Below are 72,089 nucleotides of genomic sequence, written 5' to 3' on the forward strand. Positions count from 1 at the left end.
ACTAAGGAGCCAAAATTATTTCTTGCTCATGAAGCCTTCTTTTTATAGGAAATGAGAATGCTCATTTTCTTTCATCCTACTTAAATTTTCCAACTCTCAACTGTATCATTTAATGTCCATTTGATTTTTTTTCCATGCCACCACATCATTTGCCAACCAATTAGGACTTTGTTGCCAAAGCTTAATCATTTTCCACCTAATCAAGCCTAAAGCTTAATTTGCATCCGCCTAATCAAGCCACCTAATCAAAACTTTGTCTCCAAAATTAACTTTCAAACCACCTCATCAAATTTGATGACTTTTGTGCCAAGTTATGCACAAAAGTCTTTGATTTATTTCAATGCAACTTTACTTATGCGAAAGCTTGCCGTGTGAGCTTGGTCACCAATTTATGTGGGTCTGCATAATGGGTCTCTCATGCTTCGACCAGTGGTGGGTCCAAAAGTTGACTTTTTACAAATTCCCACCTATGTGTAGAGCTCGTCGCACTGATCTTTCTAATAGTTCAATTGCAGCTATTGGAGTCCAGCAGATACAGGCTTCGAAAATTTGATGTTTTTTCGGTACTTTGATCCTGTTCAAACTGAGAATGGTCCTATTTGATTCCTTGGCTTTAGTTGGGCTTCATTTGGCTTCACATGGGATAAATTAGAATGCTTTATATAGACACACTATTCCGTACTTAAATACTGGCTTTTATCCTTAGTTGTACGTTGATTTCTCAAACATGCAAAAGCACGAAAATACGATTATTTCATGATTATTAAACACATAATTAACCAAAATGCTATGTCTCTACAGGGTTTTATATTACAATTTTTAGTGCTTATCACCTGACTGTTGGTTTGATACAAAAATACCAAAAAAATTAATTAATATTAGTTAGTAAGCCCACCCACTACCAAAGCCTGTTTCACAGGCCTAACATCAAGGCCCAACACGAAGCCCATAGTAAGAAGCCTTAACCTAATTCTTAAAACTTTTGGACTAATAAGGTTAATCTTTTTATAGGACTTCATCACAATCCACATTGTGTACCCGGACCAGTGCTCGTATAATCGTTCAAGTAACATAAACGTGCCTCAAGGCTGTTGAAGGCGCTATTTATATGCGTAGCACGGACGCTCCAGGTAACACCTCTTTGCATCCTCGAATCTACTGTAAAAGGATTCTATTTCTAGTAATAATTAGGCTAATTTTTGCATGCTTGTTAGGAATTGCATATTAGATTTAAAACTTGCATGAGATTAAGATCCAATACGCATAAACCTGTCTTATTAGTGTATCATAGATGCAAAAATAAGCGCCTATCTAGAAATTCACATATCACCACACACGCACCACCTACACCCAACCTAACTACATTTGTAGCAATGGGTGAAGCAATAGCAGAGAGACCCCTCTCTAATTTTAATAAGGCTTTAAACGATAGACCTAAGTCCTGTATAATTCTTGTAGATACTACGACAGATTTTAGAATCCCCCCCCAATCTATTTATTTAAAGCACTGTTTTCCATGGCTTAGACCATGAGAAGCCTTATTAACACTTACGTAGGATACACCAAGTACTAACAACATTCCATCATCCTAACGTAAGACTTGAACAAATAAAGCTCAGGGTGTTTTCTTTCACCCTAGCTGGCAAAGCAGCAGCTTGGCTAATAACACAAAAGCCAAACTCTGTCGACACATGAGAAAAACTAGTTGAATTATTTATTGAACAATTTTACCCACCACAGAAGACTGATGAGATGCTATCACATATTCATTTCTTTAGCCAAAAGCCTCAAGAATATTTTTCTAAGGCTTGGAATTGTTTCACTGATCTTCTAGTAGAATGTGCCCATCATAATCTTGGTAAATATACACTAGTTCGTGCCTTCTTCAAAGGCCTATCCCAACATCATAAGGAGACTTTAGATACCATGAATAGAGGTCATTTCTTAAGTAAAGGAGCCACAAAAACATATAACTTTTTAGATACTCAATCCAAAAAAAGCAACAACTGGGGAGGTAACGATTACTCCCGCTCTAATACTCCTTCTTCAACAGTTAAGGCAACCAGTATGTTTGAGGTAAAACCATATCCTGAACTTAGAACTTTAATTGAATCCCTCAATTGAAAGGTCAATGCCCTCTCTGTCTATAAACAAGAAGTGAAACCCACTCCTGTCATGAACATAAACACTGATCCATATAATATCTATTTTAATCCTAACCATACTAATTCCTTTTGTCTCTTACTCTACGGTCCACCTCTACCACAAGCCGTAGATAATTATGCTTTCAGCAACCCTAACACACAATGGATGCAGAACACTAATTATAATCAACAACAACAACCTACACCTCTATGCTTTAATTATCAAAACGTTAGGCCCACTACAAACTTCCACCAATTTAAACATCATCTAGGACAAGGAGATTTAGGTGACCAGAATAGAAGTTTAGTACATGTACCTCAGTACTATCAAAATCATAACATAAACACTCAACAAACCTTAGTCCCAGTCACCCCTCCTATTATTGCACAACCGGCTAACCCATCAAAAGATGACTTATTATTAACCATGATACAAAACTAACAACAACAAAATAATATGATATAGGCATTGTTCCAAAAGGTACTTGAGCTGTGTCCTGACCAAAATAATAACCAAACAGGCGTGTTTCCAGGTCAAACTGTGCCTAATCCAAAGTCAACAAACACTGCTTTTGAAGTAAACAGTATTCAGTGTAATGGTAATTAATATAAATCAAGCAGGGGACCTATACGTAGTCACTACCCTTCGTTCTGGGAGAGTAGTTGATAACCAAGTGACTATGCCTAAAGATCACCTGCAAACTAATAATGAAACTAACCATACCAAATACTATCATAGAAACTGAAGACCCTAGCTACAACTGTAGAAGTTCCAGTCCAACCCCAACCAAAAGGGAAAACCTTACAAGACACAATAATAGAAATTTATGATCCTACACCTGTAGAGGTTCCAATATGGAAACCTAGTTGGAAAACGGCAAAAGATAAAAACAAGGTTAATAATAATGTTGATCCTTATGCTAAGTATAGAGAAAAACCACCATTTTCCCACAGACTAGTTGTTTCTAAAAAAGACAAGAATTTTGATGAGATTAGGAAAGTGTTTCAAAATATGACCATAAACCTACCTTTTCTAGATGCTATAAAAAGTCTACCTGGATGATAAGATCCCAAAACTATAGTTTTAACCCCTTAACAATATTACTTTTAGACCAATTACGTGATTAATAAGTAAGAGTTAGTACTGTTATCGTGTTCTTATGTATTCCAGGCATTGGAGTCGAATACGTATAAAAATGCGTCCCTTTTGCGAGATAAAGAAGCAAAGGTTGGTTGCTAAGAAGTTCTATGATTAAAGACCAAGATTCAAGGAGAAAAAACCTTTTTAAAACCCGGTCAAAACTGAAAATTCAAAGTCAACGCGGGCAGAAATAGCGCACAAAAGTCAGCTAAACTTCCGAAGGCCGTATCTTTGGACTCAGACCTCGGAATGGGGCCTACCTTACATCAAAATGACCGGCTCGGAAAGAGCTTTCTAATAGTTTAAGCCTTGACCCAACAAAGGAGCAGAAGTAGATGAAAAGGCTATTGAAGTCATTTTCAGCTGAAAACCCCTTTGGGGAGTGAAGTAATGAGGTTTTGGGCTCGATTTTCCGGCCTAAAACATGGCTCCTCACCCCATGCACGAATTTGTGGATCTTGTCTCCTCTATTTGAAGAGAGAAAGACTTAGCTCTTAATATACTTAGTTTTTAGTTAGTGAGAATCCAATAGTTAGTTTTTTTTACTTAGCTTTACTTAGGCTAGATCCAAATAGTTAGTTTTATCTAGTTATTTTTCATAGATTCAGTTTATAGAACCAATAATTTATTGTTTATCTAGTGAATTATCAATAAATTAGTTAGAACAGTAATTTTAGTTTTTGGAATCCATTACTTAGTTCATTTCATTTAGTTTGTCTTAAATTGATAATTAGTTATTCATAATCTTAGTTTTAAATATTGTTCATTTAATTCATTTTGAATATTAGACTATTGTTAAATTAGATCAATAAAGTTAATTACTTATTTAATAATGACTTGTTTTGATTGTTCTTGTGTTGGAAATGATAATCCAATGAATAAAAGCTAAACTCCCATTAGAGGAAGGTTAATCAAGCTTTGAGATGACTTGATTTGTTTAGCATAGATTTGTTGATTAAGGTTTAAAGTTTGGATTTTTCTTGACTTAGAGATAAGAAGAGAAAAATCTAAACTAGAGGATTATGATTTTTTTCCATGAGAATGGAAAACAAACCTTCCTCTCATGCTAATTTGATTATGACTAGAGATGGTATAATTGAATTAGGGATCATAAAAGTCTAAGAGTTATATTTTACCTTTTAGTAAGAATATAAAGATTAGGGTTTCTTAACAATCTATTCTAACACTTCTAGGAATTGAAAAGTAGATTTAATTCTCTCTCTAACATTCTCTATCTTTGATTCACATCATTATATTATTAGTTAATTTAGTATAAATTCATAGTATCATCATAATAGTTAATTTATAATTTAAATCATTACTCTCATCATTGTTCTTTTGTTTGATTAGTTGAATTCTATTTATGTCTTGATAGTTTATGAGTGGAACGAATCCGTACTCTTTATATATATTGCATAATGAATTGAGAGTAAGAATATTAATCTAAGTATTTATTTAGTTAATTGATTATTTGTGTTTACGCATAGATAGTTAGTTTACGTAAATTTGCTAATATCACTGGACACGCTAATAAGCCTTCTTAGCTGAACAATATTCCTTTTTATCTGAACATAATGGAATTGTTAAGTACAAAGACCCTAGTCGTCCTACTGTACAATGCATCTTAGGCAATAACTTCATAACAACTGTACTATTAGACCTAGGGGCGAGTGTTAACTTATTCCCTTTTTATTTATATAAACAATTAGGTCTCCATGAACTTAAACTGACCAAAATGACCTTGCAGTTAGCAGATCATTTTATTAAGTATCCAAAGGCGTAGTTGAAAACATTCTAGTTAAAGTTCAGGATTTTTACTACCCAGCCGACTTCGTTATTCTTGACACAGAAGTTGCTCATGATTCTATTCCCATCATCTTAGGGCGTTTTTTTTTGGCAACTGCCAATGCCCAAATCAATTGTCGGGATGGATCAATAACTTTTTCCTCTGTGAATCTTTCTGTGGAAGTTAACATATTTAGACTCAAGCATGGACAACTAGGTTTGCCTATAGAAGGAGAAGTGAAGTCTATTGAGAGTTTTGTATCTAACATTAGTACGACTGACGATTTAGTCCCCACCCTAGTAGATACCCCTCTTATGGAAGAAGACAAAGATCAGAATTTCTACTCCTTGAACATAACTGAAATAGAGGAAGAATTTTCCACCCTGCTTTCTGACCCTATGAGAGATGGAGTCAATCTTACAATAGACGAGATAGATGAAATCCTTAAAGATGCAGATGAATACCTTAATTATGTGGATGTGAGCAACCTAGATGAGGAATTCGATGAGTTTCTAAGAGCCTGTGCTGATCCACCCTCTCAAGAACTACCTAAAGCACCACCTGACCACCATCCACCTGAGCTAATCCCTAAAAAATACCAATAATTTACCACCACCTCGATTCCCCTCCCTCCAACTTTTCAAAGGCACCTTCAGTTTGCACTAGACCTTCTTGTTTCTCATATGCTTCATGACTTTCTAAACCCATCTGGTGAATAAGTAATACCCAAAGACAAGCCACCTGACACTATCTTATTTTTTTCATCCTTTTCTTCTAGCACTTATCCAGATTCCAAGTATTTGCCACAACTATTCTTTTCCTCACAATCATTTACTTGGAGAAAAAGGAAGAAATTGCATGCTAAATTAGGTTCTAGGTCCATCAGTCTTCAGTCCCATTCCACTAAGCCACGTCATAGAAAATCATGGTGTCTAATTCTGTTTGGGGGTGCTTTCTGTGTTAATTATTTATGGAAAGATCTACAACTCATTAGATTGTTGATATATGATAAACTGCATGTTAATAGATGTATTAGATAAAGTCTCGAGTATCTAACTATAAAAGACTCATAGTATTCTTCGGTGTACTCAATTCCAATCTTATATTATGGGAGTACACCATGAGTTCCATTTTTATTTCTTCATTGTAATTTTGTTTTGCAAAAAAATGAAACATATAAAAATTTAAAAATTTAAAAACATAAAAATATATTAGTAAGTTTAGGAAATCTGACTTTAAAAGACCCAAGTTTTTGTACAGTACCACTTTTCTGGAGTATAGGCCACAAAAAATTTCAAACTTAAAAAGAGTTTTCAAAATTTTATTTGGGGGTGGTGTATTTTGGTCTTTCATTTTAAAACTTTTTGCCACCTTTGCCTGTCATGTTTACTCCAGTAAAGTCTAGGTAATTAGTTAGTTACATAATTTAACTGTACTATTGAATTATTTCATGAACCCCATTCTCCCAAATTGTTTGGGGGTGATATATTTAATTTTAGCACATTGTACGTTCACGTCTTAAAATCGCATGTATACATTTTGAAATGTTGATTTAATTGGAATGCATAATGTAATTAGGTACCATAATTTCGTGAAATGTCCCTATTTCGCAGAATTTCGGAAGCTAATCCTATAGGAGTCATGATATGCGCATGCTTGATTTATGAATGTATAGTATTATTATTTTATTTATGTTAGAGTCCGCTTATGTCCCAAGCGCTATTTATTTCATATTATCCCCATAATGGGAGGAACTCATATAGAAGTTACGTATGTTTTTATTTCTTTATATTAGTATAGATTAACCTTCTTTTTCAGGTGCTCCCATTTACAAGCACGTTTCTATGGTACTCTCTATCATTTATTTTCATTCCATACTTTGGGGACAAAGCATGATTCTATTTGGGGGTGGTATAGAAACATGTTGTAAATGTTTAAGCACATATTAGGTTGTATATTACGTATTATTTGTCATATAAAAAGTATAAAATCATAAAAAAAAATAATAATAATAAAATAATAATAATAATAATTATTATTATTATTATACTATGCACTCTATTCTCCATGATGATATTAGTCTAGAAATCTCACATAGTACTTGAATTAGGATTTAATTTTTGAAGCTTAGATTAATATGTAGGCAATAGTCATTCCATCTTTTCACGAACATCTTGTATGAGCATCTATGATTGTACTTGGCAGTATTTTTCTGAGACCTAGGTTAGAGTACTTAATACATATCTTGTGCATATCTAGCCTAAAAGCCTCATAAGAGTGAAATATCTGAGTGATGACACAAGGAAGAAGTAAAATCCGAGTAGAGAAATCACACATTCACTTACTTGATCATTATAACATATCATAAGCGAGAATTTATGCCCTCTTTGGATCGATATAGCCAGAAATTCTAACCTAAGTATATTTTCCGCTAGTCGCCCCACTGATCCTTTTCACAACCACAAATCCTTTACCCAATAAAATAAAAGAAAAAAAAAATAGCCTACCTATCTAGATAAGTCTGAGAAATATGATAAGTGAAGAAAAGAGAAAAGAAAAACCTGTGTAAATAAAAATTAGTTAGTTACTTCAAAAGAAAAATAAATAGAAAAAGGAAAGAAAAGAAAGTTTCCATCCAAATAAAAAAAATAAAATAAAAAAAAGTTAGAACTCCAAAAACAGAATCAAATGAGTCAAAAGCAAAAATAAAGGCTAAGGATGGAAACAAAGTGTAAAAGCAAAGTAAGAAGAAGGTTTTCTCTAGTTACATATTTTAAAGACCCTATTATCTCAGACTTGTCTTTTTGAATATCCATTTCCTTCATTCTTTAATCAACACCTACGCCTTGTATCACCAAATAAAGACCTATAGCTCAATTAGGAATAGGTTGGTGTAATAGTAAGAGGCAGATGTGTTTGATCGACCTCGACTTTCTTGGATTGTCATTGAGATTGTGAGGAAATATGTGTCCACTGTACAGTGGAGTTAGCAAACTTGAGTGGAAAAATAAGATTGTTATGTGTCTTGATACATTCCTTGTGAGAACCTACTTAAAGCACGCTACCCAAAAGTTTTAGAAACGGACCTACCATTGCATTTCATAGCCTAGTTCATTGTATAGTTGTTTATCGTAAGATGATTTAATTATTATGTATGTATTAATTTAGGAGTTAGATTGATGATCCTTGTTTTTATGCTAGTGAGATGTATAGGTATCTGAGATAAAATTAAGGGACATTACTTTTATTTCTTAGTCGTTATAGTATAAATGAAGTTTGCGAGTATCTTCTCTGGAAAACTCTCTCAAGGCTATAACTCATCCACTAGGGAATTCTTAGTGGTTTAAGGCCTTATTGCATATGGTCAATGCAATCACACTCTGCGAAACGAAATTAGTTAGGACCACATTTTTGGCCACTTATCTATTTTTATTTCTCATCTTTGCTTTAGGACAAGCAAAATGCTGTTTGGGGGTAGTGTGATAAGTATTAAAAAAATGTAGTTTAAACCCTTTAATAGTATTATATTTAGGCCAATTATGTTTATAATAAATAAGAGTTAGTATTGTTTACGAGTTTTTGTGTATTTCAGGTCTTAAAGTTGTTTATGTGCTTAAAGATGTCATTTTGCGTGGAAAACGAGTCAAGATGATTGCAAGAATAGTTCTATATTTAAAGCCAAAGAATCAAGAAGAAAAAGCCTTTTCAAGCCCAATCAAAGTTGGGAAATCAAAGTCAATTCGAGTAGAAAAAGAACAGAAAAGTAAATAGAACTTCAAATGGGCGTATCTTTAGACTCGAGCCTCGGAATTGGGCCTACATTATCTCAAAATGACTGGCTCAGAATAAGCTTTCCAATGGACCTAGCCTTGCTTCAATCAGAGCTATAAAAGTAGATCAAAAGGGTATTGAAGTAATTTCCAATAGTTATGGCCTCTTTAGACTTAACCTAATGGACTTTGGGATCACATTAGAAGCCCAAAGTCCCCCTTTTTGGCCCATGCACGAAAATGTAACCCTAACCCTCTCATATATAAAGAAAGTTAAGGTTAAACAAAACTTGGCTATTCTCCTCTTTAGTTTAGTTGTAATTTAGGGTTCTCTCTCTTTCTCCTTTTCTATATAATAGTTTAGTTTAGTTTAGGTTAAGTAGTTTAATTGTAGCATCCATTATTCCCCATCAATAAAAGCTTAGTTCTTTAATATTCAATTATCTTATTTTATATTATGTCTTTCTATTATTATTTAGTTAGTATGATTCCAATGAAATAGGGCTAAACCTCTATTATAGGGGGTTTATGAAGCCATGTGAGGATGATTAGTTCTTAGTTCTTCATTGATTTTGCAATAGAGTTTCAAGTTTTTTGTTGTGAGTTTCTAGAGATAGAACTCATAACAAAGGGTTAGAGATTAGAAACCCCATCAAAGAAATTTGTGGGGTTGCTAATCTCTCATGTTAGTTAGACAATGACTATAGAGATGTAGGTTGTTTTCTAGGGATCAAGAAAGGCAAATCGATGACTAAACTAATAGCCAATCGAGTCGTATGGTAGATTACCCATCTCTATTCTTTTTATCATCATCAATTTACTATTTTTGTACCTTATATTTACTGTTTTCATAGCATAAGAATTACTCTCTCACTAGTGAATAGTAGTTCATTCTAAATTCGTTACAAGTACGTACAAGCAAGAGTGGAGAACACGACTACTCCCTTTATTCTTTGATGTTGAGAGTATTATACTTGATATGCATGATTTAGTATTGTAAAAACACTGTTTTTACACTATCAAATCTTAGTTATCATACCCTACAATGTTTGATTATTTTATATGTTTATTTTTGGTACAACCTACAGAAACTGATTGGGTCTACCCACCAATCAGAACTAGACAACCAGGGAGGCCTCGAGTTAACAGAAAAAGGGGTGATGATGAAAATAGAAAAAAAAAATGTTCTGGGTGTTAAGAGCATGGCCACAATATTAAGGGCTATCAAGGTGGACCAGTTGGTGGCAATGATGCCATTAATCCTCAAATTGGAGCCCAAGTTGGAAGAACAAGAAGAAGAGGTGGGAGACCAAAAACTAGAGTACAAAAGAATCCTTTTCTTCAAAGACCATTCAATCTTGAAACTAGATCTCAAGTTCTTGAAGGTGAAGGTCGTAGGAGAGGGAAAAGAAGGGGAAGGGGAAGAAGTGTTGAATGCCAGAGTGAAGACCAAGTTTTTGAAAGCCAGAGTGAAGGTGAGCCAGGAGAGGGAGAGGAAGAGGGAAATAGAAAGGGAAAGGGAAAGGGAGATGAAGGGGTGTTCAAACTCAAAGTCAAGGTGAGACAGAAATAGGAAGTGGTGGGGGTTCAAAATCGAGTCAAGGTAAGATAGAAACAGGAAGTGGTGGGGATGTTCCAACTCAGAGTAGAGGAAGGGGTGGTCGAAGAAGGGGAAATGCTTCAAAATCACAGACTTCACATGCTACAATGCCACCCATGCCTCCTCCACCAAAGATAAGGAAGCAACAAGGAATGACATCAACTCAAGCATTATGTACTAATGGAGCTTCACAACCTACTAAAGTTTGGAAACCATGACTGAAGTGTTGGAGTATTTGATTGGGTATTTTGTATGGTTCATAGGTTATTTTTACTTTTTGATGGGATGTTGTTAAGTACTTGAGAAGAGCCCAAGACTGTAGTTTCAACCCCTTAATATTATTATATTTAGGCTAATTATGTTTATAATAAATAAGAGTTAGTAATGTTTACGTGTTTTTGTGTATTCCAGGTCTTGGAATCAATTATATGAAGAAATACGCCACTTTTGCAAGAGAAATTAGTCAAATTGCTTGCTAGAGAAATTATATAATTAAAGTCAAATTTCAATGAGAAAAAGCCTTTTTAAAGCCTAGTCAGAGCTGAAAAGTCAAAGTCAACATGGGTAGAAAAAAAGTAGAAAAATCAACAAAACTTCCGCAGGTCGTATCTTTGGACTCAGACCTCAGAATTGAACCTATTATATGTCAAAACAACCGGCTCGGAAAGAGCTTTCTAATGGTCTAAGCTTTGATCCAATCGGAGTAGTAAGAGTGGATAAAAAGAATATTGCAGTAAATTCTCGTAGAGAAACCCTTTTTGAACTTAAGTAATTAGGTTTTGGGCTTGATTTAGTAGCTCAAAACACAGCTCCAAAGCCCATGCACGAAATTGTAAACCTAACTGTCTCCTATATAAAGAGGATGAAGGAAAAACTCTATTCTCTCTCCCTCCCTTTAGTTAGAATAATTTAGCTCACTCTCCCCTTTCTTTAGTTTAATATATTTTAAGTAATTAGAATTTATAATTGTAGTCTCCATAAAACCTCCATTAAAATACCTTCAAGTTATTATTATTATTCAATTCAATTACTTCTCTTTCTATTATGTCTTCTTTTCATTCTTTTGTTCATGATAGTTCCATGAATCAAAGCTAAACTCCCATTAGAGGGAGTTTGAATGAAGCTTTGAGAGGACTTGATTTGTTAGTATATATTTGTTGTTTAGGGTTTCAACTTTAGGTTTTTTTTTACTTAGAGATAATAAGAGTTTAACATAAACTAGAGAATAATGATTTTTCCATGAGAATGGGAACAAACTTTCTCTCATGCTAATTAGTTTATGACTAGAGATAGTACGTATTAAAGGTCTAGTCTTTATATTTTAACCTTGTGTGAGAATATCTAGACTAGGGTTTTCTATACAAATCTATGCTAGCATGTTAAGAAATTAAAAAGTGGATTTCAATCTCTATCTATTCTTCTCCATATTTTATTGAAGTCATATTCAATTACTTTAATTAAATTAGTATAAGTTAAATTTATATATTTAATTTCGTAATATAAATTCACATCCATAAATATTGCTCTCACCATTGTTTTCTTATGTTTGATTAGTTGAATTCATTTAAGTCTAGAGAGTTAAGAGTGGAACGATTCCGTACTCTATATATTGCATAAATATATATATGTGAGAATAGGAAATAAATAATTGATAACGTAAGAATAAGTTAGAAAAATCTAGTACTGTTTTTTTACGTTTATCAGTACTTTTGGGTCCTATGGTCCTATGTTATTCTAGTACTCTATTTTTATATTGTTTGTGCTCTTCTACTACTCTACTGCTAGGGCAGGGAATTGGGTCGGGTTTGACCCGAATCCAACACTAGCCGAATCTGAATAGTTCGAGTTCGGGTCGATTTTCATATCCGTTTATTTATTCAGGTCGGGTTTGAATTCGGGTATGGTGGATTTGGGTTCGGGTTCGAATATAATTTTTAGGCTTTTTTTCAATTTTTAGTGTTATCCGATCGGGTTGGTCGGGTTCGGGTTGAAGATTTCGGTTTTATTCGGGTTCGGATATTGTCAAACTATTCGGGTTCAAATTCGGATATAGCCATATCCGACCCGAACCCGACCTATTCCCTGCCCTATCTACTGCAGTAGTGTTTTAAGTATTTTTATGTTGTTTGGGATGTTGTAGTGCTATTCTTATGTAGTTATTGTCATATGGTATTGAATGAGTTTACAGTGCATGTTAGGTGCATGAGTTTGCAGTTATTATCATATACTTGGTGCATGTTGTTTTGTTTTTGTTATTTGTTATTTGTTAGGTATGTTACTAGTACTAGTAATTGCAGAATTAATGTGCTGACAGGAAAAAAAACAGAGAAGTGAATGCTGCCATTAATTTAGAAGTGATAGGTTCTTAATAAGTTGTGTTACATCATAAACATTGCCCTCTATTTGCATCTTCACAGGGTCATCAATACAAAGCTTCAATTTTCCCTCTTCCATATTTTTCCCCTTCATTTTGTCATGTGCACTTTCTATATTCAACTCTGTTAGAACTTCATCAAACCACTTGAAGCCTCTGCATACAGGGGAACCATTACAGCTCAAAAATCTTTAATTTTCCTTTGCTATGTTCCACTCCACTTAACTTAACTTTCATGATTTGCCCACAACCTTTGACACAAGGATAGTGTAGCCAAGGACAGTCAAGCTTCCAATGGTCACACTCTCCACAATTAAAACAAGGGCCATATGTGCTACTTGATGGTACCATTTGTCCCTGAAAGCAGAAAACATCAAAATTAAAACAACTTCACACCTTTGACTAAACCACACACATACCCCAACAAAAATGGATTACATTTTGTCTAAACCACCCAAAAGAGTATTTCATTTTGTCTAAACACCCCAAAATAATGTTTTCATTTGACTCTACCCCCATCAAAAACCAAAATGTGCTTTCAACAGACGACAGACAAAGAACCGAAAGAATAAGGGTAAAGAATCGAATCGAAGAACTAAAAAAATTAGGGATCCTAAAAAATTAGGAAGATTAAGCAAGAAGAACCCCATAAAAATGTTTTCAACAGACGACGAACCAAAAGAATAAAGAATCGAAGATAAATCCCAAAAATTTAGGAACATTAAGCAAGAAGAAAATTAAGATTTATCAAACTTTGCTTGAGCCACCACCACCGCCACCCATCATGACAAATAGCGTTATTACTCTAAGAATTAAATGCTTCTAAAAAAAATAAGGAAGAAAATAAAATGAGGAAGACGAGTTGTATTTAGGGTCAACGAAAGAGTGGTTAGATATGTATGGGGGTAGACCAAAAGTTATAATGGGTATTTCATAACTGGTCTTTTTTCGGACAAAGACAAAATTTGATAACGGCTCTTTTTGAAGGGTACTTTTGGTATTAGGTGAAATACTAACGGAACTTGGATGGAAGTCAGACGGAGCAGGGGGGAAATCGTGATGTTTACAAATGTGGGGGTTTTATTCAAAAGTGGTGACAAAAGTAGGGGGTTTGGACAAATTTCCCTTATATTTTATGATATTGCCATTTTCATCATGTTTCTGTATGAATACCCATTTGTACCCAACAGGTTTAACCTATTTTGGTGTTTGGACTACTGGTCCAAATACCTTGCGTTTTGCAAGAGAATCAAAAGCTCCACCTGAATTGCTTCTTTCCACTTTGGCCAATCGATTCTAGCTACTATGTAGGCAAATATCTCATCCACATTGATCGTGTTTGGATCAAATATTTCTCCCGTACAGACATAATTTATATAGATTTCTTTATTTTAAATATATGCATGTACATTCTCTACTTCAGGGGTTGCCTCTTCAGAAGTGGTATGTTCGGAGATTGTGGATTCAGTAACATGTTTTGTAGGTGTTATCTCTTCAAGAGCATTTAACTCTTTGGGAGTGCTTAACTCTTCAAGAGTGTTTAATTTATTAACTCTACAGGAGTCATAGTTGCCCGGGTTTAGTTCTCCGCCTTTGGGGATTAACATTTGTTGACCCAATAGGTCTTCCACATTTTGTGTGAGCCGTTAATGATTCATTAGCTACTTTGTAAATATTTTGTCCTCCAGGAATATTTCGGTAGCTACCGTATATGTAAATATATCATCGATGATCATATCATATCCTTTCTATCCCACACTTCTCCTGAATATGCATGGAATACTGAGATCTCATCATTTTCTGGTATTAGTTCCTCTTCAGGGGTTTCCATATGCATTCGTTCATAACCTTTACTGGGGGTTTTAGAGAAAATGGGTATTTCGTACATAACCTTATATGGAGTGGTTCTGGCAAAGCAGGTCCTCAATAGCATATCGGTGCATAACATGGCTATTTATAAATGGCCAGTGTCGGTGATCAAAGAATGCGAGGGCATTATCAGAAATTTCATTTGGAGTGGCGGTCCAGCAGAGAGGAAATTTATCACAGTAAAATGGCAAAAGGTTTGTCGGCCAGAGGAAGAGGGTGGACTTGGTCTCCGTAAGCTTAGAGATATAAATCTATATATGCTCATGAAACTAGCCTGGAGTTTACTGAATGACACCTCGGATTATTGGTCAGAGTTCATGAATGGAAAATACAGGAACAAATCGGGGGGTTGGTCGAGCCACAAGAGATCTATAGTGTGGATCGGTTTACAATGGGCCCTCAGAGAGATGGATACGCATCAACGGTGGATCATCAGAATAGGAGAGAATATAAGACTATGGAGGGACAACTGGATAGGTGAGGTGATCATTGGAAACTTTATCCAAGACAAAAGGCTCCTGCAGAAACTCAAAGCACCCCTTAGTGCTTGCATCCAGGGGAATCAATGGAAGTTTCCCAACTCCCTGAAACAAATTCTTATCAATCTTGGGGTAGATTTAAGCCAATTGCAGCTTCTGGATCAGCACAGAGAAGACAGAAGAGTTTGGCGTCAATCCACCAATGGCTTGTTTTTGGTTAGATCGGCATATGAAGTAATAAGAGAAAGGGCCAATGGGCCACAGTGGACCAAGTTTCTCTGGTCAGCTGAGGTGTTGCCAAGGACACTTGGGATAGGCTGGAAAATTCTCCATGGTGCCATGCATACAGACGAGAAACTAAGGGAGAGGAAATTCTAGTTGGCATCTCGCTGCTGCATTTGTACGGTGGCTGAGGAAACTCAAGCTCATATTTTATTCGAATGCGGGTTTGCACAAAGATGTTGGGAGCTCATAGCAAAGAACATGCAGCATCACTAAAAGATTGCCAATAGGGAGGAAATGTTCATAAAATGTCGAAATGAAAGTCTTCTCTTATAGGATCTGTGGAAGGCACCACAATTAGATGTTTGGTTGCTGTTTGGAGAAATAGAAATGTGGTCTTATATGGCAGCAAGAAGTCGAATATAAGTTTTGTCATGTTTCAAGTTCGAGGAACGGTTAAAAGAGCTTATGACCGATCGAAGAAACACATGAATAACTCCATCAGAGACTTCAAAGTTCTGAAGGCCTGGAAGTTACCGGTCAAGCTAAGGAGGGCTCCACGCATCCTTGAATGCTATTGGGTGGCACCTCCCAGTACCATGATAAAAGTGAATGCTGATGGTTGTTCACAAGGAAATCCCAGAAATTCAGGTTAGGGCACGCTTCTTCGAGACAGTACCGGCAAGGTTATTGGCGCATATATAGGAGGCCTGGGTATTGCCACAAACTTTATAGCAGAGAGTTTCGTGATAATGGAGGGCATCTCAAAAGCGGTGGAACTGGGATGGAAATTTATCTGGGTGGAATCCGACTCTACTGCGGCAGTGAAATCTTTTCAAAATGATCAGGAACATTGGCAAATTAGTGCAGCTTGGGACAAAATGAAAGGGCTAGCGGACTGGATCATTATGGCTAACACTTGGTGTGAGGCTAATTTTGGTGCAGACATTTGCTCCAAAGAAGCAGCTCACTTGGCAAAGGGAGAGAAGAAGTGGTGGGATGGTAGGCCGACATTCTTGCATAGAATTGAGGATACGAACACCACGTACTATAGATTTGTAAACTGAGCTTTGAGATAGTGATTTACTATCAATCCTATCCATTCTTTGTACTTCGAAAAACCTTTTTATTAATACAATTACCCTTAGCAAAAAAAAAATGTTTTGTATAACTTTTTCTAGAGCATTTATTTGGGGCATAATTTTTCAGTGGACTTCCTCTTCCGGGGAGCCTAGTCTTTGTATCCTATAGGCCTACCACGCTTCGATCTGGCGTGTAACAAATTCAATTCATTTGTAGCCTTACTCATATTTTGTCTAATAGGGACATTAATCTTGGCAAGTGTATTGATAGTTGGAACATGTGACCTAGTTACTTTTGTTGCATCATTAAATGCATCGAGTAACTGATTTACAATATTCTGGATGTGAATGATTCGTTGAACTTTTGAATAACATTGAGATGTAAGTAGATCAAGATGATATTTGGAAGATACTTTCCAAGTGATTTCACGCCATTCTTCAAGTAACGTCTTATCTCCCCCTAATGGCGGGAAAATTGTGTCATCAAATTGATAGTCTGCAAAGCATGTGGTGAAAACGTCACCAGTTAAAGGCTCGAGGTAATGGATAATTGACGGTGAATCAAATCCAACATATATATATACCTAGCCAATGTTGAGGCCTTATCTTTGTGCGTTGTGGAGGAGAGATAGGTGATGTGTAGTATTTTGGTGTGGGATGTTGAACACGTTCAAAACAAGCGAAAGAGAAATCAAGTTAGATTCAAATAGTTAGGAAGAGAAAATAATTTTTTTTTGTAGTTTGTTTTATACTACTTTAAACTACAAAGATAAATCTACAACTAAAAAGCAAGTAAAAGAAGATTGTTTGAGATATATGAAAGGTGGTAGAGATTGGAGAAACTAAACTCCACCTCAAGATTCTTTCAATGGAAGAAATACAACTAATTTGATTTCTACAATTAATCATAGATAACTAATTGTAATTTTGATCCCTTGTATTGAATTATTATCTCTTATAATCAATTCCAAGCATGTGTAGCTCCATTAACACTATATCTCTCTATGTATGCAATGAAATCCCTAGCATTTCTAGAGGTGAAAAAAAATCTCTTTTGTTTCCAAACATAAAAATGCCATAAATCCTAATGAAATCAAACTAATTAACTAAATTTATTACATCAAAATTCCTCTTGATGTTTCATTTAACTCTCCAATTGAGAGTGTTATTTCATTGTCATTGGAAGTTATACAATAACAAAGAAGTAATCATGAAAATGGAAGAAGAAATAAGTAATTTTTATTATTAAAAGTTGAGAATTACATTAATGGAGGTTAGTCCTCCATTAAAGCTAAAACTAGAACATACTTAGAAAAATAAGCCTTCTCAAATTGCTTCCCATACTTGATTTAAAAACAAAACAAGGGGGGAATCTCTACACATAATTGTCATACTTGTTTTTCTTATTTTCTTCCTTGATTTGTGCTCCATGTTTTGTGCCATAATTTGCTCCATGTTTCATGGTCCATGTTTTGTGCTCCATGATTTGTGCTCCATAATTTGTGCTAATTTGTCTTTGACTTGCTTCATGGGCCTTGAGATAGGACAAGCCCAACAAACAAACCCAAAGTCCAATGGGATTTAGTTAGGCCTTGGTGAGCTTCCAATGGGTCAAGTAGGAAGACTTTATCTCCAAACAATATTTTGACATTATTCCATGCTAAAATACAAGTTCTGCTGAAATTTGAACGTTACTTTCTGAAATATATAAAAGCATGAAAATACAATTATTTCACATTTATTAAACATATAATCAACCAAAATACAATGTCTCTACGAGGTTTATATTGCAATTTTTGGTGCTTATCAATAGGAGCAAAAACACTACAACTAAATGTTCGCAAAAGTGTAAGTTTATGGCTTCCAACACTAGTGATAGGATGATGCATAAATTGTTAAGTTTTTCATATGGTACCCATTCATTATGATATGATGTCTTTAAAGCTAAGTAAGTTTCTTCTATAACAACTTGAAAAACAATGCATTTTTTTATGAACATATGAATACCATTTGGTAACACTATATGAGCTCTTTCGGAGCCTTCAAAGATATATACCGGTCCAACTATAGTGGATATACATTGTATAGATTAAAAATCAATTCTAAGAAAAACTTCTGGTTTCTCAGTATAGTGTGTATTGTGGTATGAGACATAATCACTATCATGGATTCTAAGATTCATACAAAATTAAACTATATATAGTAACTATGCAATCACATAGTAATAACTAATTCATATAAATTCCAAACTAAAAATAATACCCAAAATACAAGAGATAAATCAATAGATCATATCCTATAACCTAATAAGAAAAATGTCAAACTTAAGAGCATTATAAAATACCAATCAAACGGTAATAATGGTAACTTTTAGATATTCTTGATCAACTAGTTTGGTATTGTTCCCATCATAGCATAAAAATGTTTTGTTATCACTTTTGGTGGGTTAAATTTAATTTTATGTTTGTATGTATATAATGAACTCGATCTACTAGAGTAAATATTTTATCAACGTACCTCTGCCGAAGATTAAGTAAAGCATCCATGTCTAAAAAGATACTACCGTGCAAATATTTATTAGTAGAAGTATTTATTCGAATATTACTAGAAATAAAAGCACATTAAATAAAACTTAAAGTTATAGTTAACAAATAACATGGAAATACGAAGCATGATAAGCAACTTCTGTACACTATTTTCTTCAGGTAAAGATTTTGTACTGGATGCTCGAGAACTATGATTTTTCAACAAAATCTCATTGTTCTGTTCTACTACCAGTAGAAAATATATTAATTTAGACTACTTCTTAAAGTCTCGTTCTCGACATAGCTACTGTAGGAGCATGTTTGAAGCATGAAACGTTGAAAACGTCTTTTTCATCATATTTTGCATCGGTAAATTTATCTCAACACAATTTCAGTTGTGTGGTGATGCTCATTGCAAAGTTGCACTTTGTGATAGATTTATAGTCCTGCACACGCAGGTTTATCCAGTCATAATGACTTTTGGGGAGGATCATTGTCTTCTGGTGATTGTATCTTTCTTTTAGGTTTTGTCACAGTTCAAGTGGGTCTTTCACTGTCAAATACTTGGACTTCAAGCCTTCATTAAGGTGATGCCTTAGAAAAACCATTAATTGCCTTGGCATAGTCCCGTGGGGTTTCCGTGTTGCCAGTCCTAATTGTTTTCCACATACTTTTTGTTTGTAAATGTATTTCAGCATCCAATACCCATGACAAATAATTCTCACCATTTATGCTAAGAGCAGTAAAATCTAATTTGGCGATGTTCGACATTTTTCTGACTAATAATTCATAAAACAAAATTATATAATTACGAGGTATTCATGTATGGTTCAAGTATAAACCGCAAAAATACATACACGCGTAATATAGTCATGCCCAATAGTCATGCTCAACAACTCTATTTTCATTTCTATAAATACAATATCTTACAAACATATTTCAATCATCACCTTCTCTTTTCATATCATATTTACGTATTCTAATTTTACTTGTGCTACATGGATGAATTAGAGAAACTGTATAAGAATGATATAAAAGACACAACTATGGTCTTTATGTTAACGCTTTTCATATGTGCTATTTTGTTGCTAATGAAGCTAGTATTAAATAATGTCTACATTCATGTAAATTTATATTCTCTTTGTTTGAATAAAGTACGTAGTACGTATCTTTGTTGCTTGCATTGTGTTCATTTTCAACATATTAATATTTAATACCATGTGTATAAATGTGTTACTATTCACGTAATCATTTTCAAATAAATTGTGTGCATATATACTGTGTACATGTATTATTTTTCAAGAAAATAAATGATTACCTGTGATGCGAGAGATTCACAAATTATTGAAAGAAAAACGAAACCAGAAGAAATGAGATTTCCTTATCAGCTTAGTGTTGTGTATCCAGCTTGTTGGAGTACACATAACATCTTGGTTAGAATCAGAGTTTGGGTTTCCCATACTCAAACCATTCTTTTGTATTTTTCTCTTTATTAATATATTTAAACTTACCTAGCAAAAAATTATCAGCTTAGTAATGTCCACCAAAAGAAAAAGAAATGCTATCTCAACCTTGTAATATCCACCGTGTTAAAAAAAAAGGTTGAAGAATTACTTGAAAATATAGTTTTGATAAGACCATAAGCTAAAGTGGTAGAACTAGTCATGTTGATAACGTGTTATAAAAGAATAAAATTTTTGTACAGTAACAAAACTATTATACTTAAGACAACATGTGTTATATAGTGACCACTTATTATTTTGTTTAATTTCATAACAATAAGTGATTTATTTGGGGTCTTTTAGGTTTTGGTCCTCCTAAATAATGGGTATTTGGAGTTTGGTCCTCACTAATCGACTTATTAGGTTTTGGTCATCCTAAATCGTCTTGACTAATAGTCAACCAAGTTGACTGTCACAGGCTGTTAGTTAAAATGATTTAGGAAGACCAAAGCCTAATAAGTCGATTAGTGCGGACCAAACCCAAATACCAATTATTTAGGATGACCAAAACCTAAAAAATAATGAATTATACTTGAAAGTTGTTTTTTTCTTCGCTTATTTTCGGCTATATTACAATATAAGAGGCGCATATAAGAAAGCGTCCCTTACTTAGTGCAACAGTGAGTTCTTACATTGCTTACCTTAGTGATAATGGTGAATGTTGAACATCTATTACTTTTAAGAGGGTATGCAACTGAAAGCCTTGTCTTGATTCCAGCTTGTGAGTAACTTCATATCTGTTCCATAACTTATCTGTCATATTCACATAATCATTTTTAAATAAATTGTGTGCATACTGTGTACGTGCATTATTTTTCAAGAAAATAAATGATTACCTGTGATGCGAGAGATTCACAAATTATTGAAAGAGAAACAGAACCAGAAGAAACGAGATTTCCTTATCAACTTAGTAATGTCCACCAGGATAAAAAGAAATGCTATCTCAATCTTGTAATATCCATCGTGTTTAATCAATTTAAATACAAAAAAATAACTTGTCGAAGAATTACTTGGAAATATAGCTTTGGTAAGACTATAAGCTAAAGTGGTAGAACTAGTTGTGTTGATAATGTGTTATAAAAGAATGCAATTTTTGTACAATAACAAAACTATTACACTTAAGAGTTCGATTCCTCTATAACCGGGTACAGAGATGAATCTCTGTAACCGTGTTATTACACCGTTAGATCTGTGCCGAGATACACAACACATAGATGTCGAGGTCGAGGTCGAGGTCGAGGTCTGTATTTTGAGACGATCCAACGGTACAATAACACGGTTACAGAGATTCATCTCTATACCCGGTTATAGAGGAACCGGACTCTACACTTAAAACAACATGTGTTATATAGTGATTAGGGCAGGGATCGAGTCGGATATGGCTATATCCGAATCCGAATAATTTCACAGTATTCGAACCCAAATCCGACCCGACTAACCCGATCGGATAACACTAAAAATTAAAAAAAAAACTCAAAAATTATATCCGAACCCGAACCTGAACCCGAATATATAAACGGATATGAAAATCGACTCGAACCCAATGTATTCGGTAATCAAGTCGGATCAGATTCGGGTCTACCTGACCCGATTCCCTGCCCTAATAGTGATCACTCATTATTTTGTTTACTTTGATAACAATAAGTAATTTGTTTGGGCTACCATGGGGCTAGTCTTCTGCTGCAATTTACTATAATTAAGAATCCCGAGAATAATTTGTTGAAACTGATGAGACCCATTGGAGAATCTTTGGCTCGAAATAATTGCAATGAGAGAAATTGACATAGCAATATGGATCAGCGTGTAAGATGATGAAAAGCTAGTTGAAAATCGAGTGCTTTATTGATATGCTAACGAATAACAAGACAAGTCCAACCAATGTTAACCGTGGCCCATGGGCACATCATAACATTAGCCAAACTGGGCCGGGTAATATGGAACCACACTATAAATTCCAGGCGTCAGAAAATTACACCTAAGTTGCTTGCAAATGGCGGAACCTGAGAGCAGCAAAGAATCCTCAATGTCATCATTTTCGAAATCAGGAATATATCGACTCGATTCCAATAACTCGAACAACCACATCATTTATTTCATTGACCCAGTCCGAATTCTAAACCGTTCCTATACACGTTTCCAAGTCTCTCCTTTTAAATACTACTCTCGTTTCCTCAAACCAAAACACGAACAAGGGCAAACTAGGGATTCCGAAAATTTGAATAAAAAAAATCGGAAAAAAAGAAAGTTTCACCGGCTTAATGAACGAGAACTTGTTGCTGATCAACGTCATCAGGTAATTAATTAATTATTATTATATATATTATTGGTGTTTTATGGAAATTATGTTTGGTTTTGTTAGGAAGCGAGGTCGTTGTTGTTGAATGCACACGAGGTATTATTACGAGATAAAGAGATTTTATCGGTATTATGCAATTTACGAGATGATGATGATGTGTGTTGTTTAAGTGGAACAAAAGATGGGCCGTGTTTTATTGAACATGGAAGTGTTTGGCAAGCTCCTATGTATGAGATATGTCTTCATTTTTGCACTGATGACGGAGGTCAGTCTTGTTGCATAAAAATACCAATGTCATTACACAGTCAATGCGACTTATTATGTTATTTCTCTCTGTTTTTGTTATTAGGTTCTGCTCTTGTTCAGTTTGATCAACAACAAGTGGTGCCACTATATAATAACTTAATTATTAATGATACTAGTGAGGATGTGGAGGCTGCGACTCTAGACAACTGTTACATAATACCAAGAGAGAGCTGCTTCCACATGGTATGAAATTGCCTTCCCACTCCCCAGTTTTTCCGTTCTAATTATGTCTTATGTGTTTATATTGTCCTTTTTGTTTGGATCATGTTCAAGTCTAACTTGGAGCAGCTTCATGCCTTGGTCCCTGGTAATTCACTAATTTTGCATATTTAAATCCTTGTTTATCTGTGTCATCGTTTTTTGTGTAACCACTGTCTTTGTGCGACCCATCAGTTGACCATGCTGTATTGGCACGTACAAGTATTGAACGTGCAAAGATCTGACCCCACCCATCTTATGGTTCCCTCTCAGGAGATCTGCTTTGAACAGACCCCATTGAGTGCTTATATTCTTTGGATTTGTCGAGGTGTCCAATTTTTTAAAAGACGTATGAATTTTTTGATTGGTTTCCGGCCATAAAAAAGTAGCTATTGATCTAATGGTCAAACCATCAGTGGAGGGCCTCTCTGAGAGCACATACTCATCTTCAGTAGTGTGCTGGGTAGTTGTCATTTGGATCGATCGGATGGGTGCCTTGGGTGTTTTTATTAGAAGTTGGCATCTTTTTCGTCCTTCAGTTACTTTTACTCTGAAGAGTAAAGCAATAATGCTACTTATGCCCATAGGGGTCTGGAGTTAATATTCCAGCATATTTTTCTGCAGATAAACCAGATACTGGGTTCAATCTTATTGTCATAGATCCACCTTGGGAAAACAGAAGTGCACATCAGAAATCAGTGTATGCATATTTTCAATCTTAGAAATCTTATAAAGTGTTGGTTACTCAGGGATTAACTTGCCAAGGAGCTTTTCCTGTGTCGTTCCTTAGTTATAGGATATAATTTTCTACTGGTGTCTTAACGTTGTACGTTGTAGAACTAGTAACTAAAATATTGCAGTTTCCACCCCACTCCCTGTGCATATTTGACTTAATTATATATTGAGACACACACGCGCACACATATACATGTTTCAATAAATGAAAATGTTTCATATAAATCTGCATTAAGTTCTTACTTTATTCACTACCAGATTGTCAATTGACTTATTAGTAATAAAATTGTTTCAATATGCTAGTGTTACTCATCTATGGAACCAGTATTGCTTTGGTCACACTTTAGAAGCTAAATTAGTCTACGGTCTATTTGTCTTCAAGTAGGGATTTGCGAAAACTATGTGTACTGAGGGGAATTATACTCTAAACCATTGCAGGTACCCCACGGTGCCTAATCGATACTTTTTGTCTCTTCCTATTAGCCAACTCACTCATACACAAGGATCCCTTGTGGCCTTGTGGGTTACCAATAGAGAAAAATTGCGGCGTTTTGTTGAGAAAGAATTATTCCCAACGTGGGGTGTAAGCTATAAAGCTGTCGTTTACTGGTTGAAGGTCAAAGTTGATGGATCATTGATTAGTGAGTTAGATCTTTTTCATCATAGACCGTATGAATGCCTTCTTCTAGGATATCGCCATGGAAAGGTGAGTTTGTGGTTACAGTGTACATAACCTTGATTGCATAAACTTTGTACATAATTACGGTGTTTGATCTTTTGTAGGGAATGGATTCTGAGCCTTTAACAACTAAATCTCTTCCAGAAAATCAAGTTATTATCAGTGTCCCTGGTGATTACTCTAGGAAACCACCGATTGGAGGTATTCTCAACTTGCACTTTAGTGTTGTTAGAGGTATTGGGTCCACATGGTTCTATTAGATTCCTATTAGTAAAAATTGTGTTTACTCTTTTGTTTGTCTGTATATCTTGTAACTAAGTTTCTCAGTTAGTTGCACTGTATGTCTGTACTATGGTTCTCTATATATTATTACAAGATTGTATACTAGCATCAGCGATATTAGGCTTTCTCATACTTTGTCCCTCCCCTAAAAAATTATTATTAGGGTTCTTTTAGTTTTCCGTAAATGGTAGTGAAGCATTTAAAGTGCTTGATTCTGTTTTGGTTTTAGTTTGTTACATTACACAAGAATCAAGAATCAACTTCTAATTTTCTCCCCCAAAATTTTATTTCTGTTATGCATCAACCTTAAATTCATCAACAAGGCAGAAGGAAGAAAGACCAGCGAGAGATAGAAATGACGATCACTAGACTAATAGCTAATGGCTAAGATAAAGAAACTATTGGAAGCTAACGATCAGTCCATTTTTCAATACTTACTTGATGAAATATGGACCAAAGTTTTAGAAGTAGGAATAGAGAAGACAATCTTAACCCACACCGACCTCGCATTTTTCATAGACATGCAATCATTTCAAGAACTTATCCAACAACGATAACCTTTGGTCGAATCTACAAGCTCGAAATTTCCCACAAGATATCAAACAATATATGTCTTCTTATGAATTATTCCCTATTATAGGAGTCTTAGATTTTCTACAGGAATTGAACTCCCTTTTGTTTAATCATGATGACCCGTTAGTTCTTGATACTTATATTTGTTCATTTCCAGTACCTTTGGTTGGCGAGTTTAAATCTCTCTTTTAAGAAGTTGGTTTACAAATATAGATTTGGGAAGCAGAAAAGAGTTGAGATTTCTCTTGAAAGACATATGTTGAATGATATGAGGAAGAAGTTGCATGTGGCAAAAAGTCGCATGACACGTTCGAGACGTCACTTAATTGAGAACATGAATGCCGGGCAAATGGTCCATCCGAAAAAGTTAAGTACGTGTTTATTGTGTTTACTTTCAGTTTTAATGTTCTTGTTATTGTTTTTATTGTAAATAATTGTCATGGTTGTTGCGGTAACTATATATTTTAGGAAACTTTATTATGTTGAAATTTTGAATCAGTAGCCGAATTTTGTGTATGACATTATGACATGCCTAAGCTAGAAGATTAGAAAATGGGGTTTGAGTTGATCATATTCAAGGTGGTTATTAACTATTTTTCTTTTTTTAAGGATCGAGTTGAATTTCATTAACAAAGGAAACCCCTTAAAACTTACAAGTACATGGTACTCCCACCAGCTAAAAGACCAGAAAAAATACCACACCAGAGCCCAAAGGAACCCTGTTATATATCTTTACAAACATACTTTACCTACATAAATGCCCAACCTAGGAAGCACGGATACGGATACGCGACACGGATACGACACGACACGGATACGCGGACACGACATTTTTCAAAAATATAGGATACGGATACGTCATGGATACGTTTGAATAATATATATATATATATATATATATATATATATATATATATATATATATATATATATATATTTCACCAAATTCAAATTAAAATGGCAATTCTACTTCATAAAATGACCAATTCAAACACATTAAGCAAAGAACTTTGTATAAGTGTATAACACCGCAAGCAAATGCCAACAAAAAGTTCAAAACAATACAATGGATTTGTCAATCGAGTTGTCCAACTTCAACTAAGTCATTTTCTACATCTTAATTCACTTCATCTTTATTCTCTTGCATCTCTTCTTATCTTGGATTTTATTTCACTTTTTTTTTTTTGAAGTTCAAAAAAAATTTGTGAGATTACTATTCAGCATATCCATACGTATCCCCCAGCGTATCCCCACGTATCCCCCAGCGTATCCCCACGATCGGAAAATAAAAATTAATTAAAAAATCAGATACTCCAAATTGCGTATCCGACACGTATCCGAGGCGTATCCGGGCGTATCCGTGTCGGATACGTATCGGACACGGATACTTCACCCATATAGAAGTATCCGTGCTTCATAGTGCCCAACCAGCCTACTAAGGACATTTTTTTTAGCACATAACCAATCTCGCCTAAATGTAGCAATACTGAAGAACTAATTAGATACGGTGTATATATCTATCACATTATAAAATGAAATCTCACTAAGTCACACATAGGCACATGTAGAGCGAAAATTGTTAGTCGACAATCTCTATCTTCTAGCTTAGGCATGCCATAATGTCATATACAAAATTCGACTATTGGTTCAAAGCTTCACCATAATAAAGTTTCCTAAAATATGTAGTTACCGCAACAACCATGAAAATTATTTACAATAAAAACAATAACAAGGACATTAAAACTGAAAGTAAACACGTACTCAACATTTTTGGATGGACCATCTGCGGCATTTATGTTCTCACTTAAACGACGTCTTGAACGTGTCATCTGACTTTTTGCAACATGCAACTTCTTCCTCATAGCATTCAACATGTCTTTTAATAGAAATCTTGACTCTTTTCTACTTCTCAAATCTATATCTGTAAACCAACTTCTTAGAATAGTTAGACTCATCATCCAAAGGTTTTGGAAATTAACAAATATAAGTATCGAGAACTAACGGGTCGTCATGATTAAACAAAAAGGAGTTTAATTCCTATAGAAAATCTAAGATTCCTATAATAGAGATTAATTCATAAGAAGACGTATTGTTTGATATCTTGTGGGAAATTGAGCTAGTAGATTAGACCAAAGGTTGTCGTTGTTGGCTAAGTTCTTGAAATGATTGCAAGTCTCTACGAAAAATACAAGGTCTGTGTGGGTTAAGATTGTCTTCTCTATTTTTACTTCTTATACGTTTTTCCATATTTCATCAGGTAAGTATTGAAAAATGGACTGATTGTTAGCTTCCAATAGTTTCTTTATCTTAGCCATTAGTCTTGTGGTCGTCATTTCTATCTCTCACTGGCCTTTCTTTCTTCTGCTTTGTTGATGAATTTAAGGTTGACACATAACGGAAAGAAAATCTTGTGGGGGGAAACAATTTCGACACAAGAAATTTTTTCTCAAAAAGAAACACAATTTTCTCAATTTAGGAAAAACAATGTTTGGTATACAAGAACTCTTAATCTAGACACAACTTCTAATCTTTTTACAAACCCTAGATTGCATTGTTCTTCCCCAGTTGGAAAAGTTGCTTCTCAAACTTGCCACAGTATGTTTTATCGGTATTGTTGAAGTTCATTAAATCAAGAGATGAATAGATCCAAGAGAATTACAAGTATAAAAGTACAATGGGTCAAAATGAAGAGGAAGATAGTTTAGGGTTTTGATTTTGAAGGTTGGTCATCATTTTAATAAACAAATGCACTGTAGTTCTTAAAGTCATTTTAAGCACATTTGAATAGAGCATTGGTTTTAAGCTGAAAAGTGAAAAGACTCTCTGACTTTAAGTGTTGTAAATGATGTGGTGTACCTGTCCAAGTTCAAGCCTGTCTTATTTTATTGTTATTATCTTTTTTGCTTATTTTAATTATGTTGATCCACGTGTCATTAGTCTATTGGTTTGCTTTGTTGTCAAACAAACCCTAGCTTATAAATAAGGGCTTGTAATAGATTAGAAGGTTGGTTGATTTTGGATTAATGTAAAAATGTTAAGGCTGAGGCCTTTAGGGTTTATTCCCATTTCCTCTAATTGTAATTTAGGGTTCGATCTATTCAAATGATGTTGGATCAATTAATCGAAGCGTCCGCCGATTAGATCACATCATTAAGCCCTAAAATGTCCTAGATAATAGTTCCAAAGCGAATTGCGACCTGCACATGAGTGTCTAGTTCAATTGGTTGTGCACCCTCCCATCAGGAGGGAGGTTGTGGGTTCAAAACTCAATAGTGTCTTCTGGGGAGTTTTTTTTCTTGTAATTTTCCAATTCTTAGGGACTGTTTCTCTATAGCCGGTTACGGCTCCATGATCGACTACACTTCAGGGATGGTGACAATATCCCTTCGGGCCTGGTGGACCCTGATGTGGCTGCCTAGGTAAACTGGTCTCGATCCATAAATTTGTGAACGCTGCAAATTTCATCTTTTTCAGGCATGTTGATATGTGATTATTTGCAAATCAGGTTTTGAACTCGTTTCGATATGGTTGAATCACCCATTTTCCTTCAGTTTGTTTTTACTTTTCAGTTTTCACAAGTACACGGCTTGGCTTGCTTTGTGCCCTCTAGTGTTTTGGCATGCAACTTCAATCCCTGCCTTTGTTTCTTTCTTGTTGCACTGTAAACTGCAATGTTGTTTGCTGCTTCACTCCCTGGGCTTTGGGATGCAAGGCCATGTTCGTTTGTTTTTTTTAGAACTTCACATACAAATAGGTGGTTTTGCACTTGCTGAAGAGATGCTTGTTTCAAGTTCATGTTTGTGGGTGACTGGGTGCCTTCTTGTTGTTTGGTTTGAAGAACTAAAGGACTAGACTTTCAGTGGAATTTTTTTAAGTATGTTAAGTGCAATATACAGTGTGAGGGAGTGTTAGAAGATGTATTGTATTTCCAAGATGGGTGTATTGTCCGCTCAACATGGTCATGTCTTAGGAAACTTGATTCTGCCACGTACATCATTCCAGTCCTATTGATCTGCATTATCAAAAAGAGGCTGAAATCATGTAATTAAGTATCCCAATGTCCCGAACAATCTCAATTATCTCAGTATACACGACTATGCCTTTATACGTTTTACTATATGTTCTTGAAGTAGCAAACAACTTCAGTCATTCGTAGGTGTCATTTCATGAAAAAACTGTAGGATGTGTCATTATATTGATTATAAGGGTTATTGTAAGGCTCTTTAGTCTTAAATCCTTAACAACTTTCCATGTTGGTTTATCTCAAGTAAAGGTAACATATAGTTATTTGTGAAGTTTATTGTTTTCTCAATGAATGCTAGAGTTGCTACTGGATTATGCACCAGGTCCCAAACCTGCTCGTTGTATTGAACTTTTTGCTAGAGAATTGTTAGCTGGCTGTACATCATGGGGAAATGAGCCACTTCACTTTCAACATTCAAGATATTTTTTAAGCGATGCTACAGTTGAGTAATCTGCTGTGAGTCTGAGACTTAATTTTGTAAGGTCTCATTTTAAGAAGGTATGTCTCTAGATGCTACTCCAGGATATTCTCCAGTCTTTGAAGTTTTAACTACTAATTGTATGGTCTAGTGTACGGGCATATCCTTATAATCTGTACTACCTGGCTCTCTTCGGGATTATTAATGCTTACGGTATGTACATCTGCAGCAATTCCTAGAATGAGCCCTTTGATATTATTTCTGGCATCGGGCATAAAAGAAGCTTTGCTCTGGGAACTATTGATTATAGCGTTCAATTTATGCCTCTTTGAGCGCTAAATCCGTGTCGTTTTATTTCAAGTAGAGGTGTCATATAGTAAGCCAGGAGCTATTGTGCTTTTTACTTGCATGCGAGTTGCTACTGGATTATGCATCAGGGCCCAAAATTGCTCGCTGGATTGAAGTTTTTTGCTCGAGAACATTTGGCTGGATGGACTTGCAAAAGTGCAAAACTAACCTCTTTACATTCAATATTCAGGAGATGTAAGCAAGGAGACAGGTTGAGTAATGTGGTGGCTACTGACGAAGGGCCTTGAGTATTTTGTGAAATCTGGGTTGGTGTCTACGTTTCTATGGAAGTACCATTTAAGCACGAAGCTCTAATTTTATGCTGCAATTGTTTTGGTTACTGAGCTTTTTATGGGAAGGATACTGGAAGAAGACCGTAATGTACATCATAATATTTTCAATATACCCATCAAAAAAAAAATATATATTTTCAATATTTAGTACCACTTGGCTTTTGTGATTCTTAGTGCCTTCTGTACGTGTCTTGCATGTCTTAGGACGAGCAATCCGTAGTTAAATTGTTTTTGATGTCTTGATAAAGGGAAGATCCACTTGGCTAGAATATGGCGAAAGGGTGATTGCTTTACTGTTGTGCTATTGTGACGTATGGGCAGGACTCTTTGGTGGATCTTATTCCGACAAGTCTCTTCCTACAATTGATCTACGGTTCATTCCTACAATTGATCTACGGTTCAAGAACTTGGGAACACCCACTTGTCCACTGACTACAACTGACTCTCTTCTTGATGACACTGCAACCAGCTGAACCAAGTGAGTGGCATGTCATCTTTGTAATATTTGCTCTCTTGACTCTTGACTCTTGACTCTTGGTATTTTCGTCAGTATACGGTAAACTGCTAAAGTCTCTGCAATACTTTTCTGCAATTCAACAAATGATCATTCGCCATCGTGATATTGTGACCGACTAAATAGTTGAAATAAGAGTGAGGTTGGTTGGTTATTCCTTCACGTCAAAAATTCATGTTTGAATATCAGATTAAATTTGCTTAATTTCTCTCTGCAATAAATGATCTCCCAAGTCATCTATTCTAACAGTTCTACTTATTTGGTGACTTTAAGTCTTATTCAGTATACAAAAAAATAGTCTAATTCAGCATCAAGAAATATGACTTACAAAGGGAGGGGTTCTAGGGACATGTTTTATCTTGACACGTAAATAAATTCAAAATCGTTAGTACATTTATAAGTTTTAGATTAGGCTAATTTTTTGGAGATATGATTTCCTAATTATTCTAAACATTTCACAAATAATCAAAAAAATCAAAAAAATTTAAACTTGCCAAATGTATTATATTTCCATAAACCAATCAAAAAAAAAAAATAATAAAAAAAAAAAAACCATGGCCCAAAAAATTCACCTTTTTCATTCTCAATCATTCATTTCTTTTTCTTCTCACAAAATTCTATTTTTTTTTATCACTTTATTTTAGTTTATATTAATTTAGAATGGTTATTTATCTATTGACTTAAACAAATGGTTCATATGTATGGTGCATATAAATGTCAAAAAATATGATGATTTTTTTTTTATAAAGAAAAAATATGATGGCTTGTTCGCACTTGCGTCCAATTCAATTTTTTTGGGGTGTTAAGGTTTATTATTTCTTTATTGATTTGATTTGTTTGTGAAAATATATGTAAGTTTTTTTTTTTATTTATTTGTTACTATTTTTTGTATTAGCTATGTAATTAGCTAGATAAGTTATTTATAATTAATTTGTTTCTATTTTTGTTTTTTGATTTTTGGAAAGAAAAATATAATTTAGATGTCACGGTAAGGTAAGATATGGAGTCCCGGAGTTGGACTTATTAAGGGAGTCTAAATATATTTTTTGCTGAACAAATTAACACCGTCCAAATTATGTAATGAAAATCACGTTTATGGCCATTTCAGTGAACTGAGTGAACTTTGCAATCAAGTTCATTTGTCTAGGAAATAACTATGTAATAAAAATCCAAATGTCTTCCTAATATTGTAATCAGATTCTCCTTGATTTTAACAATATTAGGTATGACCATGATCCATGAATAATAGCTAAATGATAACGACGAAGTTAAGACATTGACGCATTCATGGAAATATCATAATCAGTTCTGTCTGTAAGCAATGTAATTTGCAAGAGCAACCAATGGTGCTGCTTTCACAGGGTCGAAATCAGATAGTTGTTCTTTTGCCTCTTTGTTCAGTTTGTCTGCAAATGCTTTCGACTTTTCAAGACCGATAAGTTTTGGGTACGTAGTCTTGTCACTCATCAAGTCTTTCCCAGCCGTTTTACCCAATTCTTCAGAAGACTTTGTAACGTCAAGAATGTCGTCCACCACTTGAAATAATAATCCAATACACCTCGCAAATTTTCTCAACTTTTCAACTTCTTTATTCGATCCACCTCCTACGATCGCTCCCATTACGACCGATGATTCAAGTAAGACAGCCGTTTTATGAATGTGGATGTATTCGAGTTGGTCCAACTTGACGTCTGTTGCGCCAGTGGATCCAATATCCACAACCTGCCCAGCAACTAGACCTTCTGATCCTATTGATTTGGCTAATTCACTAACGACGCGAACAATCTTAAGAGGAGAAACTCCAACTGTAGCATTAGCAATGTGTTCAAATGCTAATGCTAGCAGAGCATCACCAGCTAAGACTGCAACACTTTCTCCATATACTTTGTGATTTGTTGGCTTACCTCGACGTAAATCATCGTTGTCCATACATGGGAGATCATCGTGAATCAAAGACATGGTATGTATCATTTCGGCAGCACATGCTGCTGGCATGGCTGATGCTTCATCTCCACCAACAAGCTCACAAGCTGCAATACAAAGAATGGGACGAACACGTTTGCCTCCAGCAAGAAGAGAATAGCGCATGGATTCGTGAATCTTTAGCGGTTCCTTGAGTAAAATCGCTTTGTCGAGAGCTTGATTCACAGAAGTTGCCTTTCCATGCATGTAAGAATCGAAATTGAAGGCGAAATGGACCTTCTTTTGTACTTCTTCTGCCTCTAGTGTCTCTTCCTTAGTAAGTACTGCTGAGATGGGAACATAAGAAGAAATTGATATTCTTTTGCTTCTTCTTTCCCAGTATAAATGAGAACTACGTCTCCTTTTAAGAAGACTCCCAATCGAGAAACCTGAAGGTGCTGATTTACTAGCATGGTTGAACTGGAAACAAGTTTGAGCACATGGAGAGTACATGTTCAATGAAGCAGTAGCTGATGAACTCATCTTTGGAAAAACCAAGTTTTTGCTCTGGAAAGGAACTTTTTGTTTCAAGGATGCACTGATGCTCTAGTGTTTTGTTCCTCAATCTAAAAGGATGCTTTGTTTTAGCTGACACTTTACAATACTTTGGGTTATTGGAATATTGCATATATGCTAAGTTTGTAAGGAATGAAGAGTACAGACAGAGAGACAAAACTTGAAATATGAGATTGAGGAATCAAAAAGAGCAACATATTAGTAGATGCCATTTTGAAACCAGCCATATTCGTATCTGTCCTTATTATCTGCCCAAAGAGTGGTGCACTGTGCTTGGGATGCTAAAGTTTTAAGGAAAGCCGGGCCTACCATTCTGTGGTAACTGTATAAACACTTAATTTGGTAAACTTGATTAGCTAATTTCGAGTTTGACCATTTTAGTTTGCGCAAAATAAGGTTAGCATTTAATTTAGGATTCCCGTTTTTTATGACTCAGGAATATATTTATTTAGTTTTCTGGCTCTCTTTTGGCAAAAAATAAATAAAAATAAAATAAACTCATCCAACAAAACAAAACAAAACAAGATGAGTCAAGGAATTGCTAGGATTCTGGACTACAACCAATCTGCATTGACAAACCACGCAAATTAATTAGTTTAGACTGTAAACTGTTCACTGTTGACATATTCTCCGACATTTTTAGGTGTGTTTCCCCTACGCCTAGGTTGTATGCCTCCCCAGTCAGCCTCTTCTTGATAATCCTCTAAAAGAGATTTTTCTCTTTCCTAGATATAGTATTATAATATGAGAGATAACTTTTTCTCTCTCCTACGTAGCTTTCTACAATTCTTTTTACTAGGCTACCACATTTCTTATTTTAGTACAGTTCTCCCAACTTAATTGCAATTCAAATTAGTCCCCACAAATTCAGCAAACATAATTATGTTTAACTAACAATTATTTCCTCAAAAATAGGAAAGAAATTACCACACAAATTCCGCAGTATAAAGAATATATCAATTATTTTCTAAAAAAAAAAGGAAACATGATCTTATTACCCCCACAAATTATATACTATAGATTTTTCTTCAATGTTGGAATTAAATATTAACATAAGCCATTTAACAAGACCGTACTCTTTTAGTACAACTCTCCCAACTTAAATGCAATTCAAATTAGTATGTACAATTATTTTCTAAAATATAATTATTTTTAACTAGCTATTATTTCCTCAAAAATAGGAAAGAAATTACCCCACAAATTCCGCAAAAATAATTATGTTTAACTAGCAATTATTTCCTCGAAAATACGTTAATCTGAAGCTCTCTCCTAAAAATCTTAAAAATAATTGGAAGTTTCGGAGAGAATAGATAATAGGCAATGAAGCCATGAAAGCACAATATAAAAGAATACAAATTGATCGGAAACTAGCATAACACGGTGATCATGGAAAGAATAATGTTAACTATGTCTTGGTTTTTATTATCAACAATATAAATGGACTTCATATTATTATTCTAAGACTATCTATTTGCAGCATAAACTGCGTGTATACAAACATGTCACATATGCATTATCTTACCCCAATGGTATTAGCAATTTAGTTATAGGTAAAGGCATAAAATCTGAGTGAGAGGATGTCGTCATAAAATTGTAGGCATTGACACCACCAAAATAAATGTGCATATTGGGACTTGAAATGAAACACACTCATTAAATTCAAAGTTGTAAAAGAATGACCATTGCATTAAATTAAGCAAGACTTGGCACCAAGACATCTCCATCTGCCCCTGTAAGTAGATTTTGATATTTCATGTTCGAATGGAAGAAAAGAATATCATTATTGTTGTGGCCAAGTAACCTCATTGCCAGTTAAGTAACCTTTTGATCGGAACCAAAAATTAAGCAAACAAAGTTGTGCTGCCTAGCTTATGAGTCAATTAGAGAAATTATATAATAGGAAAACACAAAACAGGACTCAATTAGAGAAATTGTGTGTTTGTCAAAAAATCATGAAAAAAGTCTAGAAACTATGTTCTGTACAGTTCAAGGACAATGGTCAAAACCACCAGAAGACACTGTGAAGATCAACTCAGATGGAGCAGTAAATACAGAAGGAGCTAGCTATGGTGGGGGTACTAAGAGACTACGAGGGAGCCCCATTGATCATTTATATGGGAAATTCTAACCTCAGATCTGTCATTATTCAAGAACTCAAAGGCATTGAAGTTGGTTTACTTGCAGCTCTATACATGAATTATAAGAAAATCATGGTAGAATCTGACTCCAAAAGGGCAGTACAAGTGATTAACAGGCCGGGTAGAGGAATGCCCTTGGTATTGTTTGGATTTGGTAGCATCTATCAGGATGTGCATGAGAAAATTCGAATTTGTGATAGTCTCTCACGTGTATAGAGAGAGGAATAGAATCGCTAACTGGTTGGCAAAGTCGAAAGTACTATTCGAATCATATATATATATATATATATATATATATATATATATATATATATATATATATATATATATATATATATATATATATATATATATATCATTGTGATGGTTTAGGCCCTTTTATAGCATTCCTCCTCTTACGTATGAGCTAAATGTAATAGTGGAGGAAGATGATGGGGAATGATGTATCAAAGAGCTTGAGTTGAATATTAATACAGGTTGGGGTCTGCCTAACACCTAAAAAAAAAACTATGTTCTGTTTGTGCTAGGTTCCATCTTAACATAGAATCCATTTGACATAACATCACAAAAACCTTGACTAGAAATGGGGCTTTTGCTTGGACTTCAAAGGGGCTTGGGGAATGAGATATATGGGATAGACTGATGATAGGCGTATTGGAGCATAGAACACACTTGGTCCAAATAAATACCTATTTTGAAATATTGACAGGTGGCCATCAGAATACCGCTAGGGATGAGATCGACCAACTTAACTTGGAAAAAGATCATAATTTATTCAAAATCTATAATAAGGAAATAAAGAAGAAGATAAATTGAGTAGGGCAAATACACAAGGAGACTTTTAATTGTTGAGATAGCTAAAACTTTTCGAATTAAGCTATCAAGTTTAATATTAAGGGGGCTGGGGGGAGATAAAAGAACTTGAATATTTTGTACTTATAACTTATAAGTTCTTACTACTATAAGTGTTTGCTACAGTCTGTACCTACATAGATTAATTGTGATGTATTAGTTGGGGTGTTCACATGTGGTGTCAGGAGTTGCTACCAAATGCGTAGTTAAAACCTTTTGTATATTAAAAGATTTAACTAAAGCATCACATTTTGTGTTCCTATTAGGAAATTCTCAATCTATAGGGGAAGTTTAAATCTTTTTAGTCTAAGGGATAAGGCGAAAAAAAAAAGTAATAAAAAATTATAGAGAAAAATGAGAGTAAGAGAGGCATATATATATGTGGTATATATCCATCCATATTGAATTGTAGATACATCAATGATATAATCATTTTTTATTGGACTAAATACAAATATAGGTCCTCTAATATATGAAATATAATAAAATAGAAAAGAAATCAAACAAGGGAGACAGATGACTAAGGATTCAAGCCCATAACACACGGTTTCATAAAATCCACACGATTTCATAAAATCCGTACGATTTTCCTGATCTAAATCGAGCAGGTTTTACATGAAGAAGATTTTGCTCAACATGTTCTATTCGATATGGGTAGGAGAAGAACCAGACTCGGTAGTCATACAAATTGGTTGATGATTTTGAAGAACTGGAAGTTGAAGAGGAGTCAACCGAGGATCATGGTAGTCGTTCACGAAAAGCCAAACTTTTAATCATTTTTAATGATAACTAAGTTATAAAGTCGGTTGTTGAATTGGACTCCTTATGGACATTACCTTGCGTATCAACTCCCAAACCAATCTTTTGCAACACCTTATCAATTCCCAAACCAATCTTTTGCAACATCTTCTCACTCAATGCGTCAAAATATTGTCATGCAACCATTTGGTAAGTTTACAATTACTTCGAAACAAAAAACGAAGTTAATATATTGTGTCTGACCACCACATCAAGACATAAATAGTACTACCACTACGACATACGTAATTTTGATGTCTAGAAATTATAGATTAATTTTATGAACAACACCACCAAAAACACAACTTAACAAGTAGAAGATGAGTCAATAAGCACAAGTGAATAACTAACATGTTGGTTACCAACATACTATTCTCAAGAATACCAAACACACAAAAAATATGACCAGCTAGCATCGGAATGGTACATATCAAATCCATGGGCGATCCTATTTTCTGAATAATAAGAAATAATAAATGGCTTCAGATGCATAAGTAGCCAACATGCAATGATTGATTAAGTGTTGTCAGAGCACGCAAAGAAAAAAATCTACCTACAATTCTAGAAAAGTATTACAAGAGATCAGTTATTGCCTGTTCAATTTCAGAGAACTTCACAAAAGAGTCCTCAGGAATTGACCAATCAAAGTAGTAAAGATTCTCCATCATCCATGCCTCTTAGGCAGGACACTGTTACCCATTTGGAGTTCCCAACTAAGAGCAATTTGTGCAGGAGTCTTCAATAATTTCTCTGACACCACTTAATCTTAGATGCTTACGCACAATACTCTTTACCCATGCTGAACCAGGGGAACCTAATGGTTAATATCCCTGCAAAGTGAAGGCCAGATATGGAAAAAAGCTCTGCAAAGAGGGGTATAATATTAAAGTTAGAAGCTTAAGTTCCTTAAAACTTATAACTCACGGATAGGTGTACTCCGTTCAAATGGCAAAAGGCACGCAACTGAGACTGTTGCCAAGCTGGGTGACATTCTACTTGATTGACAGCAGCAAAGCCACTTGAAACTTCCAAAAGCATTCCCAACTTTTATGACAAAAAAATTCTAATACCAATAGCACGAGACTTGCCAAAATCATAAAGACCCTCCACTGCTTTCCAAGGTACTAGGAAATTCAGGTTGGAAAATTCATGTGAATCTATTACAGTTTTCACACATGGGAAATTGTATTTGGTGGTTTTGAGAACAACATCTAGACAGGGATTGAGATTGTATATACCCCCACTTTGTGGCTCATTAAGCCCACGGATCCAGTCCAAATCAATTAAGCCCAAGCTACACCCAATAACTGGTCTATTTAATAATATGTCCAAGTTTATTATTGTAGAAAGATAAAGATAAAAGTTCAAAGAGATAACAATTCTTTTGACAAACAAACACAGTCCTCTTAGGACTCAATCTCTACTAATTCATAAGAAACATTCTCTCTCACAACAAGGAACTATGTTGAAACTTGATCCCTAGAGAGTAGATCTTAGGTATATAGGCAGTTATTATCTTGGTTCAGTTTCATCTCCCCTAACATCAATTTTCTCTGTTTATTAGTGTTTTTTTTATCATTTGCTATCGTTGTGTTGAAGCAGGTTACTGCCGAAACGTAATTGGCATCGTCTGTGGGTTTTTTAGAATCCATTATCACATGAAGCAATTAAGATGGTAAGCACAAGAAGCAGACCGAACTATCAACATACTCATCCTGCCAATTGGAATTGCAACCTTCGAAATTCAACTCAGCCAATGCAAGAACCGTTGAACAATTAAGTTGCTCCTAGTGGTATGATTAGTTTTCAACATCAAACTGCAGCACCGCCGCCACCACCACCGTCCTTAATAGTCTTGCAATAAGAAAACCTGCAAGTAGGTAATCCTCTACGTGGTCCGCCGTCCATCTATGTTGATCCTTCAGTTGATATGGATATGGACGTGGACATTACTCTCACACCAACTAACGGAACAGGTGATGGTAACAGCCAATACACCCCTAATACGGTTGAGCATGAGTTATGACTAGTCAACATTTTGAATAGGAACTTGAGAAGGAAACTCGCAAAGAGACAAAGGCCGGCGGACGATGTTGTTAATTTAACTACATCAAGGCAACCACACAGGAATGCATGCCATTCCAGTGTATGGGACCGTCTTGAAGATCCACTTATAGTCCTCAACAACGTACTACTTCTCAAGCACAATCAACAGTGCACGCTCTAAGAGTAATAACCTTATTACCCGAACTTATGGGGAGATTCAAATTGGTTGGGATAACTACTACCCTAGACATGTCTTATCGCAGACAAGAGCAACAAAACATGAAGGAGCGCTATAATTATATCGACCATCCTGCCAAGGGTGACTACTGGCCTAGACAAGCTGGTTACAGGAATAGAGAAAGACAATCACTGGTCGGAGCTAATTGTGCATACCGCCAAAGATCTCTAACTCCAATAAGAGACAATGGAAGGTATCCTTCTCCACATGGGCACGACCGAGAGCGTCTAGCTGTTCGTGCAAATACTTTAACTCTGATGGAACAACAATTGAAATAGTTGATTGCAAAAGAACTTAACGATAGAGAGTCAAGGGATGTCAGAATTTAAAATTTGATGGTCAAGGAAGGGTACTTGATAAGTTATGAAAAAACGTCATCTCAGACAGGTTTGACCTGACAGGGAAGACCGACATCCCAGATAGGTTCGACCTGACAAGGAAGGCCGACCTCACTGATTTGAGAAAAATCGCCATCCTAGACAGGTCCGACCTAACAAAAAAAAATATAGCATCACAGAAAAAACTATAAAGAAGACCATCGTCCTAGATCGGACGGACCTTACAAGGAAGGCCGACCTCACAGATTTGAGGAAAATCGCCATCCTAGATAGGTCTGACCAGACAGGGAATGAAAGTGTCATGGAAGAAAGTATAAGGAAGACTGTCATCCCAGTTTGGACCGACCTGACAGGGAAGGCCAACCTCGCATATTTGAGAAAAATTGTCATCCCAGACAGGTTCGGAGAGACAGGGAAAGAAGGCATCACAGAAGAAAATATAAGGAAGACCAATATCCCAAACGAGACCGACCTGACAGGGAAGGCTGACCTCATTGACCTGAGGAAAATCGCCATCCTAGACAGGTCTGATCCAATAGGGAAGGAAGGTGTCACTAAAGCAACTAGAGGGAAGACCACGATCCCAGATAAGCTACCAGCCTAGATAGGCTGGTTACACGCAAATAAAAAGACAATCTCCAGTCGGACCTGAACGTGTGTACCGCCTGAAATCTCCAACTCTTGTAAGAGATAATGTCAGGTGTCATCCTCCACATAGGCTCGATCGAGGGCGTCTGTTTGTTTAAATCTTCTGGATGAAATGGATTTCACCCCGCTTAACACGAAGTCCCTTTGATGTAACTTTCAAAAATAATGGTCACGGGCATGAAGAGCTTTGTCGTTTCTCAAGGGGAATTGGGTAAAGGAGTTACCTGTAATTTTGTAGGCTTATAGTACAACGCCGAAGTATTCAACTACGTTATCACCTTTCAACCTGGAATATGGTGCTGAATCAGTTTTATCCACATAGATGATTTCCAGTACATCTCGATGGTTGCTATTGAAATAGACTCAAACGATATTTTTTACCGTACCGTTACGAAATTCTTTTACATTTTTACATGTTATCTATCAAAAAAGACATTCAATTTCCATTCTCATATGTTTGGTTGCCCTTTATTACATTACTATATTTTTCTGTACTCTTCCTTTTAGCAATATTGTCATTCATTGGCATTAATTCCAAAGAGGTCATCCATATTATACCTTTTTCGGTCCAAGTATGTCGCATTCATGCCTGCTCGAAGAAAATCTAAGTCAATAAGATGGTTGTTCTTACTCGGTACGGTTATTGGGATACTCTCAAATTTTAATATCCGTGTGAATTCCACTACTACGGCAACGACGTTGTGTTTGGTCCAAGTGCAAGAATGACAACCTTACACCTGCGGAAAATTCCAGACCTTGCCTCACGTTTGGTACATGTGTTGTTACACCTGAATAGCTAAGGTCATTAAGGACCACTGTGGCCCCTTTGCCTTAGTTTTTTCAATGACAACAATGGGGGAGAGACTTACACTTTCTTACACTGATTTTATATTGTGGGCGTCTGTATTCCCCCATTATATCGCCATTATATTTTTGTATCAATATTACTTATCAACATGCAACGAACAACACAAGATCAAAAACAAGAAGTGATGTTGCATTTCCATTAAATGTTGATATTATTTTTTGCCAATAGCTTCTGCCAATAATTTTCGCTAATTATTTCAGTCAATTCCAATTATTTTCGCCTCCTTTCGCCAATAACTTCTGCCAATAATTTTTGCTAATTATTTTCACCAACTATTTCTGCTAATTATTTCCGCCAATAAACTTCCGCCAATACTTTTCGCCAATTATTTCCGCCAATAAACTTCCCCCAATTATTTCCGCCAATTATTTCCGCTCATAATTTTCGCCAATTATTTTGGGCAATAATTTTCGCCAATAACTTCCACCAAAAAATTTCGCCAATTATTTCCGCCCATAATTTTCACCAATTATTTCCCCCAATCATTTCCGCAAATAACTTCCGCCGATAACTTTCGCCAAAAATTTCCCCCAATTATTTCCGCCATAAACTTCCCCCAATTATTTCCGCCAATAATTTCTGCCAATAACTTCCGCCAAAAAATTTCGCCAATTATTTCCGCCCATAATTTTCGCCAATTATTTCCGCAAATTATTTCTGCTAATTATTTCCGCCAATAATTTTTACTAATTACTTCCGCAAATTATTTCCGCTAATAATTTTCGCTAATTATTTCCACTAATAATTTCCGCCAATAATTTTCGCTAATTATTTTTGTCTTTTGTTGCCAATAATTTTCATCTCATGTCATCGCCTACTGTCACCTTTGATAATGAGATTACGCACGCCAATATTTGGTAGCATTTATTCTATTTTATTTTTTTCTTTTAAATCGATGTTCTTCAATTTTTTTTTTCTATATTAAACTTCTTTGCCACATGGGCTTTGCCCATCCACCAAAGAGAGGGCGATGTATAGACCCCCACTTTGTAGCTCATTAAGCCCATGGATCTAGCCCAAGGGCTTAATCCTAGCTACACCCAATAACTGGTTTATTTAATAATATGTCTAAGTTCATTATTGTAAAAAGATAAGGATAAAAGTTCAAAGAGATAACATATAACATCCTGTTTTTTTTCCCCTAGTACCATAATAATAATAATAATAATAATAATAATAATAATAGATAAAAACCAAAAATATATGATAACTATTAGTTAAGGATAAAAGCCCCGTAGGTAAATAGATAACTTTCATCCTTGTTTTTCGGTGGGGGGTTTTAAAAACAAAAAGGAGTTCACACGTAGAGATTTTTACCCAGAAAAGAAAAAAGAAAAAAAGAAAAAAAAAGAAACGGAAATGAGAGTAACATCAGTACGGAGTTGCTGTATAAGAGTTAAAAGGAAAAGGTTTCGAACAAGGAATACTGTCTTCTTCGCGTTACAGTCGACTTCGGTCTTTCGGGGTTTTTCCGCTTTCGAAAATCTAGTTGTTCAATTTACAAACAGTGAGTAGTCTGAACATGTTCTTTTAAATTTTTACTGATCATATCTGTTAGTGATTTTTCTTATCTGATATTTTGGAACGTTGTGATAAAAATGTTGATTTGATAAAAAAAAGTTGTAATGGCCATTCATGCGAACTCAAGCCTCACTTTGAGTAGGCATAAATAGGATTCCTCGCATGTTCTCTGTAGTCAGTCAATGGTGGCCGACTTTTATAAATTTTTTGAAGTATTGCATCTATGCCAAATTCTTAATTTTTCCTGATTGTTATGCTGGGATGATGATGAGTATGTTGTATTAGTAGATGTTGGTTGTTGTTGGGTATTGTTGAAGCTCTGAAAGAGCAATAATGGCGTTAACTCTCAATTTGAGATTTAGGGGAAATCAAGTTTGATTATATAATAGTGTTGGGCTTTTGGTTGGGGATTGAAACCGAGTGGTTTCGGTGTGGTTTGATTGTTGTTTAAGTGCTATGAAGCTTTGACAGGAGCGTTAATGGCTTCGAAACGCGACTTCCGACGAGTGATGGAATTGGGTTTTAATGGTGTCAAAAGATTGGGTTTTTTGTGAGGAGTGAAACCAATGGGGTTAGAGTGGAGGAGGGTTAGTGGTTTGTGGTGGCTAATCGGTGGAGGTGGCAAGATGTGAGGAAGAAGAAGAAGAAGATAGCGATTTGTTCATTTCGTTTTTTTGGTGGGCTTGGGCCGAAATCAGTTATGTGGGCTTGAGAGTTATGTGGGCTTGAGTGTTTTATTCGTTTTTAGATTTCACTTATGGGCTTAAGTTTAGTTGGGCTTGGGAAAGGCTATAGACATTTGGGCATTAGTCTTTGGGTTTTTGGGTTAGATGCGTTTAGAACTGGTTGACTGCTGTTGACCAGGATTGAGTTTGACTAGTTGACCAGAGTTGACTTTGACTAGTTGACCAAGTTTGACTTTTAACTCGAATTATGATTTGGTCTATTAGTATTGGTCTAGGGCTATTAGCGTGCTTGGCTTTAGAATAAGGCCTTTATATATATACGTGTACGTGTATTAACTACTATGTAATATTTCAGTCTTTTATGATATACGACGCTATGACAATTAGACATCAATATAATTAATAACGCGTAAACAATAATACACGAAACAAGATACTCTTCCGTTCTCTGAAATAATATATGCAATAAAGTTCAATAATGCGTACACAAATTTACCACGCCCTTTTAGAACTCTCCACGCCTTAAGTTTTGGAAATGAGATTTTATGACTGATGATGTCATATGTTAGGTGGGCATTTATTGAATGTGCCATAAATAGCCCGTTAGCGTTATAAAGGGATATTCATTGAATGTGCCATGAATGACCTGTGTATTCATTGAATGTGTCATGAATGACCAGATTGTTTGGATTGCCCTAGAGAGGAACTAAGGTATTCGCCTTGCGGGTTAGTTGTATTCCTTGATTGTACGGGAATGTAGGGTTGGGTATTCCTTGAATGTGGTGGGAATGACCTAAGGTATTCATTGAATGTGCTATGAATGACCTGAGTTTTATGCCATAAGAGGCTTGGTTTTATGATCATTAAAAATCCATAAATGGCTGTGACTCACAAGTACGAGTTTACAAAAGGGATATATAATATTTATGCGAGACAAATAAGACTAAGAACTACGAAGGCTTGATTCCAATCTTGAAAGATTTGGATACGTAGACAGCTTTGAGCAAAAGTGCAGCCACCATATTACATATTATATATTAGTTTAGTGATAACTATGTGGTATCAATTAGACTTCAATGTCTTAAATGAGGTTTTGATTATGAATGGAAATTTGACTGGTTAAGCTAAATCCTTTTATTGTGATGTCTAACTCTGTTTTTGCAGAGGGGTATGATCCGTTAATCTTGTATGCAGGGACGTAAATATCCTACCCTAAGACGACGTGCTGGCTTAAAGGTAAAGTGTATAAAACTCATATTTAAATAAGTTATCATATGTGTATTTAATGAGTGGAATGTAATTGGTTTTTATACTGTGAGTTAATTTTGGAAAAATAGGTTATTATGGTTTCATTTCATCTTGAGTTTTCAGATGATTGAATAAGGTGACGATTGAGATATTTATATCCTGGAAAATTCCCTATTTTAGATTTTCTGGAAATTTGGGGTGTGATATAACAATTCTTTTGACAAACAAACACAGTCCTCTTAGGACACAATCTCTACCAATTCATAAGAAACATTCTCTCTCACAACAAGGAACTACGTTGAAACTTGATTCCTAGATAATAGATCTTGGGTACGTAGGAAGTCATTATCTTGGTTCAGTTTCATCTACCCCAATATCAATTTTCTCTGTTTATTAGTGCATTCTTTATCATTTGCTCTCATTGTGTTGAAGCAGGTTACTGTCGAAACAGAGATATATATCTAAATTATCTAGACAATATTGTTGAATCATTAAAATGTGAGAGTAAGACCTCATTAATAATTTGACCTTATTTTGGATGTAGAAATTGGAGCATGTATACTAATTACTCAAAGCAACATACATACAAATATACAATGATATACACTAATACATTGATACAGTGATATACAATTACACAAGACCAAGTACAATAAAGATTGGAAAACAAAATTTTCTTTCTCTAATATAATAGGCCCACACAGGAACAGAAACAACTTATCTAGCCTATTAGTTTAAAAATCTCAACAAAAAAAGAATGGGCTTCTCAGAACATCCCATAGCATCAGTGTTACTTAAACAATTCAACAACCGAACTGTTACCTATATCACATTACTGTGAACTAAAATATTGGACAGGTTAAAGAGGTGCTGAGGTGGGATGGTCAACGAAGTAGTATATTTCCAAGGAAACAATAAACAATGCAACAATATACTATACCTTATTACAAATTTAATCAATTACCAATTCTCTAGAATGGATTTACTCATTGCACTCAAAAATGTATTTAAAAACAAACAAATAGGATTTTTTAGACATACCCTCCCCATTTATAATTGGGAATTAGACATAACCCCTACTCTAATTTTCTTTAGACATCCCCCCACACACACACACACACACACACACACACACACTTTTAACGTTTGATGCCGGCCAACTAGATTTGACTCTCATTGACCGTTAGTACATGTCTTCTATTTTCTTCCAATAAAAAAAATAAATAATAATCTAAAACTCTTGTGATAAAATGCCGAATATGCCCTCAATAATTTCTATTCCGTATGCAATAATAAAATATTATTATTATTTTATTGGAAGAAAATAGAAACCTAGACTAACGGTTAATGAGAGTCAAACCTAATTGACCAACATTAAGCGTCAAAGTAGGGGGCATGTCTAAAGAAAAAACTACAATTAGAACAATATATACGTGCAATGTTTTTGTGGTTTAGAGGGATGACATATCTGGCTGCAGACTATCTTTCCAAGCAATGCAAGTCACAAGAATAAGCATAATAGTTTTGAAAGTTTTTTTTTGTAAACTCTACTTTAACTTGGAAACTTCAAGTAATGATAGTAAAATTAGTAGTGGGTCATTGCCTCATTAGTTGGGTCAGTTGTTTATACTCTTAGAAGTCTTATGCGAAAGAGCCACACATTTTGTATTTGAATTAGATCATAAAGTTGTTAAATATAAAAACTATCATAATAAAATATTTCTTTTACATCACGAAATATACCTAAAAGATCCCGGGCGTATGCCCGGGTTCAAAATCTAGTACCACCCTATAATCAGAGAAATTTTGATACTTTGATGATAGTTCAACTGAGACACTGTAGTTGTCTACTTATCCAATTCAACAACAAATGTAACCATGCTAACGTAGTTATAAACTTATGGGACTTCTTATATATGTAGTTCAGAATAACGGAGACTGTTTGTATGTCAATTCAGTTTCTGATAGTTTTGAAGAGAAGAGATGTGGTGAAGTTTCGATTTAATTTTAGGGTAGAGCTTTGTACATTTCTAATTTAATGTACGGACTAGAGAGATCAAGTTAATTCTTGAAGGCTAGAGTTTGGGATTATATCCAAACAAATAGAGATCCTTGATTAACTATGAAATTTCTAATGACTACTCGGATCAGGCAAATAGAAAGTTGAGATATAACAAAAACAATATCGAAGGAGCAAGATGCTTACATGGATCATTCTGGGCAGAGATGGTAGACTTCAGGTTAGAATGTCTATCTTTCTAGGTCTGATACCTGTTTAGGCTTGTAACAGTAGTTAAATCCATCTCTATAGGACGTTAGGTTTGGCTCTATAATTTTAGTTCTAGTGTTGTGCCTGTTGGGATTTTTGCCTAATGGGAGGCAACACATAGCATGTCTTTTGGGGGTGCTAAGCATAGTCCCTAAACCCTTCATATTTTTCTTTTATTATTTTTAATATAAAATCCCTACTAGTGTGTAAAAAAGTAGTTCAAAATCACTCTCTAACTTATCAAATGTGCTAAACAATACATATGAACCGGACTGATCGAAAAAAAAAGAAAAAAAGAAGTGCATGTGAACCGTCCAATCTTGAATACATTTAAATTCTAATGGATGATTATGTCTAATTATTTCTAACAATTATGAGGGAGCGTGTCTAATATTTTTTAAAGCAGTGTGGGATTCAGCAGAGCCGCCGTGACTTTGAAAGTTTTGTTTCAGATAGATATAAGAACTCCTAATCCAACAAGAAAAAAAAAAATCAAACAAGAGATATCTTGAAAGCAACAAATCCAACAATGACCATGTGGTTTAATTATTAGATTTCAAACTAATATTCAACATCATTTTTTAAGTTTTCACTTTCCATACAAAAAACTATAAGGTACCAATATTTTGAGAGGAAGAGCTACATATTAGTAAAAGTTTTCGACTCTAAAACGCTTATAATAACTAGGGGTGAAATTTGGGTTGGGTTAGCCCAAGTCTGATGGACTAAAACCCGACTTTTGTTGTTGAAGGAGCAAGATGCTTACAGGGATCATTCCGGGTAGAGATGGTAGACTTTGGGTTAGAATGTCTATCTTTCTAGGTCTGATACCTATTTAGGCTTGTAACAGTAGTTAAATCCATCTCTATAGGATGTTGGGCTGGACTCTGTGATTTTAGTTCTAGTGTTGTGCCTGTTGGGATTTTTACCTAATGGGAGGCAACATATAACATGTCTTTTAGGGTGCTAAGCATAGTCCATAAACCCTTAGTATTTTTCTTTTATTCTTTTTAATATAACATCCCCACTTGTGTGTAAAAAAGTAGTTCAAAATCACTCTCTAACTTATCAAATGTGCTGAACGATACATATGAATCGGACTGATCTAAAAAAAAAAAAATGCATGTGAACCGTCCAATCTTGAATACATTTAAATTTTAATGGATGATTATATCTAATTATTTCTAACAATTATGAGGGCGCGTGTCTAATTTTTTTTAAAGAAGTGCAGAAGTCAGCAAAGCCACCGTGACTTCGGAAGTTCTATTTTAGATATAAGAACTCCCAATCCAACAAGAAAAAAAAAAATCAAACAAAAGATATCTTGAAGGCAACAAATCCAACAATGACCATGTGGTTTAATTATTAGATTTCAAACTAATATTCAACATCGTTTTTTAAGTTTTCACTTTCCATACAAAAAGCTATAAGGTACCAGTTTTCCGAGAGTAAGAGTTACCTATCAGTAAAAGTTTTTGACTGTGAAACCTTATAATAACTAGGGGTGAAATTTGGGTTGGGTTAGCCTAAGTCCGATAGGCCAAAACCCGACTTTTGCTGTTGAAGGAGCAAGATGCTTACACAGATCATTTCGGGCAGAGATGGTACACTTTGGGTTAGAATGTCGATCTTTCTAGGTCTGATACATATTTAGGCTTGTAACAGTATGTAGTTAAATCCATCTCTATAGGACGTTGGGCTTGGCTATGTAATTTTAGTTCTAGTGTTGTGCATGTTGGGATTTTTGCCTAATGGGAGGCAACACATAACATGCCTTTTGGGGTGCTAAGCATAGTCCCTAAAACCTTCGTATTTTTCTTTTATTCTTTTTAATATAAAATCCCTATTGTGTGTAAAAAAGTAGTTCAGAATCACTCTCTAACTTATCAAATGTGCTAAACGATACATATGAATTGGACTGATCAAAAAAGAAAAAAGTGCATGTGAACCGTCCAATCTTAAGTACATTTAAATTCTAATGGATGATTATATCTAATTATTTATAACAATTGGGAGGGGGCGTGTCTAATTTTTTTAAAAGCAGTGCGGGAGTCAGCAGAGCCACAATGACTTTGAAATTTCTGTTTCAGATATAAGAACTCCCAATCAAACAAGGAAAAAAAATCAAACAAAAGGTATCTTGAAAACAACAAATCCAACAATGACCATGTGGTTTAATTATAAGATTTCAAACTAATATTCAACATCGTTTTTTAAGTTTTCACTTTCCATACAAAAAGCTATAAGGTACCAGTTTTCCAAGAGTAAGAGTTGCCTATCAGTAAAGTTTTTGACTCTAAAACCTTATAATAACTAGGGGTAAAATTTGGGTTGGGTCAGCCCAAGTTGGATGGGTTAATCCGACTTTTGCTGTCAAAGGAGCAAGATGCTTACAAGGATCATTCTGGGCAGAGATGGTAGACTTCGGGTTAGAATGTCTATCTTTCTAGGTCTGATACATATTTAGGCTTGTAACAGTAGTTAAATCCATATCTATAGGACGTTGGGCTTGGCTATGTAATTTTAGTTCTAGTGTTGTGCCTGTTGGGAATTTTGCCTAATGGGAGGCAACACATAGCATGTCTTTTGGGCTACTAAGCATAGTCCCTAAACCCTTTGTATTTTTAGTTTATTCTTTTTAATATAAAATCTCTACTTGTGTGTAAAAAAAGTAGTTCAAAATCACTCTCTAACTTATCAAATGTGCTAAATGATACATATGAACTGAACTGATCTAAAAAAAAATATGCATGTGAACCATCCAATCTTGAATACATTTAAATTCTAATGGACGATTATGTCTAATTATTTCTAACAATTATGAGGGGGCATGCCTAATTATTTTTTAAAGCAGTGCGGGAGTCAGCAGAGGCGCCGTGACTTTGAAAGTTCTGTTTTAGATAGATATAAGAACTCCTAATCCAACAAGAAAAAAATGTCAAACAAAACATATCTTGAAAGCAACAAATCCAACAATGACCATGTGGTTTAATTATTAGATTTCAAACTAATATCCAATATCATTTTTTAAGTTTTCACTTTCCATACAAAAAGCTATAAAGTACCAGTGTTCCAAGAGTAAGAGTTACCTATCAATAAAAGTTTTCGACTATAAAACCTTATAATAATTAGGGGTGAAATTTGGGTTGGGTTAGCCCAAGTCCGATGGGCTAAAACCCGACTTTTGCTGGTCCTGGGCTAACATTTTAGATCCGTTGTCAGGACTTGGTCTTGTAAAATCAAAACCCGATTCGATTTAGGGTTGGGCTCGGAATAGAATATCCAATAACCAAAAAACCCGAGCCCATGTGCATATACGTACGTACATCTTCATTTCTTCTATTCCGTTACATTGTTTCTTTCTAGGGATTTACTTTTGACAAAAATAAGGTTGAGAATATCCATTTTAGAGAGAATAATGGAGTCATACATTCATACAAGTTAGTTTTCTTTTTAAATAATGAAATCCCTTTGATTTCATTAGAAGATTGCAATTTCAATGTTATTTATCTCCTAAAGACTTGAGTTGGGTTTGGGTTGACATATTTTGGTCGGATTAGAGCTTGGGCTGAAAATTTAATGACCGAATAGGGGTTGGTCCTGACTTTGAAACTCGGGTTGGGCTCGGGCTAGGCTTCAACCCCGACCCAAATAACGCTTTCAAAGAACAAGTAATTGGGCTGAGAGCCCAATTTTCCAAAAAAATTCGCCCTAAGTCCACTTCAATTTTAATTTCTCCATAAGTCCAAAACCAGGCTGACGTCATCATATGTACATTGAAATTTGCATATAAATTTACATATGAAGAGAAAATTGTGTAAATTTAAATTTTCATAAGCCGAAATTATTAGTGAAAATGTGTCATTGAGCCAAAATTATAAATAAAAAATGATGACGTCAGCTCGGTTTTGGACTTATGGCAAAATTAAAAATCAAGGCGGGCTTATGGTGAAATTATTATTAGGCTTTGTCCTTGGGCCGTAATCATTATTCGAAAAAAGAGGTGATATGTGAAAATCTAAAATACACGAACTAGCTCAAAAGTCCATAGCCGTCCGTAGCCTTGAATTGACTTTTAAGAGTTGTATGAGAAACATCCATAGTTCGTGATTTTGATGGAATTATCGGAATCCTGTCCAATATTTTGGTTTTTGAAAAATTTGGAATTCCGGAGCAAGAATCGAAAAAATATGAATTTCAAAATGTATTCGAAATATAACGGAATAAGGGCCGGAATTCCAGTTTTTGGATTTGTCGGAATTCCAAAAATTCTGAAATCTTGAACTATAGAAACATCCTCGATCTTTGAAAATTTGTTAACAAATTAAAACTGGACAGTCTATTATTTTGAACCATTGGCATGGTTTGGGTAAAAATGTTCATTGCACGAGAGTCACCAGTTCACCATTATACGAAACATACTTGTAAAGGAGCATTTTAGTAACCTTCACATACAAGGGAGGAAGGAGGGTAGAGTTAGGAATTGGATTTAGGAAAGGGTTTAGACCGAGTTCGTTGATGAGCGAACTACCTACGTATCTTCTCTTGATTTTGGGGGGAGAGAAGAATCAGGTCTCACGTAGTTCATGTAGGTGGTATTTATAGACATTGGGAGGTGGAGATCCACGAGACACATGTAATGACATGTACATATGTAGGGTGGAGATTGAGAATGAGTGTTAGGTTGGTTTTGGTAGGAATTGCGTGATGATTGGGAGTGGGTGCAGTAGTTCATATATCACGGTGATTGGAAGTACATGTATGGCTTTGGTGATGATTACATCTGGACAAGGGATGGTGTAATCACTCGAAGCATTTTGTTTAAGGTCGTCTATTCGACTCGCTCTGCTTGAGGTCGTCTATTCGACTTGAGGTATTCTAGAGCGGGCTGGAGTGTACCACCTACATGAAGCGAGCTGCTTATGAATCGATCTTGGAAGTCAATGATATGGGCTTGTTACAATCTCTGCTTATGCTCAATGCGTGCTTAATATTCCTCAATGAGAATATTACTCCCTTACACAACCCCCTCTCAGTAGATTGTGTTGTACATTGAAGCGATCTGCTGAGAGAAAATGGTAATACGTGTTGAGCATGAGTGGAAGAGCGGGCTGGTGTGAATAGAACTGACTTGTGGTAAAACGACTTGATGTGAGGTGGATGTTGTAACGTGGTTGGCACGTGACAGAATCATAGTAGTTGGTGAGGAAACGTGTTGCCGCGTTTCCCAGAATCTTGAAAAGACAGGTCCTTGAGACACGTGTGCGGGCTAGGGCGTAGGTTGTAATCATAACACCTTGGGAACTGAACGGGTGGTTGCACAAAATCAAATTTGGGAGAACTGAAAAGCTATTTTCTATTTTCTTTTTCAGCAAAACCGCATGCTAGGGTTTCTCAATTGAGTGCTTTCTCTATCGCTGCTTTTCCATTTTCAGTTTTATTTCTGCTTGTGCAAGTGTTGTGTGTCTAATAAGTAGGTCGGTGTCGGGTTTTTTTGCTTAGGTTTGGGTATTTGATAAGAAGGAAACGCAAAAATGTCTGACTCTAACGATACACGATTGGAAGAGGTTCAGGAAGTATCTTTAAGTTGTGGTGAATATGAGGAGGATAACGAAGAGTTGGTGAGTCTTGAAAGTCGTTCTGAGTATGGTGAGGTTGAAGTTAGGGAAGATGAGGGTAGTATACGATCTGACTCTGTGGGTGCTGGGGCTAGCACGTCAGGTCGTGGGGGGGTCGTCCTTAAGTGGGTTGCCCCCCAGGACGGTGGATCGACTTGCCGCGAGTGCATTCCCCGAACTGAGGGCAGCTTACGGGATAGATGTACCCGACTTGGAGATATTCGAACCAGGGCCTAGTGAAAATGTGCGGAGTGAGGAATACAACCCGCTGAACGGTGGGGTAATAATCTGTGAGGGTCAGCTGAGAACGCATATGCAAATACTGTTCTCGAAGCTGGTCTCTGACTTTTTAGCTCATTGTTGGAAATCCCCTTGTCAGCTTGTTGGTAACACTTGGCGGTTGTTCAAGGTGTTCGATCTACTGAATGCTAGTGGTGAATACCACATAGGGGTACATGATATTACTTAGCACGTCATTATAAAGCGATCTCGAAATTTCAATTTTAGCTTGAAAACTATGACGAGGCGTTCCAGTGTGATGGATGGTGTAAGCAACGAGGCTTGGAAAAAGAGGTCGTTGATGTTAGTTGGCAACTATTGTGCTAGCTGATGTAGGTTGCAAACTAGGGTTTGCAATATCTCTGGTGGGTGGGAGTGTCTTGCTCATGTTGTTTTGATGGTTGGGTTACAGTTATTTTAACTGACTTGTGTTTTTGTTCTGCTTGTAGAGTTCGATGTAAAGACACGAACTGATCGGCAGGAGATAGAGAGGTTCGCACGGTTGACTCGAGCCCAGAAACAAGCGAAACTGCCTGAAGTAGCTCATTTCTTTGTAGAAAAAGGAGGTCCAGCAATCAAGGAGAAAAGGAGTTCAGAAGAAAAGGGCCCGGGGTCAAGCTAGTGAAGGAGTGATAGAGAAAAGAACAAGCGATCTGGTAACCAGGGAAGATAGGAATCGAGGTCGCGCTGGTTCTAGACAACCCTCCGGAGGTGCTGGTACCTCGAGGGCTGGTGGGTCGGGCTGGCGACCTGAAGGGGGGTCGATTGACGCGCCTGTGGAGTTGGAGAGGGTGGTCTTCAACCCTCGTGCACGGAGCAGCTTGGTAAAAAGGAAAGCAGACGCTTCTGAGCAGGACGCTGCAAAGGCTACCAAAGTTGCGAAGCATGCGCTTGGGGAGAGTTCCAGTACGGGGGGTGGTCGAGTTGGCAGTAAATCCACTCGCGGTACCCGGCCGAGGCGGAACCGTTATTATGGACTTGGGGTCGCTTTTGGGGCCCCCGAGAGCTCGTCCCAGAGCCGACCCTACCCTGGCTAAGGTGAAGGGTCCAAGTAAGGCTAGTGGGAAGTCGACTATGATTGTTGATAACTTGGAGTCACAAATAGTGTACTTGGATGAGTAGGGGGTGTAGCGAACTGTGAAGCGAACTGATGTCAGCTTCAAGTCGAGTAAGGTATCGACCTGCTTGCTTGAACATATAGCTCTGGATGGCAACCATAAGGAGCTGGATGCCAAGGGGCTGGCTGATAACCTGAAGCGAATGGAGATAGCACAATGTATGGTAAGTAAAATTGTCCAGATTTGATTTGCTTGTTCGCTTATGAGACTTGCTGCGAACTGATTGCTATTATATGTGTGCTATTGCAGCTTGTGATTGGATTTTAGAAGCTGAAAGAGATTGCCCAGTTCGCTGAATCAGATAGAGAGACTGTGGTGAAGCTGAAAGACGAGCTGAAGGGGGTTCAGGATGCGTATGGCATAGATCGCCATGAGCTTGAAGTGGTGAAGAAGGAGTACCAGGAGCTTAAGTTGGCGAAGCTGCTGAAGGATAGTGAGGCGGAAGAACTGAAGCTGAAACTACAGGCTGCTGAAGAGAACGTTAACGCTGCTACTATAAAAATTGGTAGGTTGAATGACTACGCCATACATTGCAAGGGAGTTGCTAAGGACACTACCAAAGCTTATGACGTTCTGGATGTTGATTTTGTTGAGCTGGAGCCGATTATAAAGTTTTGAAATAGGAGCATGAACGCAGGGCTCCCAGTACCTCAGTGGTACCGGTACAGGGAGACGCATGTGATGCTCTTACTTCGGTGGTCGTTGCGCAAGAGGTCGTTGAACCCCGAACCAAAGCTGCTATGTCAGATGTGTTTGTGAACTTAGATGGGGATGATGTGTCGATTGTGGTCAAGGAGAGGGATGCTGAAGTTGAGGACTCGCTGGCGGTTGAAAATTTGGTTGTTCTATCTAGAGTTGGCGAGTTGTGAGAGTAGTCTGTTGATTTTGATGTTTGTAATTTGTGATACAATAGAGCTGGTTTCCCGGGATAACCTGGGCAGTTCACTTTTCTTGTTTCTGTTTGTTAACACACTGAACGGCCTGGTGCTCTGTATTAGTTTGGGGTACCAATGTGATGATGAATGGTGGTTAGCCGAGCTGGATTTCCTGAGTAGCCTCAGCAGCTCGGCTAAGATGCGAACCATTGTCTAGGTTTGTTTGACCAGTTCGCCTTTTTGCTCATATGCCATGTTTGTTATTTGCTTCTCCGTTCTGTTTATCGCTCGTATGATTGAATGTATGAGTCTTGATATTGTTACGTTTGCTTGGCTGCGTAGGCAACTCCTTATAAGAATAGGTACAGTTAAGTAACTTGTGGTTCTGAGTGAGCGTCCTGTACTTTATTTGTCTTTAGCGTTGTAGGTCGCGTTTGGCAAGAATTAGTGACTCTGTACGAACTGCATATATATTGTAGAACGTATGTCGTGCTCTTCATTCTGGAGAGTTGAAGTATTTTTGCACGTGCATAACACGTGTAGGAATGTGAGAGGTTGGAAATATGAAATGATGGCTGCCAGGTGGCCTGACGTTTGGCGTCTCGATGTAATTATGGCGTGCCTAGGGAAGATACGTTATTTGAGAATAAGTAGAAATGTTCCTAGAAGACCAAAGGCATTTGCTTGTCTTCTTGCTGTAGCCATTCTTCTCCAAACTTTTGTGTGCCATTTTTTCTACTGCTCACTCAGGTATGTTTGCTGCCGTATTTGGTTATTCCTCTTGAACATAAAACTATGTCTTGGTTGCTAACTCGCTTAATGTTGGCCTTGTTTGTATATTTCATTATGGTCAGGTGTCGTAAATATACTAAGGGTGAGGGGAGTTTGAGGGAAACCTCCCCCTTTATAATGGAAGATATGGAGTTCCACCCTCATCAGCATGGTGATCGTGGCAACAGAAAAGTTGTTACTTCATAAGCTAAGGGTAACAAGCGACCCAAGAGGTCAGGTCGTTTGACTGGTGGTATTGTGTTCAGGTCTCCCCATCAGGGGGATGAGGCCAATCTGGCTGCTGAGGAACGTAGCGACCAGGGTGAAGGCCACCATGTCGTTGGTGAGAGTTCGCCCCAACGTCTCGGGAACGTGGGGAGCGAATTCTTCTACATGGGGAAGACGGGGAAGAAGCGTGCTGTGAAACGTTCTAACTGCAGCTTCCACTCAGCACCCATAGCGACCAGCCTTCTAAAAGGGATCGTACTAGATGGTGACAAGGCAGAGGTTGAAGACGAAGATATGGGGATGTTGTTGGGGACCATGGACATGGCTTGTTGTTGGTGAGCTTTTCCTCTATTATGTTTTTCTTTTGCTTATTGGGCAACTCTAATTTTGGTATTGTACTTGTAGTTTCTTGCAGGGTATGACAAGGTGAAGAACGTTGTGCAACATGCTGGTACTGATGTTAACGTGCAAGGCGAGCTGGGATGTATGCGAGTTGCATGGGGAGTTGACAAGAAAAAACTGGAAGCAATGACCAAAAAGTACCGGGATGCTGCTGATGAGAATTTTGTGCTAGTTAATGCGATGAAGGATCTGCAGGGGAAGCTGGCTGAAGTTACGGAGTATGCCAAGCAATGTCAGGGGTTGCACGCAAAGCGTAAAATGCATACGATATGGCTTGTATCCAATACGCCGAACTGGAGGAGAAGTATTTCCAGTTGAAAAAGGCGTGTGATGGTGGGGATCAGGGTATGGGTATGCGCTTGGTGCTAAGAGCTGCAGGGCACACTCCCTCGACCAGTGCTGCCCCGAAAGATAAACATGTTGTTGCTGCTCCTTGATGGTGATTTCCGATCTTGTCTTTGTAAGTGTTGAAGATTTGTGAGTACTTTGTCTGTTCTCCTCTCTGTATGAGAGTTAAACAATAGAGCTGAGTTCTCGGGCTTGCTTAAGCAGTTCGCCTTTTTGGTATAGAAATGCAGTGAACTGGTTTCCACGAAAGTGGCAGTTCGACATTTTGCTAAAAATTGTAAGAAATATTGATATGGATTTCTTGGGTAGACCCAACACATTGGTGGATTCGTGAACTGGTTTCCTAGCGTTGGTCGGGCAGTTCCATTGATGAATGTGTATGGAATGCATTTTTTTGTTTATTTTCGATTGCTTGTAGCTAAAGTTTTTTATATGTAAGTTGCCCACGCGTAAGAACCATATAGGTTGTGAACCCTGGTAGCTTAGGTGAGCGTGCTAGCTTACTATGGCGTAAGGCTCGCTGAGAACGTAGTATGTATGTAAGTGTAATGAGAATTGGAGAGGTTCTGGAGTCTGTAAGCTCAAGAGAGCGTGCTGCTCACTGAGAGCGTGTTAGCTTATGCAAGCGTACTGCTCACTGAGAGCGTTCTCACCGAGTTGATCCTAGAAGTATAGATCCTCAACTAGTGAGAATTGGAGAGGCCCTAGAGCCTGTTAGCTCAAGAGAGCGTGCTACTCACGGAGAGCGTGCTAGCTTATGAAAGCGTACTGTTCACTGAGAGCGTTCTCACTGAGTTGATCCTAGAAGTATAGGTCCTCAACTAGTGAGAATTGGAGAGGCTCTGGAGCCTGTTAGCTCAAGAGAGCGTGCTGCTCACGGAGAGCATGTTAGCTTATAAAAGCGTACTGCTCACTGGGAGCATTCTCACTGAGTTGATCCTAGAAGTATAGGTCCTCAACTAGTGAGAATTGGAGAGGCTCTGGAGCCTGTTAGCTCAAGAGAGTGTGCTGCTCACGGAGAGCGTGTTAGCTTATGAAAGCGTACTGCTCACTGAGAGCGTTCTCACTGAGTTGATCCTAGAAGTATAGGTCCTCAACTAGTGAGAATTGGAGAGGCTCTGGAGCCTGTTAGCTCAAGAGAGCATGCTGCTCATGGAGAGTGTGTTAGCTTATGAAAACATACTACTCACTGAGAGCGTTGGAACTCAAGGAAGTGTTGGAAGTGCGCGTATACTGGTGGTGCTCTTTTTGCGAATTTGGTACTTGATCGACGAGATTAGGTAGAGTAGATTATAATACATAAGTAAACTAACTTGAATTTGCAGTAAATGAAAACATGGAATATACCAGAATGTATTTTTATTGATAAAACTTCTTTAACAAATAAGTGTTCCATCGCCGTGGCGGCAATGATTTCCCCTCTTAGGTTTTAATCTAGTACGCACCATTGCCTACAACTCGTTCCACTATGTATGGTCCTTCCCACGTTGGTGCTAGTTTGGAGTCATCTTGAGTCTTTTTCAGAACTAGATCGCCAGGTTGAAAAGATTGAGGATGTACTCGCTTGTTGTAGGACTTCTTCAGAGTTTGTTGATAAGATGCCACTCTGATAGCGGCTAGGTCGCGCCGTTCTTCTAGCAAATCGACCTCTCATGCTAGGACGGAGTCATTGTGTATAGACTCGACGAGTTCTGATTGAGTCGTAGTGACTGTCAGCTCAGTGGGGATAACGGCTTCAGTGCCATAGTATAGGGAGAATGGTGACTCGCCTGTGCTGGAGCGAGCTGTGGTGCGATGAGCCCATAATATGTTTTCTAATTGATTTGGCCATTGCCTTTTGTTCTTTTCAATCTTTTTCTTCAGATTTTCTAAGATTGCTTTGTTGCTAGCCTCTGCTTGGCCATTGCTTTGAGTGTGCTGAAGAGTGGAGAATGCATGAACGATCTTCCACTTGGCCAGAAACTCCTTGACTATTTTTTCCTTGAATTGGGTACCATTGTCCATCACCAATGTGTGTGGCAAGCCGAATCTGGTAATGATATGAGTCCAGATGAAGTTTCTGACATGTGATTCCTTGACATGAGCTAAAGGAATTGCTTCAATCCACTTAGTGAAGTAATAAGTTGCGACTAAGATGAAGCGAAAACCGGTACTCTTTTGTGAGATGAATGGTCCCATAATGTCCATGCCCCACATGTGAAATGGCCAAGGGCTCGTGATGTTAATCAATTCATGAGCTGGTTGTATAATGTTGTGGCCAAAGGTCTGGCATTTGATGCACTTGAGGATATATGTTTGGCGTCGATCTGCATTCGAGGCCAGAAGTATCCTTGGGAGATCACTTTGTGAGCCAAAGAGCGACCTCTAGTATGGTTTTCACATTCTCCCTCATGAATCTTAGCAAAAATCAATTGACCTTGTTCTGAGCTTATGCACCTCAAGTGAGGGCCGCCAGTGGATTTTCTAAACAACTTGTTATTGACCAAGCAAGAACGGCTACCTGATATGGGATTTAATCCGGCTTTGGTACACTCTTCCGAGCCGCATCGTGGTTGGATGTACTCTATGATGGGCTGCATCCATGTTTGACTCATCTGATTATCAGAGAGTGGGCACAGGTTACTGCTTTCTAAGACGTGTTCCACTTGGTAAGCAGGTCGGTCAACTACCTCAATTAGTAATTGTCTAGGGGCGCAATTCGGTGTTTGAGTAACCAAGTAAGCTAAATTGTCTGCATGACGGTTCTCGTCATGCAAAAAGTGATGTATGGTGGCTTTCTTGAAAGCCGGAAGTAACTAATAAACAACTTGAAGGTATTTAGAAAGGTTACCTTCGTAGGTAGTGTACTCTTTAGCAACCTGGCGAACGACCAGTTGCGAGTCACTAAAGACTTGGAACTCTTGTACACCGAGTTGTAGCGCCATGCGGAGCCCCATGATTAACGCCTCGTACTCCGCTTCATTGTTGGAGGTCGCAAAGTCGATGCGAACTGATTTCTCCATCATTGTTCCATCTGGCGATACTAGGACAACTCCAATTCCACTTCCTCTAGGATTTCTAGATCCATCTACAACGAGAGACCAGACGGTCTTGTCATTTCTCTTTGTGGATGGAATATCAGTTTCTAGTTCCCAATTTAGGTGGTCGACAGGGAAATCTACTAGAAAATCTGCAACGACTTGTCCTTTTTGTGAGGTACATGGGACGAACTCGATGTGGTGCTCCCCGAGCTCTTCGGCCCATACTTCTATGTGAGTTGTTTTGTTCTCTTTGTGAAGGATTTTCTTTAACGGGAGGTCGGTGAGTACTTTGATTGGATGCGCTTGAAAGTAAGGTCTGAACTTTCGTGCAGAATATAACAATGCTAGTACTGCTCTTTCAATGTAAGAGTAATTCTTTTCAGCTGGAGTGAGCGTCTTACTTGTAAAATAGATCGGCTTCTCTGAGTTGTTTTCCTCTTTGAAGAGAATCGAGCTGATGGCAAAGTCTGATATTGCTAGATACAGCCCTAACGTTTCGCCATCTGTTGGTTTTGCCAAGATAGGAGGTGTAGTCAGGTACTCTTTGAGGGTGGAGAACGCTTGGTGGCACTGATCGTTCCACGAGAACTGCTCACCCTTTTTAAGAAGTTGCAAGAACGGTCGGCATTTGTCTGACGCCCTGGATTTGAATCGGTTTAGTGCTGCCACCATTCCTGATAGCTTTTGTATTTGCTTCTTTGGGGCATGTCCAAGAACGCTCGGATTTGGTCTGGGTTAGCCTCGATCCCACGCTGTGATACTTGGTACCCCAGGAACTTCCCAGAGGATGCTCCAAAAAGGCACTTTTCCAGATTCAGCTTCATTCGAGTTCGGCGTAACCTGGAGAACGCTTGTTCAAGGTGAGTGAGGTGGTCTTCTGCTTTCTTGCTTTTGACGACCATGTCGTCGATATAAATCTCCATGGTATCCCCTAACATGTCCTGGAACATGTTAGTGACCAGTCGTTGATAAGTTGCTTCAGCGTTCTTGAGGCCGAACGGGAGGACTTTGTAGCAGTAAATTCCTTGTTCAGTGATGAATGATGTTTTCTCCTGGTTTTCTTCAGTGAGTGGGATTTGATTGTATCCATTGTATGCATCCATAAATGACAGGAGCTCATGGCCACAGGTCTGGTCCATAAGTCGGTCAATTCTAGGCAAAGGGAAGCTATCTTTAGGTGTTTCTTGGTTAACGTTGGTAAAGTCAAGGCAAAGACGAACTATGCCATTCTTTTTTGGAACGGCTACTATGTTAGCGATCCAGTCTAGGTAATCGACTTTTCTGATGAAACCGACTTGCTTGAGTTTGTCAACCTCATCATTAATTGCTTTTTGAAACCTCAGAGATAACCTTCTAAGTCGTTGATAAACTGGCCTAGCATTAGAATTTATATTTAGTCTATGACATGCAACATTAAGATCTATACCCGGTACATCGATATACGACTAAGCGAAAACATCTTTATTCATTGCTAAAAAGTTTACAAGTTGAGCCTTGAGTGTAGGGCCTAAGTTAGCCCATACGTATACGAACTTAGGGTCATCTTCTGTTCCTAGGTTTACTCGCTCTCTGTCTGCAGGTTGAGATGCTGCCTTTTGACGCTGATGCATCCTCAAGTGGACTGATCTCTGGAGATGCTTTGTCGACCTGAGGGAGAGTGGAGCAGGCGGCAGGAGTTGGAGCGACCTCTGTGGCGACGACAACAGAAGCTGATGTGGCCTTTGTGGTCATAACAACAAGGGCTGGAGTGGTCTCTGGAATCAGTGTTGGCTGTGTGACCCATGATGGTGCGACCTCTGGAGTTTTGACGAGTGGAACAACAAATGTGAGGAACAACAACGGGGGGGTGGTGGTGGAGCAATAACACTGGGACCGACCTCACGGGTCCCCGACCGGGTGGAGCAACAATGGCTTGAGTGGCTTCTGGGATCTGAACAGATGAATAGACCTTCTTGCTGGAGCCCCCAATGTTCTGTGTTGGTGCTTTGGCTCTGACCTCGGCAACCAAGTCTTTGGCCATTGTGTAGCTGGTGGGCTCGTTCCTTGTGTGGGAAGGTAGGTCGGCGGTCTTGTTCGCTGAGAGGATTTAATTACAATGATAAGCCACGAGCTGATTGCTTCGAAGCTCCATCATGCCCCTTGGGCCTGGGAAGCGGAGAACCTGATGTAATGTTGATGGTATAGCTTGCATTTGATGAATCCAACACCGTCCTAAGATGGCGTTGTAGGATGACTTGATGTCTAGAACGCTGAAGTGCGTATTGAAGCTGACTTTGTCCTCTCTAGATCCCACAAAAACTGGGAGTATGATGTCACCGATTGGGTCGGCTCTGGAGCCGTTGAACCCGTAGAGAGGAGCGATATGGTCTATAAAGACTGACTTGGGCAAATTCATCTCTTGAATAGTATGGTAGAACAGAATGTCACATGAACTACCGGGATCTATTAATACGCTCTTGACTGTCCAGTTGCTGATTTTGACATGGACTACAAGTGCGTCATTGTGTGGGAGGCAAACCTTCTTGAGGTCGGCCTCCGTAAAAGTGATATCACCTGAACTTCGACCGGAACTGCGTGGGGTAGGTGCGACCTGGGAAGAAAAATGGTAAACTTCTTGAAGGGCGCCAACACGCCGTCTTTTCTCTCTAGATGATGTTATTGAATCATCTAGAAACGTTATCATGTGAATGGTTCTGTCATTGTCTCGGTCTGACGAATGCTGATGACGCTTATGGCGGGAGCGATCTCTTGGTCGTCCTCTGCTACGGGAGCGAGCTTGGACATTGTGACGTTCGTGGCGAGGTGGAGATCGACTGCGCACTCTGCGAGCCATGAGCTTATGGCGCAGATCGCTATCAGCGATGTTGGTGTACTGCTTGATATGTCCTGCTTCGATGAGGTCCTGAAGGTAATGCTTTAGCCCCCAGCATGCATCGGTCTCATAATATTTGGCTCAGTGAAAGGCACAATAAGGCCTGCCTGATCGATCTTCTGGTTGTCGTACAATATATCAGTAATAGGTAGCTTTCTTGATCTTCTCCAGTATGTAACTGGGAGATCGTGTGAGAACAGCGAATTCACGGTCATTGTTCATTCTGTTTCCCGACTTTCGTTCTTGCTGTTGGGGTCGCTTTTTTTAGGCTGGGGGGCCGTCGGATATTGCTGCGACCTCTTCTTCTTCTGGTAGGCCTTGGCACTTCAAGCTTTCCTGCAGCTTAATGTACTTGTCGACTCGAGCATATAGCTCAGATAAACTCTCGGGGAGTTCTTTCATCAGTGATCTGGCGAGTGCCGTGTTGCGCACACGGCAGGCGTTGGAGAATGCTAGGGTGGCGAAGGACTCTTTCAGACCTGTTTCCATGCACAGTAGTTCGGCTTTGAACCGACCTAGAAATTCACAAATTGTTTCGTTTTCGCCAAGTGAGAGCTGGAACAGCGAATCAAGATCAGCTTTTTTATGCCTGTTATGGACGTACTGACATGCAAATGAATCGATGAGCAACTCGAAGGTCTTTATCGAGTCTGGCTCGAGTGAGAAAAACCAATCGAGTGCGCCATCTTTGAGACTGGTGGGAAACAAGCGACAGTGGAGGTGATCGAACTCTAGTGTAATAATAGTGTCAGGCTTTGAATATAGCGAGCCACGTGTTGACCAAGACATGTGCTCCCATCATACATTGGAAAGCAAGGTTGAATGAAATTTGCAGGAGAAGCCTTACTAAGTACCTCAGCAGCAAACGGAGATGCCCGGTATGTCTTCAGCATCTTTTGAACGATCTGGGAAGCATCTTTCTTGACTGCACTTTGGTCATTTCTTTGAGACAATTTGTTAATCTGTTGATTAACCTCGTTGATGCCGTCTGTGTGTACCGTACATTATATTTCCAGTCCAAAGTGTACTCGAACCATGGACCGGATATGGGCCCAGCGGCGGACCAATCCAGTGGCTGTCCAAATAAACATTTTTGGACCATTCGGTTTTCAAATCCGTCAAAGTTCAGAACAGATCCAGGGCCCATCCGAGTTGCCCAGATCCATGGATCCAATCCGTTCGGATGATTCGGATCCAATAATCCGATCCGCGGAAGCAAAGAATCCTAGTGCAATCCGATAAGATCTTGCACAAGGATAAAATGAAATCTTGGGGAATGATCCTATTTTAGATAGGATCATACTAGGATTCGTCATGGAAGACAATCTCCGAGAATCCCTTTCTTGGCCGCCAAGGCAGGGGATTGCTATATATATGGAGGCTTCTGCATCCTCCAGAACTACGTTTTAAGAGACTTGATCCCGGATTCTTCACTGGGTACGTAGGCAACCAGAACGTTGGTGCAGTCTCACTTCCTCAAAAATCCCAATCCCCCATATCTTTCGAGCCTTCGGAAGCACCATCACATCGGGAGTGCCGGGTTAACGTTTTGCCCCGACACCGTCCTCTACTAAGGTAGCCGGTGGATTCTACGTATCTACTTGCGCGCGGAGAGTGACATTCTCCTACCTGAGCAGGATGATTTGTTCATTCATCGTTCCTAGCTGCCCAGCCAACCTCTGGATTTGAGCTTCGAGGCTTGCCATGCTTCGTGGGCTTGAATGTTTTTTCTTTTTGGTTTAAGGATTTGTGAAGTGGTTTCTCAAGAGATCGAGACCACAGATGGCACCAATGTAAAGGAGTGTTTTAGTATACTTCACATACAAGGGAGGAAGGAGGGTAGAGTTGGAATTGGATTTGGGAAAGGGTTTAGACCGAGTTCGTTGATGAGCGAACTGCCTACGTATCTTCTCTTGATTCTGAGGGGAGAGAAGAATCAGGTCTCACGTAGTTCATGTAGGTGGTATTTATAGACATTGGGAAATGGAGATCCATGAGACACGTGTAATGACATGTACATATGTAGGGTGGAGATTGAGAATGAATGTTAGGTTGGTTTTGGTAGGAATTGCGTGATGATTGGGAGTGGGTGCAGTAGTTCATATATCACGGTGATTGGAAGTACAGGTATGGCTCTGGTGATGATTACATCTGGACAAGGGATGGTGTAATAACTCAAAGCTTTCTACTTGAGGTCGTATGTTCGACTCGCACTGCTTGAGGTCGTTTGTTCGACTTGAGGTATTCTGGAGCGGGCTGGAGTGTACCACCTATATGAAGCGAGCTGCTTACGAATCGATCTTGGAGGACAATGATATGGGCTCGTTACAATCTCTGCTTATGCTCAATGCGTGCTTAATATTCTTCAATGAGAATATTACTCCCTTACAATACTAATGTTCAAAAATTAGTATTCCTTACTAGTTTTGGACATACTAATGTTCAAAAATTAGTACTCCTTACTAGTTTTGTACAATCAGATTATTACATGTCTCAAGGTCTGAATGTATTGATGTTTACACACCTAATTAGATCATTGTCAAAAACATGTTGATCAACCATTCTAGATTATGTTTAATTTAGTAATCAAAACTAGAAAACTGGAATCTATGTTCAGTTCTGATTAGCCTTTATGTTGACTAATTAAACCTGTGTCTTGATATATTTTTTTGGTTCCTATGTGTTTTGGACTTTTGGTTAGTTGTTCCTTTTGTCACCACGACTTGATCCCATGACCAACTTGTTGATAGCGAGGATTCTTTTTTAGTGTGGACAAAGAGGATCTATAACTGGTTGATAGTCAACCACTCTACGTACCAACAGATCGATGGTGTCTTAGATATTTAGATTGCAATAATTCTAAACCAACCACTGCTCGTGGTTGCTCTTGCTTATGACTCGTGTGCACTTGTATTTAGTAGTTTCTCAATGAACGCTGCTAAAATGTCAACATTTGAAGTAATTAGAGCATCATCAACGTGCTGAACACGCTGCTATAATTTTTGTGACACAAGCTTTTTTCGTTGATCAAAATTGCTAAAAACGTGTCAAGTACCAACGCATTTGGACAAAATTTGGGGTTTCTATTTTGGATGGGAATAGTTGTCCCGTTCCAATTTCTTATTTTAGTGACACATCAGCCGTTTTAATTTGTTATTTTAATTTTTTATTAAAAAAAATTTGAAAAAGTTTTGAACGGCAAAATTTGTCCAGTTCCAATTTATTGGGCCCCACATCCAGAATCGAGTCATCTTAATTTTTCAATAAAAAAAAAGAAAAAAATATTGGACGACAAAACTTGTCCCGTCCCACTCTTGGATGGGACAATTTGTCCCGTGTGACTCATTTTTATATTTATCACTAATTTGGTTTCGGATTTGACAATTGTTAAAATAAAAACGGTGTTTTGACAGCGTGTTGGGGATGAAAATTGCCAAATTTTTTGTCAACTGTCACATTAGAAATCGATTTTAACAATGCGTTGATGATGGTCTTATAACACTATATATCCGTTTTGTTCCTTGATCTTCTACAACAAACATTTAAGCGAGAATGCACCCTTTGTTGGGTGTGTAGTGTAGATCGAATAAAATAAAGTGGACTCTCCTTTTGAGTTAAAAATCACTAGCTTCCTGGCAAGTGGCTACGCCATGTGTGCGGTCAGCCGGGCAGAACAAAAAGTTAAAATTTGGTCAGTGGCATTATCGCAAATTATTGTAAAACCGAGGGCAGTGTCTTAATTTCGGTCAACTGGTTTGGGGCTTTGGGCAGGGCAGAAGAAAAAGTTAAATTTCGATCAGTGGCAATATCATAATTGTTTGCAAAATTGAAGGCAATGTGTTAAAATGAGAAAGAAACGTCTGAATTTCACTGTAGAAATTGACAATTTTACCCCTCCCTCACCTATGTTATTACATAATACCCTTTTGACCGGGATCGTAATAATGGAATCCATTTAGGGGTATAATCAGAAAACGACACTATTCACAGAGTCATTCTCTTTAAAGTAATAAGATACATACGCTATAGATAAGGTCCAACTGTGGATTATTGGGCTTAGTGGCCAATGGCTAAGATGGGAGCAATATTGGCACTTGGGTAAGAGATCCATGAGAACCGCACTATGTTATGGGCCCTAGGCTTGGCTGCCTATCAAACGACAAGACTTTCATTCCTGGTAGCGGCAGTGTCGGCTCAACCCTTAGGTGAGTTAGGCGGCCGCCTAAGGCTTCAAATTTGAAGGCTTCAAATTTATATATATATATATATATATATATATATATATATATATATATATATATATATATATATATATTTGTTTATTATTACCTAATTTTATAAAGAAAAAAATACTAAAAAAGAATATGACAGTCAATTTGTTTACAAATGAATTTTCTATCCACACACTAAATTTCGGTGTGAATTAATTTGGAGTGTATACAATCCAATAGTCTACCTCACAAATGACATCTCGAAGTATTAATATGAATCCAACGGCTACGAGCACGTAGTAATTTCAATTTTTGTAGGAGTGTGCTCATTTAATCAAATTGTTTCATTGGAAGAATAAAAACAAATGGGGAAATCCCACTTTTAGTAAAAGAATCTCCATATTCTATTCATTTTCTTCTTCTATGTTAATTAAAGAAATTGTCATTAACTTCTATCATTAAATCCTTCTCTCTCACTTGTTCTATTTCACCAATTTCAAGTTTAACTATTTGTCAATTTCACTCTTTGAGTTCTAAACGGTATCATTATCTAATACTCACAGTTCTTTTGAAACTTGATTTTTTTTTCATTATTTTTTTATTTCAATATGAATCTATTATTTTATGTATTTATAGTTTTGATGTTTATTTGGTTACGCTCTCGTTGTTGTTTTCGTTTGATTTGCATCTTGATACTATATTTTGGCTCTTAATTTTGTGAATATATAATGAACTTTTTTTTTGTGATTATAGATGGCCCAGGACATAAAGGCCTCGCCTAAAGCCACATCTTTACTTGAGCTAGCCCTGCAGGTAAGGCTAGTAGTCAAGTTCAAGCCAGTCTTAAAATTGCTAATGGTCGATCAGCCTGAATTTTTTGAAAACTGGCTCGAGCTCGAAATGGAACTTCAGCCCTTGAGGTCATATTTATAGTACCTTTGGTGACTGAACTATGAGTCTATGACCATCAACCATCTGCCTATGACAGGGCGAAGACAAAGCACAACTCTAGAGAACAAACTGACGTGGCAAGTAGAGAGACCTTGATTGGAGTACTTCTTGGAGCAATACACACGCACCCCTGTTTGATGAGTGCCACATCAGTTTGTTCAAGAGAGTTTGTTCAAAAGAGTTTGTTCATATAGAATTTTTGCCCATTTTTTGTCTTATATACACGTGGCGATTTTAATTGAACCGAGAGTTTCTTAACGGAAAAAACTAAATTTAGGGATCAGAATGCACACTCCATGTCTCCTGCAGCTGCCCAGTGGCCATGTGTGTAGTTGAATACTTGAATTATGGACCCTGTGTTAATATACGCAACGCTCTTCGAAACTGAATTGATGGCGTTATGTGAGTGGGTGACTAATCATTCGTGCTCTAGTGAAGTGTATCTTGAATAAATTGAACAGGTACCATATCATAAGTTCATAACTTGCTTGATATCGACAGTCAAAGAGCACACAGAACGCAAAGGATAGGATTATTTGACAAACATGCCATAATGCAGTTATGCATGTGCACGTATTTAATATACAGAATGTCAATATTGCGTGTGTTATAAACCTACCTAGCACAATATACGAATATCATCTTGGAAATGAATCAATTTTTTATTAAATTTTCTTTTATATAAAATGCATCGAACTAACTTGGAAGTAGGGTTGTCAACAGGCTGGACTTGAACATGATTCACCTATGTCTAGGTCCTAGCCCAAATCATATTCATATTTAGAAGGTCCAAACTCGACCTAAGTCTCATTAGACATGATCAGATTTGGGCCTGGCTTAGTCCGATAAAATTACATGAAAATAGTTAACTTTTTTATAATTTCTATAAAAACAAATTGAAATTGAGAATAGCAAGACTTGAACCAATGTCTTTTGTGTGGCACTACATCACTAATCCACCAAGCCTCTAATATTTTATGTGTGCTAACAATTAAATATGTACTAGTATTAATTGAAATACTAACAAAACTATTTTAGTTAGGGGTGAAACTTGGGTCGAGTTAGCCCAAACCCGATGGGCTAAAAGCTGATTTTTGTTGATCCTGGGCTAACATTTCAGATCTGTGGTCCGGGCTTAGTCTTGTAAATCAAAACCCGACTCAATTTTGGGTTGGACTCGGGTTAGAATATCAAATAACCAAAAAACCTGAGCCCGTCTGCATATATGTTCGTATATATTTCATTCCTTCTATTCAGTTATATTGTTTCCTTATAAGTTTTATTCTTGTCAAAAATAAAATTGAGAATATCAATTTTAAAGAGAATAATTGAATCAATCAGGTTAGTTTCCCTTTCAAATAATCAAATTCTTTTGATTTAGTTAGAATATTGAATTTCGGTGTTATTTATCTCTTAATTTATTTATTTAACAGTGAAAAAGCGTTGAGTTCTTCACTGTTTAACATTGAAACCCAAGAAACTTGACCAGCCCAACCCAATCCAACCCAACCAATCCGAGTTGAGCCTGGATTGAAAATTTAAGGACCGAGTAAGGCTTGGTCTTGGGCTTGGGTTAGGCCTCACCCAACCCAACCCAACCCGCCCAAGTTTCATCCCTAATTTTAGTTTTCGGCCCGGGCTATTAACAAACAAGAATATATCCAGAACTGGTCCAATTGTTTTATCGGACAATATTTAAAATCTAAATCCCTATTTTATTGGTTCGCCTAGCGCATTGACAGCCCTACTTGGAAGTCATTAAGGACGGAGATTATAACAAACAGCAGTAGATATATGGACATTGGAACTGTATATTCTTGAGCCCAACAGAAATACTAACAAGCCGATTATTTTTTTCTTCTTAGGTCGTGTTTCCTAGAAAAATGTAATTTTCTAACGTGCTATATTGTATATTCTGAACAGTTATGCTCTCCTTCAGAATGGCTTGGAGTCACGCTCTTCTTTAATTTTGCGAAAGTCTCCATCTTGGGATTGCCATTTTCTTAAAATTATTACGTGTTTAAGCCTCAAGGAAGGTTGTGCTACCAAATGTTCGTTGTTTCAGGGATAAGATGTCCTAGTTCATCAAGGACAGCCTTAAAACATCAAAATCCTTTGGTTTCATGATATTTTCAGTATATTAGAGCATCATCAACACATTGCCAAAGCCATTGTCATTTGATGATTGGGTAAATAATTATTTGATGATTGATATTTACCACTCATTTGCCAAAATCAAAGTAAAACTACATTGACGTTTAGTAACGACTGGGACGGCACACGTTTTGCAGTCCCATTTTATAAGACTAAATGAAACTTACTAATGTATATAATTTATGAAAAACTAATTTTAAAAAAGAAAATAATTTTTGCGGTCCCATTTATATAATAAGAATGAAATATAATTGCGTGGTGGAGCCAGGAATTTCATCCAGGTAGGGCACCACGGAATGTGACTAGTGAACGATAAATTCCTAATACACTTAGGAGTAGGGGTGGGCAATGGGCCGGGTCGGGCTAGCCCGGCCCTAAATATTTAAAGTCTTTCAGTTATTAGGGCCGGGTCAGCCCGGCCCTAAAGTCCCCATAGGGCCGGGTCATAAATCTAAATTTCAAGCCCTGATCCTACCATAAACCCTCTTTAACAGTTTAGGGCCGGGTCGGGCCGAGCCTATATATTTTTTTCTTTTTACTGCATCAGTTTTAAAACTCATTTATATTACAAAAAAAATTCAAAGATTTGCAAACTCAAAGTCCCACCACTTTGAAATTTGAATAACAACCAATCTAGTAATAATTCTTGATAAGTTCAACAATTTAAAATGCATATCCACAATCTAATAAACTGAAGTACATAAAGACTCATATTTATATTTCAAAATTACAGTTAAAATGCACAAAACACATTTTGGAATGAGCTTTCACTGACATAAATTCGTTATTTCTTGTACTCAAATCTCACCAAAATTACATTTAACATTGAAGAACACAAAGACAAATAAGAATATGAAATGATTTTTTATTACATTTAACATTGAAGAACACAAAGACAAATAAGAATATGGAATGAGTTTTTACTGACGTCAACCTATTTTTCATTAGGCTAGTGCCCAGTGCTCATTATTGTTCTTGGCGACTAGGTTAGATGGGGAGTTGTGAGGTGTACGTGAGTTGTGAGATATAAACAATTAAGTTTACAAGTTTTTATGATATAAGACAAGTTATTAGAAGTATCCATACGGTAAGTGATAAATTATAAAGGGCAGTGTTATTTTAATTGAAAATATGTAACAAGGAGTTGGATAGTTTTAGTTGTGTATTTTATAGTGAAATTATAACTAGGGCTTAGTTAGGGTCGGGCCTATGTTTCAGAACCTTTGCCTACGACCGACCGCCTTTAGAAGGCATTAGGGGATTGAATTTCTCGCCCTAAACTCTGTGAGGGCTTTAGTTGTAAGGGCTTTATAGGGCTTAGGGTCGGGTCGGTTAGGGTCGGGTTAGGGTCGTTAGGGCCAAATTCCCACCCCTACTTAGGAGTATATCGCAATAACTTTTTGAATATGAAAACAACACGATTTCGCTTTAGCGCATATTGCACTTGATTAGGGGGAGTATTTCTACTACCATGCCCACGGGCATGGGTGATTAATCAAGAATACACTGCTTAGGAATTTATCCATATCTAATTATCTACACAAAAATCAATTGCATACACTATAAATAAAAAATTAATTATTTCTTAAAGGCTAACTGAACAAGTGAAAAACCCAACAAATTAAACATCACAAACACAAACACACGGTCCTTTAGTATATCCTCCCCTGACCCCTTTGTCATGTTTGACAACTTTCCCTAAATATTAAAATGTCCACACCATAAATCTTTGGATTTTTCTTACAGAACTATTGCTTGTCGTCGATACTAAAAATTGAGCATTAGACAACATAGCCGCATAACTACCTACCACAATCCAATATTTTAATCAACTTCATCCAAACCAATTTCACAACCTTTTCTTAATTGACAATGATATAATTCCCCTTTCAAACAATTTGTCAAACAATTACAATGCAATGTTGTACAACCCAATTAACATCATTCTAACAGT

The 72,089-nt window shown here is 37.1% G+C and overlaps 1 protein-coding gene and 1 pseudogene across 14 annotated transcripts; one reads left to right on the forward strand and one right to left on the reverse strand.

Annotated features, from left to right (window-relative positions):
* The first annotated feature begins 22,381 nt into the window (after positions 1-22,381).
* LOC147514562 (Methyltransferase MT-A70 family protein) lies at positions 22,382-31,314 on the forward strand. Of its 13 annotated transcripts, none has more exons than XR_015208685.1 (10): positions 22,465-22,787; positions 22,854-23,055; positions 23,140-23,279; positions 23,370-23,403; positions 23,919-23,994; positions 24,468-24,735; positions 24,813-24,909; positions 25,777-25,934; positions 29,910-30,085; positions 30,235-31,314. XR_015208685.1 is itself a non-coding variant. In XM_086583983.1 (10 exons), the coding sequence occupies exons 3-9, from the start codon at positions 23,016-23,018 to the stop codon at positions 30,035-30,037; spliced, it is 816 nt and encodes a 271-aa protein (XP_086440109.1). In that variant the 5' UTR covers positions 22,703-22,787; positions 22,854-22,886; positions 22,972-23,015; the 3' UTR covers positions 30,038-30,085; positions 30,235-31,314. The 13 variants fall into 13 exon arrangements, 10 of the variants coding, with proteins under 10 accessions (XP_086440105.1, XP_086440072.1, XP_086440080.1 ...); XM_086583983.1 differs by lacking the exon at positions 25,777-25,934 and having other exon boundaries at positions 22,703-22,787; positions 22,854-22,886; positions 22,972-23,055; positions 24,813-24,942; XM_086583946.1 differs by lacking the exon at positions 25,777-25,934 and having other exon boundaries at positions 22,454-22,787; positions 29,886-30,085.
* A 984-nt stretch (positions 31,315-32,298) lies between these two features.
* LOC147514563 (geranylgeranyl pyrophosphate synthase, chloroplastic pseudogene) lies at positions 32,299-34,025 on the reverse strand (annotated as a pseudogene). Its single transcript, XR_015208701.1, has one exon. The product of XR_015208701.1 is annotated as a geranylgeranyl pyrophosphate synthase, chloroplastic pseudogene (transcript).
* Between the last annotated feature and the right edge of the window lie 38,064 nt (positions 34,026-72,089).

This window comes from Coptis chinensis, chromosome 2 (genome assembly GCF_015680905.1).
Source record: "Coptis chinensis isolate HL-2020 chromosome 2, ASM1568090v1, whole genome shotgun sequence".
Lineage (NCBI taxonomy): Eukaryota > Viridiplantae > Streptophyta > Magnoliopsida > Ranunculales > Ranunculaceae > Coptis > Coptis chinensis.

Coding starts and splice junctions, on each gene's coding strand:
- LOC147514562 (XM_086583934.1), top strand. CDS start 22,485: ATGGCGGAACCTGAGAGCAGCAAAGAATCCTCAATGTCATCATTTTCG. Junction 22,788..22,853: donor TTGCTGATCAACGTCATCAG/GTAATTAATTAA, acceptor TGGTTTTGTTAG/GAAGCGAGGTCGTTGTTGTT. Junction 23,280..23,369: donor GAGAGAGCTGCTTCCACATG/GTATGAAATTGC, acceptor ATCATGTTCAAG/TCTAACTTGGAGCAGCTTCA.